The sequence below is a fragment of the Sceloporus occidentalis genome, unplaced genomic scaffold (genome assembly GCF_023333645.1).
Source record: "Sceloporus occidentalis isolate IW3139 unplaced genomic scaffold, rSceOcc1.0.p SCAF_4, whole genome shotgun sequence".
Taxonomy (NCBI): domain Eukaryota; kingdom Metazoa; phylum Chordata; class Lepidosauria; order Squamata; family Phrynosomatidae; genus Sceloporus; species Sceloporus occidentalis.
In genome coordinates this window covers 199927202-199999290 of record NW_028316984.1, presented here as the reverse complement: position 1 = coordinate 199999290, position 72089 = coordinate 199927202, and the positions used below count along the sequence as shown (strand labels likewise).

The window sequence follows — 72089 nt, the reverse complement described above, 5'->3', positions numbered from 1 at the left end:
GCAGGAGCAGCGAGGCGTAGAGCAGGGCGAAGGCCAGGCCCCCCGGCTCCCCCGGGGGGTCCCCCGTCGAGGGGGGCGGCCAGTGGGTCTGGATGAAGCACCAGGTGCCCGGGCAATACTGGACGTAGCGCCCGAAGCCCAGCAGGGGCAAGGCGCAGAAGGCGGCGGCCAAGGCGTCGAAGGCCGGCAGGGCGGCCCACCAGAGGCCCCGGGGCAGCCGCTGGTAGAAGTAGGGCGCCCCGAGGGCCAGGCTGCGCTCCAGGGCCATGGCGCCCAGGCAGCCCATGGTGGCCAAGGAGAAGAAGCTCATGGCGAAGGCGAAGGCCTGGCACAGGCGGCCCTCCCCGCCGTCCAGCCCCCGCAGGCTCTTGCGGGCCCCGTAGGAGGCCAGCACCATCGGGCTCAGCAGGCAGGTGCCCAAGAGGTCCGTCAGCACCAGCCCCGTCACCAGCACTCGGAAGGGAGCCAGCGCCCCCCGACAGCCCCGACGCCGCCCCCGACGGGACCAGAGCAGCAGCCCCAGCGCCAGCAGGTTCCCCAGGAGCCCCGCCGAGAACATCACCGCCGAGATGGAGGGGCTCGCCGGCCCCGGCTGCAGCCCCAGCGCCTGGCACTCCTCGGTCCCGTCGGAGGACTCCGTCCGAGGAGGAGGAGGAGGAGGAGAGGCAGCGCTGCGGCGGGGCTCCATCCTCAGGACTCCACCGGCAAGGAATGGAGGGAGGAGGAGGAGACACAACCCTCTCGCTCCGGGAAAAAGGCAGGGCTTGGAAGAAGGGACGCCCGTCGGGGAGGGAGGGAGGGAGGGAGGCCGAGGAAGAGCCCCCTCCTCCAAGGGCCGCCCCTCCGGCCCCTTCAGCCGGCAAGACAGGAGCAAGGGCAGCCACTCAAGCACTCCCTCCTCCGAGGCCGCTTACAAGGGGTGTCAGCGAATTGCCCCCAACAAGCTGGGCACTCATTGCAGCGACCCAGGGAAGGGTGCCAGGCTGAGTCGACCCTGAGCCCCAGGACTGAACCCACAACCTTGGGTTCCCCTCTCTCTTTCCTCTTCCTTCTCCCAGTTGCCCTCTTTTGTCCTCAGCTTACTCCAGTCCCTGCAAACCGCCTTCAGCAAAGGGGCAGAGATGGCTAGATCCAGGTCCTCTGCCCATAGCCTTCAAGGGTGCGGATTTGGCACAGACTGTACAGTCCTCTCCACCTTTTCAGATGACTTTCAAATGCCCTAGTTTTTCTCACCCTCCTCCTCCCAGTCCTCAGCTTACTTCAGTTATTGCAAACTGTGTGTCCCAAAGGCGCTGGGATGGGTAGATCAGGACCCTCCTTTCACACCCTCCAAGGCTCCCAGTTTCATCCAGATGCACTTCAGCCTCTGTCTTCCCACTTTCTCAGCGGATTTTCAAATCTTCCAGTTCTCTCTCTCTCTCTTCATCCTCCCCTTCACTTTCCCCCTTTGCCCTCAACTTAAGTCCCTGCAAACCAAGTTTCCCAAAGGTGAGATGATGGGTAGATTGGGGCCCTTCTCCCATACCCTCCAAAGGTCCAGATTTGGCATGGACAGTAGGGCTTCACAGAATTGGAAGAGACAGATGGGGTGCTTCAAGGCTGAAAAGGTAGGTTTGGGGGCTGTGTGACAAAGAGGGGACTGCTGAGGAAAGGCAGAGCATTTTCCAGCATCCCAGTGGGTTCAGGTAAAAGCAAACTGCTGCAGCCTCTCTCAGCTTCTCAGTTCTTCCTCATGCCATTTTTGTTTTTCCACCAGGACTACACTCTGATGTTGCATGATCACACGAGTCCCAGTTTGATTTGCAAAATGCTGGAGGTATGCCCTCTCCGCTCCTCAAGAATGCCTCTGAGAAACTGTGGGGAAGACAAGTCTTTCTCATGTTTTCCCCCTTACCATTCAGTATTAACCCCACCCCCCAAAAAGAACTCTATAGAGAAAAGATTCCTTAGTATGGTGTAGTGGTTGGAGCGTTGGACTAGGACTCTGGAGCCCAGGGTTCGAATCCTGAGTTGGCCATGTAAACCCACTGAGGAACCTTGGGCGAGTCACACACTCTCAACCTCAGAGGATGGCAATGGCAAATCCCCTCTGAAGAGACTTGCCAAGAAAAGCCCATGATAGTTTCAACTAAGGTTGCCATAAGTCATTTCGTGGAGACATACAGCAAGAACAAAGTTTTCTTGGAACTAAAGGAGGGAGCCTTAACTTTATTTTCCAAATGTTGTTGACTACACTTCCCAGAAGCCCTAGAAGCCTGGCCAGTGTTCAAGGATTCTGGGAGCTGGAGCCTAAATCATCTGCAGGGCCAAAGGCTGAAAACTACCTATCTAGAAGAGAACATCTCCACCACAACTAGGGCTTATCCATCCTTCTTCCTCCAGATGTTTTAGACTTCATCTGGAATCGCTGAACACCTAAGGAGTGGGGTGTTATCAGTATGCTGATGACACCCAAATATACTTCTCCATGTCTCGGTCATCAGCAACGACGACAGATGGCATTTCTCCCTTCAGTCAATGTCTTGCAGCAGTAATGGACTGGATGAGGGAAAACTAGCTCAAGCTGAATCCAGACAAAACGGAAGTACTTACAGTAGGGGCTCCCAAACCAGGTATTGGGCTGCAACCTCCAGTCCTAGAGGGGTTCACGCTCCTTTAAAAGGACTGTGTTCGCAGCTTAGGGATGCTTCTCGACTCGTCGCTTCAGATGAGAAATCAGGTGAATGCAACAGTCAAGAGTGCCTGTTATCAGCTCCGGCTGATATGTCAGCTGCGCCCTTTCCTGGAGCCGGGGGACCTTGAAACTGTAGTACATGCACTGGTAACCTCAAGACTTGATTTTTGCAATGCGCTGTTCATGGGGCTACCCTTGTGCCTAGTCCAGAAACTTCAACGGGTGCAGAATATGGCAGCCAGATTGATTACAGGAACAACTAGGAGTAACCATATTACACCTATATTGAAATCACTCCAGTGGCTGCTTATTTGTTTCCGGGCACAGTGCAAGGTGTTGGTCATTATCTTTAAAGCCCTCCATGGCTTGGGCCCAACTTACTTAAGGGATCGCCTCCTTCCGTATAATCTGCCCCGCACCCTCAGATCCTCTGGGAGGAATTTGTTGCAGTCCACAAAGACCAGATTGTCAGCAACCTCCACGAGGACTTTTTCCGCAATCGCTCCCACTTTATGGAATGGCCTGCCATCAAGATCCATCAAATTGCCAACCTTGAGAGCTTCAAGAAAGGAATAGAACTTCAGGCCTTCCCGTAATAGAACCCAGCCACGTAAAGATCCCCCCACAGACATATATAAGCGAAGACTTGACCCACTGTTATTTTATTATCGTACAATTTTTAGATTTTATCATTTGTAATTTTAATGCATAGAATTGTTTAATCCTTTTTTAAGGGGGGGAATTGTATTTTTTTAAAAGGTTGTACGCCACTTTGATTGTGGAAACAAAAAGTGGGATATAAATTAAAGTTTTATTATTATTTATATATTATTTAAGGGGTTATTCAGACAGTGAAAATAATCCAGGATCAATCTGGGTTGAATCTCCATTGTTCACATACATCCCAAATGCACCCGATTAAGTTATTTTGGAGGGCCTGCCAAAAGCCACACTTAATCTGAGATATTCGATATCGGAGGTATTCCAGAGTTTTATTCTTTTAAAGATCAGCATTGTCGGCAGTGTGAATAACCAATGCGAATCGATCTGGATAGACACAGGATAAAACTGCATGCCTTGAATGTGTTTCGAATATATTTGCACTGTCGACTCAGTCTTCATTTGAGCAACTGGACTTGCGAAGATGCACAGAAATGCGGTTCTGTAGTGTGAGTGAGATGATTCATATAGTCACACTAAAAAAAATAAATCTGACATCTGAATGACCCTTAAACTAAGCTGACCAGCTTCTGGGAGCTGAAGTCCAAAATACTGGGGGAACAAAGGTTGAGAACCACACAGTTAGAGCACTTGGAAAGGGGAGCTTTGAACTTCCAAAAGGATGTCAAGGCGTGTTGACACCTTCTGTCTCCCCACCCTTCTCACTTGGCAGATAATGTCTCCCAGAATACACAGAGGAGAGTGCCAACCATCCAGCTGGCAGGATATAAGCATGGGCACCACCTGTCAGCGAGGGATAGTCCCCAGGTTAATAATTCTGCTCTGTTTACAAGAAATTTTATTAGGTGCTGAAGGTATATGGCTATAGGTGACTTAGAGCCAGGCCTTACTAAGGCTCAGCAGAAGTCCTGCTATTGCTAAAGGCCATCTCTCTCTCTCTCTCTCTCTCTCTCTTTCATGTGCTATACTTTTTATAACTTCCTCTTAACACTGTGGGGGACCTTTGGCTGATTATCAGAGAACCAGCGTGGTGTAGTGGTTTGAGTATTGGATTGTGACATTGGAGACCAAGGTTCATAATCCCTGATCAGCCATGGAAACCCACTGCATGACTTTGGGCAAGTCACACTCTCTCAGCCTCAAAGGGAGGCAAAGCAAACCCAAAGTTTTTTGTGGGTTTTTCAGGCTATGTGGCCATGTTCTAGAAGCGTTTGTTTCTGATGTTTCACTAGCATCAGTAGCTGTCATCTTCAAAGAATGCTGACATGGAAGTGAGTGGGGTATATATATATACTATGTGACTCTAGGTTGGGAGGATTGATTTTCTTGTTAATCTGTGTATTGTTCTGTTGTTGAATGGCAAGGCCTCAGGGTGGGAGGATATGCAAAGAGGATTTGTGTCTGTTTAATTTGAGGTCTGTTGTTTGCTGGGAAAACCCCTGGCCCTGGGTGGTTTTCATTTGCACTTGTTGGGTCTTGCTTTTTGTGTTTTTCAGGACTGGTAGCCAAACTTTGCCAAGTTGTCCAAGTGCTTGTGGATTTCAATGGCTTCCCTTTGCATTCTGACCTGATAGCTGTTGACATGGTCCAGAATTTCAGTGTTGGCATAGTCCAGAATTTCTCACCCTGAGGCCTTGCTATTCAACAACAGAACAATACACAGATTAACATGGGAATCACTCCTCCTAACCCTGGGTCACATAGTGTGTGTGTGTCTGTGTCTGTGTGTCCCACTCGCTTCCATGCCAGCATTCTCTGAAGATGCCAGTCACAGACGCTGGTGAAATGTCAAATATAAACTCTTCTAGAACATGGCCACATACCCCGAAAAACCCACAAAAAACTATGGATGCTGGCCACAAAAGCCTTCAACTTTATTAAGGCAAACCTCTTCTGAACAAATCCTGCCAAGAAAACCCCACGATAACTTTTCCTTAGCATCGTCATAACTATGGTATAGTATAGTGGTTTGAGTGTTGGACTATGACTCTGGAGACCAGGATTCAATTCCCATCTTGGCCATGAAGCCCACTGGATGACTTTGGGCAAGTCACATACTCTCAGCCTCAGGGGAAGGCAATGGCAAATCTGGCAAGAAAATCCCATGATAGGGTTATGGCAACCCTAACACAATGACTTGAAGGCACACAACAACAACAATTCTAACAGGGAGAAGAAACCCAATAGAGGCATCAGGAATGGTCACCAGAGAAAAAGCTTTTCTGCATCTGCAGAATTCTTTCCAAAGACAGATCTCCCTTGAATCTTTATTAGTATAGTGTGCTAAGGTCTGGAAACCAGGCCCTATGAGGAGCTGCTTAGGAGCTGGGTATCATTTTCAAACTGTATTCTATTTTTAATATTGTAAAAGTTGAATTCCACTGTAATCATCCAATTTTCACAATTCCTTTTTTCCTAGTCGAAACCTGTTTATCGCATGATGTTTTTCGCATACAAGTTAAACAGATAGAGTGAAAGAATACAGCCTTGTCTGACCCTCTTGCCAATTGGAAACCATTCCATTTCTCCATATTCTGTCCTAACAGTAGCCTCTTGTCCTGAGTAAAGGTTTCACATCAGGACTACCAAATGTTATGACACACCCATTTCTTTAAGAGCGATCCATAATGTCTCGTGGTCTATAAAAGCAAATGTTTTGCCATAGTCTATAAAGTATAGGGTGATTTTCTTTTTGAAATTCCTTAGTAGATTCCATTATCCCGCATATGTTTGCAATATGAACCCTAGTGTCTCTTCCTTTTCTGAATCCAGCTTAAACATCTGGCATTTCTCCCTCCATATATGGTTAGATTTTTTTGTGATAGAATTTTGAGCATCACTTTGCTTGCATGAGAAATTAATGCAATGGTCTTTTTTAAAAAAAACATCACTTTGTTAAAAGTGTTAAATTGATAGCTGGCATCCTGTTGATTTTTTATCATGGTGTAGTAGTTTGAATGTTGGACTAAGGCTCTGGAGACCAGGGTTTGATTCCCAGCTTGGCCATGAAACCCATTGGGTGACTTTGGGCAAGTCACACTCTCTCAGCTTCGGAGGATGGCAATGGCAACCCACCTCCCACAGAAACTTGCCAAGAAAACCTCAAAATCGGTTCACCTTAGGGTCACCATAAGTTGGAAATGACTTTAAGGCACACAGCAACAAACACTTGAGGATCTTGTCTAGTTCATTCAGAACTGCCCCTCCAAGTACAAGCCTTCTTCTGATTTCTTGACTGCTATCTCCATTCTGATTCATGATTGAACCAAGCTACTGAAAATCTTGAACTATGTCAGTGTCTTCATCTTCTCCTTTAAAGTGATGTTAGCCATCTGTGATCATTGTTTTGGGGATGCCACTGTAACCCTGCCTTTGCACTTTCTTCCTGGGCTTTCTTCCTTAATCAGATCCTAAAACATCCAGCTGCTTCTCAAGGGGAACGTACACATTTGTAAATAACTACTATAATGCCAGCCTATAATTCTCTTTGATAAAAATCCCCGCCCCTCCCATAATGCTGCTTTTTTGACCTGAATCAGAGATACATGTGCAAAGTGACTCAGCCAGGGATTCATGACCAACCTTCACTTTCAAGGGCCAGTAATTCTGCTCTGTCATGTCCAGCACAAGGAGTGGCCGAATTGGCTTCCTTTAGCGAAGGCAGTGGATTGGAAAGAGAATGAATCATCCCTCGGAAAGCTTTGATGGTCCCTGAGCTCACAGGAAACCTGAGAGAGGTTCTAAAATAGTACTTTCTTAGGGGCACCTTGGCAGTCTTCTGATGGTATGGATTTCAAAAATGAGTGATCTAACCATTTTGAGCTTTGAGTGTTCTATTAAGATGAACCTAAACAAAGCATGTTAGGAAATGGTTGTGGTGGGATTTGAATTTGGGACTTCCTGGTTCACTGACCAGTCACATGCTGAGCCACTGATGGGGCTGGTGCTATTGGAAATGATTCATACATGAACTTGAATTAAAGGTGAAAACTGGGAAAATGAGCGGTGGCTGTGGCTTCTATATCAGCGGAATGGTGAATCCGTCCTGGGGTTTAGATGAAACTGCAGAAGAGCTATCCGAGGTCTTGACTCCCACACCAGTTGCAAAACAGTTCCTTGGATTGCTCCTTTAAAGTTCAGGTTCAGCTCCATAGATTAGGAGCCTTATCACACTAGACAATTCCCGCTCAGAAACGGGATTTTAAAAGTAGAAAAAAACCACAAATGCGGGAGGTTTTTCAGCCACGTTTGCACCAAACAGCAATAACGCAAAAATAAAGTGAATGGGAAGTGGACAAAAATGACACCTTTTTACTTTTGAGAAGTTCCTGGAAGTAAAAAAGGTGTTGTTTTTGTCCACTTTCCGTTCACTTTATTTTTGCATTATTGCTATTTGGAAGAAACGTCGTTTGAAAAACCTCCTGCATTTGTAGATTTTTTCTACTTTTAAATCCCGTTTCTGAGCGGATTCATCTCATGTGATAAGATCCTAAGACTAAACCCCAAGGGGGATTTACTACCTGGCTAACTGAAAGTAACATTGACTGCCACTGAAAGTAACATCATGATAATGAGATTTTTTGGGAGGGTAACAAGGGTGTGGGGACGCAGTGGCTCAGCAGTTAAGATGCTGACTCTGATGACTGCAAGATTGGCAGGTTAGCAGTTGAAGGCCCAAGCACTGTGGAATGGAGTGCGCTCCTGTCACTAATCCCAGGTTCTGCCAATCTAGCAGTTCAAAAGGATGTAAAAGTGCAAGTAGATAAAGAGATACCACTTTTGTGGGAAGGTAACAGTATTTGGTGCTACCGGATTTGTCTTTGACAACATTGAGTCTTTGGCTTAGGAACGGAGATGAGCACAGCTCCCTACAGTCAGAAACAACTGGACAGCCTTGTCAAAGGGAAATACCTTTACCTTTTAAACAAGGATGTAACAAGGCATTACATTTCAAGTGGAAGGCAACAAACAGGTTGAAGATGGAACCTCTCTGTTCAGAGGCAGTATACCATGGATCTTGAAGTACAAGTGAGAAGTAAAAAGGCATGAGTATCTTTGTTTTCCAAGGGCATCTGGTAGAATGTTACTAGAACAACAATGTTGGACTAGGTCTTGGGGGGGGGACTCATGCCATCCTTTAGATGTTGCTGAATTGTGAATCTCAGCAGACCTAGCCACTACAGTTGCCCCTCCTTTTATGCAGGGGATCCATTCTGGACTCCCCGTGAAAATGGAAATCCACCAATGTTCAAGCCCCATTAGTTTGAATGGCAGTGTGCCCCCACGTGCGGGTGGGGCACTATGGGCGTGCATCCCATTTTATGTCCCTCTGTTTGCCCCTCACACATAATCGAGGGACGCAGATTTGAAGTCTGCACAAACGAAAGGATGACTATATATCCAAAGGTGAAGAATGCTGGGAGTTGCAGTCTAATGACAACTGGAGGGCTGCAAGAGTCCCACCTGTGCATTAGATGGACAAAATTTAGGCTCTACCTTAGAAGGCTGCTGTAAAGATTACAGAGATCATGGTTGGGTAGTAAAGTTGTTGTTGTGTGCCTTCAACTCATTTTCAACTTATGGCGACTCTATCATGAGGTTTTCTTGAGAAATTTCTTTAGAGGGTTTTTTTACCATTGCCATCCTCTTGAGGCTGAGAGAGTGTGACTTGCCCAAGATCACTCAGTGGGTTTCCATGGCAGAGTGGAGATTTGAACCCGGGTCTCCAGAGTTCCAGAGACTATTCTGTCTCTTTAGATAGTCCCTTTGGAGGTCATGCTAAAGCTGAGAGCTGAGTCACTCCTTCAGTTCTCATCAGTTTCTCAGATATTAGTAACTTGTAAGAGTTTGTAAATATACAAGATGAGAAAAAGGGATAACTTTGCTGGAATAAGTTGCATTCTTTCCTCTTTAATGCAATACTGCCCCCTATGGGATGAAATTGTTAATATCTGTATTTATAAAATGTTTGAGGTACAACCCAGCTGCAGCTCATCGATTAAAATTACTTTCAAATGTACCATATTTTAATGGGGTGAGCTAGCATGATGTACCAGTTTGAGCATTGGACTATGATTCTGGAGATCAGAGTTCAAATCCCGGTTTGGCTATGTAAACCCACTGGAAGACCTTGGGCAAGCCACACTCTCTCAGCCTCAGAGGATGGCAATGGCAAACCCTCTCTGAAGAAACTTGCCAATGACTTGAAGGCACACAACATCAACATTTTAATGGGGTGCAGCTGAAAACGTGCTTAATTTCCCTGGACAAAATCTGCCCAGCAACTTGTATATCTAGTTTCATATTCACACTGGAACCCAGAGGAGAGAAAATTCATCACCTTCCAAGACATTCCACTCCACCATCATATAGTTCTTAAGCTCAATATGTTCTTCCTAATGTTTAGGTGGAATCACTTTTCTTGTCATTTGAATCCATTGCTTCATGTTCTCATCTCTGGAGCAGCAGAAAACAAGCTTGCTTCATCTTCCGCATGGCATTCTTTCAGATATTTAAAGGTGACTATCATGTCAACTTTCAGTCTTTTCTTCCCCAAGATGAACATACCCAGCTCCTCAGCCATTCCTTACAAGTCTTGATTACCAGATCTTTGATCACATCTTGGTTGCCCTTCTTGGCACATGCTCCAGCTTGTCCACATCTTTCTTTAACTGAGGTGCCCAAAACAGGACACAGGATTCCAAGTGAGGCCTGACCAAAGCAGAACAGAGTGCTACAACTTCTTCCTTTGATCTGGACAGTATGCTTCTATTGATGCAGCCTAGAATGCATTGATTTTTTTGGCTGTCACATCACACATTTGACTTATGTTTAGCTTGTGGTCTACTAAAACCCCATGACCCTTTTCCCATGTACTGTTTCCAAGCCAGAGATCACCCATTTTATATTTGTACAGTTCATTTCTCCTGCTTGGATATACTCCTTACATTGAAATGATTTTGTTAGCTTTGGGCCAGCTTTCTAATCTATTAAGTACCTTTTGAATTTTGATCCTCTCCTCTGGGGTATTAGCTACTCCTCCTAATTTGGTGTCATCTGCAAATTTAATAAGCAGGCCCTCTATTCCTTCCTCCAAGTCACTGATAAAGATGTTGAATAGCACTGGATCCACAACAGAACCTTGTGGCACCCCACTGCTCACTTCTTTCCAAAATGAAGAGGAGCCACTGCTGATCACTCTTCAGGTTCGGCTGGTCAACCAATTACAAATCCGCCTAACAGTTGCATTGCTTATGCCACATTTTACTAGCTTGTTTGCGAGAATATCATGGGGGACTTTATCAAAGGTCTTACGGAAATTTCCTGTCATTAACTTTGTTTTTCACAGAAATCACTATCAATTTCCCAGTAATTTTGCAGCATATTCTTGTTGTTTGGACGTTTTGTCCACTGTGTCCGATTTTGTCTCCAACTGATACATGACCAAAGGCAACAATCTGGCCTCTGACTCATCTCTGTAAAAACCCAAGAAAAGAAAATCCTGTTTTCTTCAAAGGAGAGGGCTATTGTTTGCAAGGAAACCTAGCAAATCGCAAGGCTGCAAATAATCTGCCTTTCCTGGAAATATTCTTTTGCACAGACGCATGCAGGTTCTTTCCTTGTAATGACATCCTAAGTCGGTCTTAGCCATGGCTGAATATAATAGGAGATGAAAGGGTCACCATGATCCTGCCTATCTATGGAATGGCCACAGTCCAGATAACACCCTGCATTGTGCAACCAACAATGTGGGGGCTGGGGGACTATTTCTTAAGCAGTAACTGCCCCTATTAAAATGGAACAATCCCTTGCTGAAACTTGGGAAGTTCAATTGTGTGTTTACTCTAGTGGTAACATTTCTATAGATTTCCTGTAAACAATTTGGCCTGAACCCTATTGTTAGTCCTCAATAGGATACTGTTACATGCCTTCAAATGGACTCTGACTTATAGCAACCCTATCCGAGGATTTTCTTGGCAAGATTTCTTTAGAATAGAATTGTCCTTGCCTTTCTCTGAGGCTGAGACAGTAGGACTTGTCCAATGCTTTTACATGGGGATTTGAACCTCCAAGTCATAGTCTAGTGCTGAAACCACTACACCACACAGGTGGAAACATGAAACATTTCTATAACGGAGATGTTGATTTCTTACATCGATTTCTTACATTGAGGATGTGCAAAAACTGTCAGAGATGAAATTTTACAATGGTATTCATTTATTAACTTTAATAACCGTTTTCCAGGCTTTAGCTTTCTTTCAAGTTTGCATTTGAATCTGTGGAGCAAAGTTACATTCAGAAGGAATTGGGAACTGACCTATCGATTTGTGTAGCCCCATGGTCAATATGCTGCACTTCTAAGTCTGTAAAAAGATAATATGACTCTATATCAGTAATGATTATATTGTTATTGTTTAATAAAGTTTAATTTTTTGAAAAGTGCTTTATAGCCCTTGCATTGGATGGCAATGTGAGTTTCCATGGCTGAGGAGGGATTTGAACCGTGGTCTTCCAGAATCTTAGTCCACCACTCAAACTGCTACACCACACACTGGTGCTTACTCACTACAGTACACCCCTTGAATCAATTGGATTTATCTACATATTGGAGTTTATCACCCGGGGGAAATCAAGTGCAAAAATGGGATTTAAAAGCTGAAAAAAACCCTGGGAAAAGCAGGTTGAGCTTCACACACATCGTTGTTAAAGTGGTGTTAACCTGAATGGAAAGTAGACAAAAGCCACTCTTTTTTACTTTCGGGATTTTCCGAAAGTAAAAAAGGAGTGGCTTTTGTCTACTTTCCATTCAGGTTAACACCACTTTAACAACGACGTTGTGTGAAAATCGACCCACTTTTGCGAGTTATTCCAATTTAAAACCTCATTTCTTCACGGGATTTCCCCTGTGTGATAAACTCCTTTGACTCATTGTTCAACGGCTGATTCAATGGATCTACTCTACTAAACCCTAACCAATGGGATCAGACCTTAGCTCCATTGAGAACATGTTGTCTACTCTGACTGGCAGTGTGCCTCATTCTGACATCCAAGCTGTGAAATACAGTACTTTAGAAGTTGTCATGGCTGGGATCCGGAACCTGAAACATCCTCAGCTTGCAAAGCATGTGCTCCAAGACTTCAGTCATACTCACAGCCCTTCCTAAAAGTAAACTCAAACAGCCACAAGGTTTGTCTGAAATTGCCTCCTGGATTGGTGCCCAGGTAAACAGGGATGTAACTGTTGACTTTCTTCCTCCCTTTCATTTATTCTCACTTCTGCCTCACTGTGCACACTTCTGTCTCCTTTTGCTGAATGCGCTGGTCGCTTTGTTTTGAAAAAGAAAGGTAAACCCACAAAACGCTTAGGCGGTTGACTTCTGCAGGGCTAAGGGCCAAATTGGATCACTTCAGCCTACTGCAATGGCACTTTTAAAACCGGGGAAACTCTTTCCAGAGGGAAAGGGTATAGTTTTGGGGTGGGGAGAGAGAATGAGAGCATAGCTCCTAGATAAGAATTCTGCCCCCTTCATGAAATGTTTCTTCAGCCCCCAATAATAATAATAATAATAATAATAATAATAATAATTATTATTATTATTATTATTATTATTATATTTTATGTATAAAGCACTGTAAATTTGCACATTTGTAAATTTAACATTGCAGAGAGTGAGACACTGAACATTTGTTCACACCTTCTTGTTGATAACTGGGGTTGATAACTGACCCGATGAAAGAGTCTCTTCAAGACGTCCCTGAATGAGTCCATCCATCTGGTATGTTGTCTCCCTCTGTTTCTACTGCCCTCCACCTTGCCTAGTATTGCTGGTTTTTTGGGTGAGCCATGCCTTCTTGTGTTGTGGCCAAAGTATGAGAGCCGCAGTTGGGTCATCTTGGCTTCCAGGTAGAGTTCTGCTTTGAATTGTTTAAGGACCCATTTGTTTGTCTTTTTGGACATCCACAGTATCCTCAGCACTCTTTTCCAGCACCACATCTCAAAAGAGTTGGTTTTCTTTCTGTCTGCTTTCTTCACTCTCCAGCTCTCACATCTGTGCCTGGTGATGGGGAATACAATGGCTTGGATGATCCTAACTTTAGAGTTCAGTGTTGTATCTTTGTTGTTGTTGTGTGTCTTCAAGACATTCCTAACTTATGGCAACCCTAAGATGAACTTATTCGGTTTTCTTGGCAAGATTAGTTCAGGGTAGATTTGCCTTCCCCTGCAACTGAGAGCTTTTAGGCTGGGTTGTTGTTGTTATTATTATTTTAATTCACATTTTTGTAATATTCCAGTGTTCTTCCTAGAGAGCCAACAAGGAGTAGTGCTTTGGGTGCTGGACTATGACTCTGGAGACCAAGGTTTGATTCCCACTCAACCATGAAACCCACTGGATGACTTTGGCCAAATCACATGCTCTCAGCCTCATGGGAAAGCAATGACAAACCTCCTCTGAACAAATCTTGCCAAGAAACCCCCATGATAGGTCCTCCTAAGTAGGAAACAACTTGAAGGTACACAACACACAAACACAGTGTTCTTGCTAACTCACTGCTGGCTGCCATCTTATCCAGTGTTGAATATGTCAGGGATGATGGGAGTTGTAGCTCTTCACCTCTGGCTCAAACTCACCACCTTGTTACACACCGGCGCTGACCAGTTTTGGCCAGTGGTTAAAGCTTTGCTCTAAAGCAGCAGAGTTACAGAGAATAGGCTGAAGACCCTGACAAACTCTCCAAGCCTTCTCACTCTTGCTTCCACAGAAGTCTTCCCACTTCTTCAGGATCCAGCTGGCTCTTGTATCTTCACCCAAGACACCAGACAACTCAGTAGTCTTGTATAAAAGATCTACTTTATTCTACTATATACAGCTCCAAAACTATCCAACACAACTCCAACTATACTCCTCACTACTATCACCCAAAAAATACATTGGGATTCATAGCCATTATTATAGCCCTTGGAAAACACCACCCACTCTTGTCAGTTTCCACCCAGTGGGCGTGTACATCCATTTTCATTGGTTCTCTTGGTTCATCCCACAATTAATGATTTCATTATCTCACCTTGTCCACTTAACAATTCTCAGGTGTGTTCAATTATCCACTTTGCATTTCTGTCCTTGGCATTTAGGACTTGTTAATTACATTACCTTTTACACCTGTGTGGCTCCTAATTGCTTCTGCTGAGTCATCCTGACTCTCACATACATGTTTTATTTCTTACACTGTATATCCCATGTTGCTTTTTCCTTAACAGAATATACTCCCTTAGGACTACTACTCGCAGAATCTCCCTGGATGGAGATTCTGGGAGTTGTAGTTTAAAAAACTCTACACCATCAGCCTGTGATTGAAAGCAGCAGCAAATTGGTCACACCTCACCTTGAATCATGTGTCCAGCTCTGAGCACCACAATTCAGTTGACAAGCTGGAGCCTGTCCAGAGAAAGGCAACCAAAATGTTGAAAGGTCTGGAAACCATCAAGCCTAAAATGAAAGGATGTCATTTTGAGGATGGAGCAAGCTTGTTTTCTGCTGCTCTGGAATAGGACACAAAGAAATAGATGCAAACTACAAGAAAGGGGATTCCACCTCAACATTTGGAAGAAACTTCTTGGAGTGCGGTGGAGTCTCCTTTGGAGGTTTTTAAAAGCAGAGGCTGGATGGCCATCTGTCGGGGATGCTTTGATTATGAGTTCCTGCATGGCAGGAGGTTGGACTGGATGGGTCTCTTCCAACTCTGTGATTCTATGATTAATCCCTCCCAGCACAGAGAAGCAGAAAACATACTGTGGGTTAAAGAATAATTCATTTCACAAACAAATGATGTAGAATGGAGGCCCTTGCAGAGAATATCTGATGCATGTGTATAAAAGAGTCAAGAGCTCACCCTGTCACACAGCCTGGTGTCCTGCCCTGGAAGGAGGAGACAAAGAATGCAGCGTAAGGGGAGCCAAAATATAAAGCAAGCTTTCTCTATATGAACCTTTTATATGTATGCACAGAATGCACCCCACCATTCAGCTCTAGCCCATCCCCAACATTAACAAAGAAATGTTTATGCACAGAATGTATGTTCACAGCTATCATAACCAATGATTGCTCACAGACACATTCTTCCTGAATCTGTCTAATCCCTGTATTTTGTTTTTAAGGATACAAACACAAAGGGGGTGAAGATGCAGGGCTGAATGTGAATTTATGGATCAATCCTGAGTTCTGACATGCTGAAAGGCAAGAAGAGAATAATTTGGCTCCAACTGCTCTGTGACTCAGATGTGGGCATCTGTGATCTTTCTATGTCTGGCACCCAAAATTTTTTTACTTCTCTTATCTAAAGAGGGTTGCATCAGACCCAAAAATGCCCAGAACAGGGAGAAGGAATGAGACTCACTGGCCAGAAGTTTGTTTCTGTCTTCTTTCTTAATTTTTTAACAACTTTTTTGAGTCCCTGAATTCTTGCAGAATCTTACTAGTGCTGGTGTAACAAAATCCATTTTTACCATAATTTTAGGTCTGTGTGTATAGAAGAGGCATTAAAAACTCTGAAAGGACCATGGCTTGCAAAACAGTCTTGGGCCAGATATGGCTACATATGGCCATGGCCACATTTTGCTTCATCTCCATTTCTACACCCTTCATGAATTTATCATAGAATAGAATCATAGACCCATAGATTCATAGAGTTGGAAGAGACCTCAGGGGCCAGCCAGTTCAACCCCATTCTGCCATGCAGGAACTCACAATCAAAGTGTCCCTGACAGATGGCCATCCAGCCTCTGTTTAAAGACCTCCAAGAAAGGAGACCCCACAACACTCCGAGGAAGCAGTTTGTTTCACTGTCAAGCAGCCCTTACTATCAGGAAGTTCCTCCTAATGTTGAGGTGGAATCTCTGTTCCTGGAGCTTGCATCCATTGCTCCGGGTCCTAGTCTCTGGAGCAACAGAAAACAAGCCTCATTGTGACACCCCTTCAAATACTTAAATCAGGGCTATCATATCACCCCTTAACCGTCTCTTCTCCAGGCTAAACATACCCAGTTTCCTAAGTCTTTTCTCGTAAGGCATGGTCTCCAGACCTTTCACCATTTTGGTGACCATCACCTGGACACACTGCAACTTGTCAGAATCCTTTTTGAATTGTGGTGCCCAGAACTGAACACAATATTCCAGGTGAGGCCTGACCAAAACAGAATAGAGTGGCACTATGACTTCCTCCAGTCTAGACACTATACTTATATTGATGCAGCCCAGAATCACACTGGTGTTTTAGCTGCTGCATGCATCACACTGTTGACTCATGTTCCTAGATCCCTTTTACATGGACTCTTGCTGAGCCAGGTGCCCCCGATCCTATATCTATGTATTTCAAATTTTTTGCCTTAAGTGTAGTACTTTACACTTGAAATTCATTTTGTTAGTTTTGGCCCAGCTTTCTAATCTATTAAGGTCATTTTGAATTTTGATCCTGTCCTCTGGGGTATTAGCTATACCTCTTAATTTGGTGTCATTTGCAAACTTGATAAGCATGCCCTCTATTCCTTCATCCAAGTCATTGATGAAGATGGTGAATAGTACTGGGCCCAGAACAGAACTGTGGCACCCCACTGGTCACTTCTCTCCAGGACGAAGAGGAGCCATTGCTGAGACCCCTTTGGGTTTGGTTGGTCAACCAATTACAAATCCATTTTACAGTTGTTTTGTCTAACCCACATTTTACTAGCTTGTTTGCAAGAATGTATTCCTTGACCCTTTCTATCCTTTACCAAAGAATCCTATGCATGTCCACCAAAAGACAGGTCCTTTTGAGTTGAATGGATCTCACTCCCAAGTCAATGGGCACTGGATCCCAACCAGGTGGAGGAATCCTACGGTTCTTGGTAATGTCACGATGAAGTGCTCATTCAAAGTCCTGCACCAGCCAAATAATCCTAGAGTCAGAAAGGAACTCCAAGGATATCTAATCTAACTCCCGTCAGCATCCATGAGTGGTGTGCCAACCTACCTCTATGGAAGGCATCCTGTGGCTTCAAGGATAAACAACAATAACAACAACAACAAAATTTATTTATATTCCACCTTTTTCTGGAGCAATCAAGGTGGATTACAGCAAAAATGATAATAAAATACAAATAACAATAAAATTACATTTCAAAATCATAATATACATGATGTGGGGAGAATCATGTCCCTATCCACTGCTGCTGGCAGGTGATGTTATGAGGACAAGTGAGAGGGGGAAGTCTATGGGCTCCGCTAAATAAAGAAGTCCATATCGTAACAATGATATGCCATAGCCCCCCTTTGCTACCGCCGTGTCGCTAATGCCCCTCTCACAGGCATGCCTCCCCTCAAACAGCTGGGCTGGAGTGATGTTCCTATCTTGCTATGTGAGGAAATATTGGCTGGCATCCTATTGTGGTTTCTGTACATGTAAGTCTTCTTCAACTTGTGGTTCTACTTTCTTTGCAACAGTGTAATGCCTGAATTCAGCCCACAGTAGCATAAGTGGAGATATAAATCCAGCTGTGGCACCTACAGGCCATTGCTTCAGCATGGTGTAAATAACTATCAGCAGTGTTACATTATGCAACTCTTACACTGAATACCAACTGAGCACTACATATGTGGATCAATGGTCAATGTACTGCTGAGGTGCAAAATGTGTAAAGGCAACAGAGGCAATGGACATTCCTGTGTTAAAGGCAATGGACACTCGTGGGTTAATCCATGTATGTTAATGTGCAATGGTCCCACAATTCTATTTATGCTGCCATTAACTGGATACAGCCATTGCACGTTGTTAAAAAAATCACTCTGCATACACAGTGCAACTCACACCTGTGTTTGTCACTAACAGGATGCCAGCCACTATCCTTGCATGGTGTGGAGCTACCTATCACTGCTTTCATACAATCATAGAATAATAGAGTTGGTAGAGACCACAAGGTCCATCCAGTCCAACCCCCTGCCATGCAAGAACTCTCCGTCAAAGCATCCCCGACAGATGGCCATCCAGCCTCTGTTTAAAGACCTCCAAGGAGAGAGACTCCACTACTCTCCGAGGGATTGTGTTCTACTGTCGAACAGCCCTTACTGTCAGGAAGTTCCTCCTAATGTTGAGGTGGAATTTCTTTTCAGTGTACTCCTTGATGCACTGGGATTATGGAAACATGAATCATATCCACAGCTAGGCAATCAGTTATACAATCAGCAGAACCGTGGTGTAACACAACCAACAGTCAATTATAAGAGTGTAGATTTATTTTACGCAAGTAAGAAAGGATCTCAGCTAAAATATCTATGTTCTTTCCATTCTCTGTTCTATTTCTTCTTCTTTTCACATTAATGACACATAACCAACATAGTTTAGAGAATGTTTTGAAGGCATATGATGGAATTAATGGATGTAGAAACTTGTGAATCCACAGCCTGCCAGAACACCCTGGGCCATCCAACCATAAGCAGGAATTTGCCTTTATAGCTATTGCACCTCAATGGGAGATAAGTCTGATGCCAGAAGCATTATCCTGTTGGCAGGCTTCTTTCTGTATTTGCATGAACTGCCCACCACATAAAACCTGAAACCCAAATCTGCAACAGATGCAAAATAGGATTCCTTTTCCTGTGCATGTGGGAGCTACCCCAAGAGGGATAGCAGAGATGAGCAACAAACAAAACATAACATACAAGAAAGAGCAGCACAGAAAACTTTGTATGTGTCCTTATTTCCAGCCCTCCAACATCTGTGTGGCTAATAACATGATCCCATGCATTTTCCTCCTCGAACAATAACAGAAACAATGGAGGATTTGGAAACATAACATGTATCACTAACAGGATTCTAGCTGTTGTGGAGGTGAAACTCCCATCAGCCCTAGCCAGAGCCAATGGTGAGGGCATATGACTGATGGGAGCTGCAACCCACCTGATTTAAATTATTTACATGTTAACTTTCTGCAGCTAAGGTGGCATACAAAACATGAAAATAAAGAAGAGAATAATGACTACATAAAACATAGTGAAACAATAAACTGGATGACTTCTGAGATGCCTTCCAGCTGTATGGTTTCATGAGAGCCTTAAGGCAATAGGTCCTGCCCTTTACCAAAAGAATGGACAGTTGTACCAAGAATATTTATCACTCCAATACGCTTGCATATCACCCCATGGTTGGTCACATATGGCAAGCCAAGGATTGCTTTTAGGTGAACCGACAGGGACATCTCTTCAAACTGGAAGTGAATTTATTTTTAAAAGCAACAACCTTTAGCTCACAAACCTGCTACTGGTGATTACTGCAGGCTTCTTAGAGGGCTAGTATATTTGTTGTACTGATTTGTAAGTTTTGGTTAAACCAGTTTAGAAATGTTTCAGTGCAAACAGATCAACAGATCAAGGAATCTGGTATTCTAGACAAGTCCCTGGGTGATGAATCCTCAAAGGGCACACAATCTTGTCTTTGAAGAATGGCGTCCTTGAACGGTAGTATGTCTTGGTCCATGCCTGCGATCACGACAGATGCAAGGTATCTCACGCATGAGAGTGAAAGAAAGCCTGGTGCACTGCTTCCAGCTCCAGCTCTTCAGGGAAAGGAAATTCATCAGTGTAATGGGTTGGATCCCTTCCGTTGCCACGTTTCCAGTAGCTGAATGCAGGGGGCTTTTTTGGAACTCAGCCTCCAAGAAAGGCGGCGGACCCAAGAGCGAAAGACAGAGGTCCGGAAAATGATGAAGACCCATGGGTCGACAATGGAGTTCACTGAAAAAAACCGCAAGGCTGTAAGGTCAGCTTTCTCATCATAATCCGGGGCAAACGCCCCAACATAAGCACGGATCTGTGGAAAGGAGAGAAAAGAGTCACTTTTGATCTAACACGACAGAATTGAAGAAATCAAAGGTATAGCTGTGTTCATCTGTAAAATCAGTATGTAAAGAGATCTTGTAGAGATGCATCTTAGGAAGTAGGCTTATGCTGCCAACCTTTCTTTCTTTCTCAGTCTTAGTCTCAAAGGTGCTACAAGATCTCTTTACATACAGAATTGAAGAAAATCTGGCATCTTGATGTCAAGGGTTCTGTATGCCAGGAATAATTGCCCATTTCCACTTCCTAGCACTTGCCTCATACCTCCCTTCCAAACAGTTCTTTTATTCACACAAATATAAAAAATCGTGCACATAGTTACTCTAGATACTAATGTATAAGTCTAGAAATTTAGGTCAAAAATTGACCCCCAAAACCTGAGTCGATGCATCCATGGGTAGGTACTGTACTTTAACTCTTATTTTAAAAAGGAACCTTTCCCTGGAGAAAAGCAAGTGTATCATCTGCCCTGGAAGCACTGAACCCCCTCTATTTTCTCATCCATCCAGCCTTTAGTATGAGCCTGCATTGGACACAAACACCCAACCATTTATCTAATAATAATAACAACAACAACAACAACAACAACAACAATAATAATAATTGTGCTTAAGACATCAACAGAATTCCATCCTAAAATTTCTATTCCCGGGAAGATCTCTAAGTTGTTGCAATTTAACAGGGAATAATAATAATAATAAAATAAAATAATAAAATTTTATTTATATACCGCTTTTCCATTGATCAAAGCGGTCTAACAGCATATATAACATACAATATAAATATTAAAACATGAATATATTAAAAATCCCCCCATATACAAATAACAAAACCATATCTCATGCCAGCTCAGCAGTGCTGTCAGGAGGGGAGGGAGAGCATACAGAAGTCAGGAGTCAGGGGTATGCCTGCTCGAAAAAGTGTGTTTTCAGCCCCTTCTTAAATTGGTCTAAGGAGGTGGCCGAGCGGAGCTCGCCAGGGAGCGAGCGGGAAGAAGAAAGTACATACTTATAGGTATTCTTACAGCATAATCCCTATAATCTTAGAAGGTAGTTGCCTAATGAAAAATAATGAAAGGTTTGTGAGTCTCTAAAACCACATAAATATTGCAACAATCAATGACAGATCCACAAACAAAACATAATGGTCTACCTTTCTGCAGTGTGTGTGTACATGTGTGTATTTGTGTGTGCTCACTTGCATGAGTGAGCACATATGGTATTTGTGCAGTAAAAGCTCCCCCTTGTGGCAAAACACCAGATCCATTCTGTCATTATGCGCAAAGGGCAAGTCTGCACATAAATGTATTTATGTGAATTGCTGTGGATTTGTATCCATGGTTTATTGTCTTCACTTTCCTGCACAAATTCACATCTATTCATCACCCAAAAATGTGCAGCCATCCAAATTCATGCAAAGCAGATGAATGGCCACACGTGCAATAATGTGCGTTTCTGCACATTTCTACACATACTCCTGTAAAAACCGTGAAGCCTTTTTCTGCAGAATTTAAGGAGTTTTTCATTCCTCAAAATGCCTGAACTCCTGAAAAACATGTATGGCTGGATCACATTCTATTCAACTAGAACGAGGAGTATTTTCATTGTGTAGACCAGTGGTACACAAACTGTGCTCTTTAAGGGATTTTGGACTTCAGCTCCCAGAATCCCAGACTATTGTCAACCGAGGCTTCTGGGACATGAAATCCAAAATCTCTTAAAGCGCACAGTTTGGGAGCCATTGGTGTAGACTAACCCTCAATTACTGAATGTTTTCTCTGGAAGAGGCAAAGCATCCTTTCCAGAAGCAGGAGAAAGGGATCTCTGGGGCTGCAGTAAATCACAAAATCATAGACCCAGAGGGGATCCCAATACCATATAGTCTAACCTTCTACATAGGCAGGAAATCCACAGGTAAAGCATCCCTTGCAGGCTGCCGCCTACACTCTTTAAAAACTTCAGATGAAAAAGAGTACACACCCTTCTGAGGCAGTCTGTTCCACTAGCAAACAGCTCTTACCCTCAAGGAAGAAAGACATTATCATTTCACAGCTTCCAGACTGTCTAGCAACTGGGGGCTTCCCTGTCAGCGGGGCGGTGACTCTGCTCTGGAATCCTACTGTCTCCACTGGTGTTTGTTCTGGTTTCCACTTAACTGATCGTTCAAAGTTTCCTGTTTTTAATTGTCGCATTTGGTGTTCATGCCTACGCTACCTCAGATGTATGCAAAGGGGTCTTGCAACAGCTTTGAGACTAACTATGCAAGAGACGTCACAGCATAAACTTTCATAGACTTGGTCTACTACTTCAGATGCATGGAGTGTACTGGTGCCCAGGAAGGACTTTTATAGCCAGGCTGTATGAATATCCATGGAAATCATTAAAACAAAACCTCACAATTCCCACAAGTTTTGCATTTCTATGGCTATCCATTGTTGTTGTTGTGTGCCTTCAAGTCATTTCTGACTTAGAGTGATTCTAACGAAAACCTATCATAGGTTTTTCTTGCTGAGATTTGTTCAGAGGAGGTTGTCATTACCTTCCTCTGAGGCTGAGAGCATGTGACGACCTACATCACTCAATGGGTTTCATAACTGAGCTGGGAATTGAACCCTGGTCTCCAGAGTCGTAGAATCATAGAGTTGGAAGGGGCCATCCAGTCCAACCCCCTGCCATGCAAGAACTCACCATCAAAGCACCCCCAACAGATCCAGCCTCTGTTTAAAAACCTCCAAAGAAGCAGGACTCCACCACCCTCCGAGGGAATATGTTCCACTGTTGAATAGCTCTTACTGTCAGGAAGTTTTTCCTAATGTTGAGGTGGAATCTCTTTTCCTGTAGCTTGCATCCATTATTCTGGACCCTGTTCTCTGCAACAGCAGAAAACAAGCTTGCTCCATCCTCAATATGACACACCTTCAAATACTCAGTCATAGTCATAGTCCAACACTCAAACCACTATGCCACACCGGCTCTGGCTATCCATATAGTTTCATGAGCAAGGTCTTTCCTGGGCAACACTTCACTCCATGCATTTGAGGATGGAGATCAAGTCTATGAAAGCTTTGCTACAACTTCATTCACCCCCGTTAGTCTAAAAATTACTACAAGATCCCTTTACATACTGATATTTCAATCTAATACAGCTATGTCTCCGAATTCTACCTCCTATGATGGTGCGATTTCCTAATTTTTAAAACACTGTTTAAAAAAAAAAAAACACACCAAAGAAGCATGCTAGTTGCATGAATCAACTTATGGAGCTACTAGATTGTGAGGCTGCCTTTCTCAGCTAGATGTGGCCCAGTCTGGCTGGGGAAGATGAAAGTGGGAATCTAGTACACCCGGAAAGTGCCTGATTTAGGAAGCCTATCATACGGCGGAAAGGACCAGGGTTTCTGCACAGAGATATTTCCTGAGGGTATCTGTAGAGGGGAAGGCAATGGCAAACCTCTCCTGAACAAATCTTGCCAAGAAAACCCCATGATAGGTTCACCTTAGGGTTGCCATAAGTCAGAAATGACTTGAAGGTACACAACAACAACAACAACAACAACAACAACAACAAAGGCATCACCATAACATGGACTTTGGCGCCTGGAGGGGATGTTGGCTATGGGAGACAATCTAGTCTTGCCATTTACAACTTGCATTTGGAAATGGTATAGGCAGGTCCAAGAGGACACAGCCAGAAGACTGTCCTGAACCCCGGGGATCAGTTTCAAGCCTGTTTCCCAGCAGAAAAATACATCTGTTTGTAATTACAGTTAAACTTGTGCACGCTAAAAATTCAGGGCCATTGTTATAATCTAAACAGAACTGCAAAAGGCAAAGAAGCACATCTTTTCCAGGATGTAGAGAGGATGCACTATCGCCTTATCTGCACCCTCCCAAGCAGGATGGCATGTGAGCTCAGCTGTAAACATCTTTTGCTTTTGTGATCTTGAACCAGATTTGCAAATCAAGGGAGTTTTAATAGGGTGGAAAGTTAGATTGGGGAGTTTATTTGAAAGCTATTTAAAACCTGACAAGCATCAGGCTCATCTTTGGGGCATGAGTGCAGAGGGTTGAAGATGCTCTCTGGCCAAGTCATTTTCGAGAACAGCGGATGTTGAAGTCAATGAGTTGGGAGTCAGTAAAGCTTAGAGGAGTGATTTCAATGGCAATTCCCTTAATCCAGCAAGATTAGTGACAGCTGATCCCCTCCATGTCATTGGGGATGGTGAGTCCATTCTGGAACATAGTACGAAGTTGAAATGAGCTACTCAAGAGGCTGAACCCATCTGGAGGGTCAAGGGTCAGCAATCTGGACAGCTCCTTTAAGGTCTGGACTTATACAGTATGTCCCCCATATACGGAGGACCAGTACCTGCAGTTTCACTTACCTACACCTGAAATAAAATGTTCCTTGTAGGCATTTCCTAGGTCTACCAGTGCAATTCCATGGTATGCTTCCAGTGGAAGTTGACCATAGAATTGTGGTGGAGCAGGGACATAGCCAGGATTTTGGGAAGGGGGGGTCTAGACTAAGTGCCACCATTTTGAGAGGCTAAGAGCCCCTCCAGACACAAAATGTAGGAAAAATGTAGGACATAACGCACGACAAAATGTAGGACAAATTGCAGGACGTTCAAAAATGGAGAACACACCCAACTAAGGGAAGGTGAAGGCAAATCTCCTCTGAGCAAATCTTCCAAGAAAACCATTGGGCAAGTCACACTCTCTCAGCATCAGAGGATAGCAAAGTCAAACCCTCTCTGAACAAACCTCCCAAGAAAACCTCTTGAAGGCGCACACTCGCACACACCCAAGTCACCAAAGGCAGACTCTCTGAACAAACCAAGAAAACCCTCTAGGCAAGTAAGTCACAGACTCTCAGCCTCAAGGAAAGGCTGGCAAAGGCAAACTTCTGAATAAACCAGGATGTTTTGAAACTCCTCCTGGGCAGAAACATAGGATGTGTCCTGGATAAAGGAGGATGTCTGGTCACCCTGATAAAATGGAGGATGTTTTGACATTGCTCCTAGGCAGGGCTGAAATGTGTGCCGTATCCTGGATAAAGGAGGACGTGTGTCTTCCTACCAAATGTGGAAGACATTTTTACATTCATCCAGGCCAGAAGGTTGAAACATAGGACACATCCTAGAAAAGGAGGACATCTGCTCACCTTACAAAAAATGAGGACTTTTGAAATTCCTTCTGGGCAGAAGTCTGAAATGTAGGATGTGTCCTATAAAAGGAGGCAAGAAAAGAGCCAAGCCTCAATATCTGGACCCCAAAACATACTCTAACTCCCAGAATTCCATAGCCATGAGCTAGAAAAGAGCCAAGCCTCGATATCTGGACCCCAAAACATACTCTAACTCCCAGAATTCCATAGCCAGGAGCCAGAAAAGAGCCAAGCCTCGATATCTTGACCCCAGAACATACTCTAACTCCCAGAATTCCATAGCCATGAGCCAGAAAAGAGCCAAGCCTTGATATCTTGACCCCAGAACATACGCTAACTCCCAGAATTCCATAGCCAGGAGCCAGAAAAGAGCCAAGCCTCGATATCTTGACCCCAGAACATACTCTAACTCCCAGAATTCCATAGCCATGAGCTAGAAAATAGTTAAAGCGCTGCCCAGCCTGGTTATTTCTTTAGTGTGGATGCAGCCTGATGCAGCCTCTCCTCCCTCCCTCCCTCTCCTCCAGGGCTTCCTTCTCAGGCACCTCTTCCTCAGGCCCTGCAAAAGGGCACTCCTGGCTTTGCCAGGGCCGGAAGGAGAGAAAAGGGCGCTTGTTGGACGTAGCCCCAAACAAACGCCAGGGAGCCACTTCTGCTCCTCCTGAAGCCTAGAGGAGAGCAAGTAGTGTACTCCCTGGCGTTTGTTTGGGGCTGAGCGCCCTTTTCTCTCCTCCTGCTAAGGGAGGGGGGGTCCAGACCCCAGAACCCCCCCCCCCTTAGCTACGTCCCTGGGTGGAGGAACTAGAAATGCCTACAGAGGTGTTCATTCTAGGAATCTCTAGGTCCTCCAGTGCAACTCTGTGGTCACCCTTTGTCGGAAGTCATTCAATTCAATATACTTATCCATGGTTTCACATTTCCACGGTATGCCTAGGAACATATCCCCTGTGGAGATGGGGGTCATACAGTGCTCAGAGAGCCCTGCTGGCGCAGTGGGTCAATGCTTGTACTGCAGCCACTCACTCACAGACCATAAGGTTGTGAGTCCAATACCAGCCAGGGCTCAGGCTTGCATCTTTCTGAGGTTGCTAAACTGAGTATCCAGTTTGTTGGGGGCAATTAGCTTACAGTTGTAAACTGCTTAGAGACTGCTTAGGTGGTTTGAAGCGGTATATAAATGAAGCTGCTATTCTAGCTGGCACTGCAGTTAGCCATGGTGGCTGGTGGATTCTGGGAATTGCTAGTGGACTCTGGGAATTGGCATCTAAGATGTCACTTCTCCATATTCTAGAAATCAGCCCCACTACACTCAAAGACAGGCTGTAGGGTCTGTGGCTGGCTTGGGGTGGGGGCTGTCAAAACCCAGGGCTGGATCTGAAGGAGAGAGAAACTCCCGTCCTTCTACTTTCCTTGGCTGACTTTCCCCAGAAATGCAGCAATGCTAGGTTTTGACCTTCACAGATGCTAAACCTATATAGCTTTGGTCTCTGTCTATGCTTATCATCCCCATATGCTCAGCATAGCCTTGGGATGTAGGGGAGAACTTGCCCCAACCACCTGCTAAGACACACCCCTCCACCCACACAGGCACCATGAATCAGAAGCAGAGAAGAAGGGTGATTAATTGATGGTGCAAAAGTGCACACAGACCAGGGAAGCTTTGTTTTTCTTTTAATGGACTCAAATCTTGTTGGGCAACTGTAAATATACAACCTGCAGTTACACATTCACACCTAAATTCCACAAAACAGGGATATCTTCATTGTCCAACCAAAATGCACAAAACACATGTTGTAAGCTTTCAAAGCTCCACTAGCTTCTTTATCAGACAAAGATGTTAAGTACCATAGAAGAGGAGAAAAAGAAAAAAATTATGACAATGTTAGTCAAAAGCCTATATTCTGAAGATGTTTCTGTTCTGTTCTCAGTTCAAATGTTGCTGGAAGGGCATTCATGCAGACTGAACATATCTTGAATATGAAATCCCTTCAAATATTTAAATATGGCTATCATGTTACCTCTTAACCTTCTCTTATCCAGGCTAAACATATCCAGCTCCCTAAACTGCTCCTCCTAGGGCTTGGTGGTTTCCAGACCTTTTATCATTTTGGTTGCCCTCCTCTGGATACACTCCAGCTTTTCAGTATCCTTTTTCAATTGTGGTCCCTCAAACTGGAGAGAATATTCCAGGTGAGGTCTGACCAAAGCAGAATAGAGTGGCACTATTACTTCCCTCAATCCTGATCTTGCTCAATATATCATTCCAAATGTATCCATATCTTCTAGTGCGCTTGTTTTTTGCCATCTTCTGCAACGGGAAGATCATAGTGGATCTATTCCACAAGCCCAGTAAATCAAATAGTATTTTGCTTGAAGAACTCTGTTTACACAACCTTGAACCGAAAATGCACATTAATTAATGTCCCAAAAAAGTACAACTACACATGCAAAGGGTTTTACATGAATGGCACGTAAATAGCAACAAGCTTGGTAGATGAAGGGAATGCTGTGGATATAGTATATCTTGATTTCAGTAAGGCCTTTGACAAGGTTTCCCATGACATTCTTGCAAACAAGCTTATAAAATGTGGACTAGACAAGGTAACTGTTACATGGATTTGTAACTGGTTGACCGGCCGAAGCCAAAGGGTGCTGAGCAATGGCTCCTTTTCATCCTGAGAAGTGACCAGTGGGGTCCCACAGGGCTCTGTCCTGGGCCCAGTGTTATTCAACATCTTTATCAATGACCTGGATGACAGAATTGGGAGCATACTTATCAAATTTGCAGATGACACCAAATTAAGAGGAATAGCTAATACTCCAGAGGACAGGATCAACATTCAAAATGATCTGAATAGACTAGAAAGCTGAGCCAAAGCTTACAAAATGAAATTCAACACAGAGAAATGTAAGGTACTGCACTTAGGGCAGAAAAATGAAATGCACAGATATAGGATGGGGGGTATGGCTGGGGGTTGGACTGGATGGCCCCTGAGGTCTCTTCCAACTCTATGATTCTATGTTTTCAGGTTGTACAAAATAATTATGTTACTTCTGCTAAAATGTTGATTAAGCAGATTCTTCTGCACTAGGGATTTAAACTGCAGCTTGTGCACTATTGTTCTTGTGTACTTTCAAGTCACTTCTGACTTCTGGCAATCCTAAAGCAAACCTATCCTGAAGTTTTCTTGACAAGATTTGTTCAGAGGAGGTTTGCCATTGCCTTCCCCTGAGCCTGAGAGCTTGTGACTTGCCCAAGCTCACCCAGTGGGTTTCAGGGCCAAGCTGGGAATTGAACCCTGTTCTCCAGAGTCATAGTCCAACCCTTATACCACTATGCCACACTTAGCAACTTACAAAAATGTAAGTTCCTCTGAAGAAACAGTTGGACATTTTTGTCTGAAGCAAAGGTTCATGTTCAGTGGAAGGCTGTTGAAGCATAGTTGTGCATGTGGTTGTTATTTGCCATCAAGTCGATTTTGACTTATAGTGACCCTATAAATGAGAGCCAGCATGGTGTAGTTGTTTGAGTATTGGACTATTGGACTCTGGAGACCAGGGTTTGATTCCCAGTTCAGCCATGAAACCCACTGGATGATATTGGGAAAGTCACATGCTCTCAGCCTCAGGGGAAGGCAATGGCAAACCTCCTCTGAACAAATCTCATCAAGAAAATCCCATGGTAGGTTCACATTAGGGTTGCCATAAATTGGAAATGACTTGAAGGCACACAACAACAACAAATGATAGAGAAACTTGAATATCTTTCATTCATTGTTGCGTGTCTTCAGGTCATTTCCAACAGATGAGATATGGTGCTGGAGGATTGATGAAAATTTCTTGGACAGCCAAAATGACAACAAAATGGGTCCTTGAACAGATTGAGCATGAAACCTCTCTGGAAGCCAAAATAATTAAATCGAGGCTGTCATACTTTGGCCACATCATGAGAAGGCATGTATCTCTGGAAAGACAACAGTGCTAGGAAAGGTAGAAGGCAGCAGGAAGAGAGGAAGACCACATGCCAGATAACTAGATTCAAGCAGGGTGGTCATGGGACTGAATCTATAAGACCTAAGCACAGCAGTGGAGAATAGCAGGGCTTGGAGACATCTTTCCCAGTGCCACAATAAGTCAAGATTGACTGGAGGGCAGCTAACAATAATAATCCTCTTTTTCCCAATGAGTTACATCTAACAATGGCGGGATACAGACCGCCGCAAGCGGCGGTCTCCCGCCGGCGCCATTTGCTCCGCGAGGGAGCCGCAGCAGCCAAACCGCGCGGCTCCCGCGTGGAGCAAAAAAGAAGCTCAATTTCGGAGCTTCTTTTTGCGGCGCCTTTATGACGTCGCGAGGTGCCGCTGGCGCATTCGTGACGTCATAGGCGCTGCGACACGTCTGGACGCTATGCGTCCAGTACGTAAACATGGCGGCCCCCATGTGGAACGGGTGCCGCCATGTTGTACGTATTCTATACGTACTAGGGTTAGGGGGGTGCGGAAGCACCGCCCCTTCCTAACCCTAGTACGTATAGAAGACGTACTATATGGCAGTTTGTATCCCGCCAATATGTCCAAAGCATGACAGCCTCAGCTTAGTCATTTTGATTTCTAGGGACAGTCCAGCCTTGATTTGCTCTAAGACCTGCTCATTTGTTTCTTTGGCAGTCTATAGGATCTGCAGAACTCTCCTCCAGCTCCACATTTCAAATGGGTTGATCCTCCTCCTATCAACTTTTTTCACTGTCCAGCAGCACTTCTTTGCTGGAATACACACAAACACACCCAGCCTTGTTGAGTCCTGGATCCCATCCCTCCCAAAACAGGTTCAGCACCTGAGACAGTTCCTTTAAAGTTGAGAATCCTGAACCGATTCAATACCCCACTGCCAAGGGAATCATAAGCTGCCACTGCTTTCAAAATGATGGTTCCCTTTACCAGGCAAAGATTATTAAGAAAGTGTGCCAGGAGCTGGTGAAACAATGATGTTTGAGTCACGTAGCTCTCTGTGTGTTGTCCGCACAAAGGAAGAGTCTGCAGACTATCAAGACTTTATCAGGCCACATCAGCAATGGCCCAGATGGTATGAGAGGAGAGGAAAAACTAGATTTTATTACTCTTCTTTTTACTGCCTGTGCTGTTCCCAGTGAGTTCAGGGCCATGGAGAGGACTGACTTGACAACTTGCAGTCCCTTCCTCCTTCCCATCTCATGGCAACATGCAGACTACGTGACTCCAGCGTTGTAAAGTTCTGCCAGCGTCCAGCTCATTTAAAACACATTCAAGAGGCTAATGCTAAGTGGCCCTTTGGCACAACACAGTTACATCTATGATACTGCTTTTATCTGCTATGGCTGCACCAGAGGCAATGATCTGTAACTTTATTATTTATTTATTATTTATGGTATTTATACCCCGCCCTTCAGCCCTAAAGGCTATCATGATCTATGTCTCTGACACAATATATAACTCTCCCAGTGAATTATGACAATGTATTATTGGGCAACCTGCACAGTGTCCTTTTGCAGAATGGAAGGCCCCAATGCACAACAAGAACCATGGAAAGGATACAGATAGGTCCCTATACCACAAAAAAGAACAGTTCAAGGTGTTTCAGCAAACTTTTCATCTGGAACCAACATTGTGCACATGTGAAATGAAACAATCAGGTCAGGTAAGCCTTGCACAATGAGCCCTTGGTATCTGCCAGAGTTTGCTTCCAGGACCCCCTGTGGATAGCAAAATCCATGGATGTTCAAGTCCCTTTATATACAATGGCTTAGTAAAATGGTATCCCTTATGCTGTTTGTTTTTGTGAACCTTCAGGTTGTTTCTGATTTATGGTGGCCCTGAGGCATCATGGGGTTTTCTTGGCAAGTTTTTTCAGAAGGGGTTTGCCATTGCCATCCTCTCAGGCTGAGAGAATGTGATTTGTCCAACACTGTGGGTTTACAGGGCTGAGCCAGGATTCGAACCCTGGTTTTCAGAGTCGTAGTCCAATGCTCAAACCATTACACCACACTGTCTCTGAATATAAAATGGCAAATTCAAGGTTTGCTTTTTGGAATTTCATGTGTGTGTGTATATGAATATTTTCAAAATAAGCATAGATGAATCCATGGATGCAGAATCAGTGGATATGAAGGACCAACTGACTCTGGGTAGGGAGGAATGAAAAATCAGCAGTTGCAGAACATGTTATAAACCATCCTGGGCATAAAATGCTATTTGAAAATATTGATATTCTGGACGATGCCAACAGCTATCAGGTCAGAATGCACAGGGAATCCATTGAAATACTAAACACCTAGACAACTTCAACAGGAAAGAAGTTAGCAAAGTCTGGCTACCAGTCCTGAAAAATACTAAAATTAAGACCCAGCAAATGCAAATGAAAACCACCCAGGGCCAGGGGTTCTCCCAGCAGATAATGCACAATTAAAAATACACAAATCCTCCTTGCATATCCTCCCACCCTGAGGCCTTGCCATTCAACAACAGAGCAATACACAAATTAACATGGAAACCACTCCTCCCAACCCAGGGTCACACAATATAATATATATATATACACACACACACCCCACTCTCTTCCATGCCAGCATTCTCTGAAGATGCCAGCCACAGATGCTGATGAAACGTCAGGCACAAACTCTTCTAGAATGTGGCCATATAGCCCCCCAAACCCACAAAAAACTATTTTGAAAGCTTCTTCCAAAATGCATCCTGGGGTGATTTTTCTCTTTCAGCAGCCTCCACTTTTCCCATAATTTCCATTTTTGGTGGTAAAACTTACAGATCTATACTTTTTTAACATGCCAGGGTGGCTGGTGAGGCCGGCTAATCTGCATTCCTCTTCCCTGCCTTCTAAGTGATTCTGGAGGCAGCTGTTTTCCTTGCCTGTTGTAGGCATACACAGCTACAGTAGGATCACCTGGAGTAGAATCCCATTTTTTCCTAAGCCAGGTTTTATTACGAAGTTTGCTACAGATACACTGCTGCAGCCCAACTCTGAAGGACTTTCTTTCTCCAGCCCTCTTTACCATCCTTCCAATGCCAGTGCTGCAAAACACACACAGAGACACACAGATCCAGCTAGACAGAAGACAAGAAAGGAGGAGGGCTGGGCTGGGTTCCTGCAAAAAGATTTTGTAAAAAGGAACTTTTTAAATCAGAGGCTTTGTTAAACAAGGCACACCTATAAAGCAGCACTGCCTCTGAGGCTGGAGGTGGTATGTAGCCATCTGGATAAGGGATATAGATCTTTGTAAATTTTACTCATATAGGCAAAGTTGAATATATTTAGCATTTTTCTCCCCATTATGAGAAAGCCTATTTCTATTTCAAAGAAAGTTTGGGGGTGGGGGAAGCACTTCTAGGCTCTTTGTGTGTGTGGTTTGTTTGTTGTTGTTGTTTGCATCTTCTGTGCAAGAAACAAGGTGCAAAAATGTCTTATATGCAGGAAACTTGCTTGTTGGATAGAAAATGCCATTTCCTGTACAAAACATCACTTTAATTCTCCATGCATTGTCCTGAATTCTAAAGATTCTCATCTGGCCAGGATTCCACTAATCAGAAAACTCATTTTTTGGGTCTAATATTCTTCCCACCCCTAAACCCTGACAAGTAATCACTGGTTTCCGCATCCTGCATTCATTTCTCCAGCTCCCTTTGAAAGACTCCTGCATCGGTGGGCATCAGAACCTCTTGGGGGACTTCCACAGTTCAATTATGCACCTTTTCTCTTTACAAAAACTCTCACCATCCAGGACTTCTAGTATTATGAGAGAGTGAGAATATCTTCTTTTCATCTCGAGGTATCATTTGCATTTAGGATCAAGCCTACTTGAGTGCAGAAGTCTGCCTGGGAATTATATTTGCTCTTATATTATATTTACTCTTCCTGCCCCCGAAGAAGGCCAGGGGTCATTAAAACGATGAGTTGGTCACTTTGAAAAAAGCAAAGACTGTTGCCTAGAAATAGGAAACATTTCCCCAACTGTTTGCTGGTGTGTGTGTGTAAGTAACCAAAGCAGGCTCTGAAATAATACACCGTCCCTCATCCTCAGTGTTACCCAACAGGTTCATTTTCCGACAGTGAATGAATTAATAGCTGTTGATTGTTGGAGAAATGGCAAACTGCACACAAATCAACAATACTGGGATATGTCACTCTGGGGGCTTGCAAATTTGTAGTTCGAATGTTTTCACAGGTTGGGAAAGAAAGAAAGAAGGAAAGAAAGCACACGCCAGCAAAGCAAAAAATGGTTTTTGCCCAGAACTCCTTCCTGCTGTTGAACCAATAGAGATTTATTGTTTTCTCATACCTGCTGGTGTACTAATCTCAAAAAAAGTACAAAGCTGTGCTGGAGTTAATTCAGTTTTGGGCAGCAAGCCACTATAGGACTCAATATGCACAGCAAAGCTCAGAAATGGTACCTTTTGGGGGAGAGACTACAAGTCCCAGGAGGGCGCATATGGGACCTTGTAGTCAAAAGGGAAGCCTTTCCCAAGCCCCTCGTGTACTAATAATTGTTCCAGATTTCTTAAAGAACAGCTTCTGTTCTCCTAGGCGGAAGTGTCAGAACAGTTGGTTACTGTGACCTAATGATACATTCTCCTTATGTCTTAATCACAGTTGCAAGAAAGCAAACGGAATGTGCTTTCAGCATGCTGTGAAGGAAAGAAGAAAGGAGCAGAGAGGTGGGGAACAGTTGGATGAGAAATCATGTCAAAACGACCTTGACAGATAAGAGTATTGGGCCAAAATTAACAAAATAAATTTCAACAAAGAGAAATGTAAGGTTTGGCAAACAAACAAAGGGAACAGATATAGGATGGGTGACAACTGGCTTGATAGGAGCACATGTGAAGGGGATCTAGGAGTTTTTTGTGGGGTTTTGGGGCTATGTGGCCATGTTCTAGAAGATTAACATGGAAATCACTCCTCTCAACCCAGGCTCACGCAGTATGTATGTATGTATGTGTGTATGTGCGTGCGCACACACACACACCTCACTTCCATGCCAGCATTCTCTGAAGATGCCAGCCACAGATGTTGGTGAAAAGTCAGGAACAAACTCTTCTAGAACATGGCCACATAATCTGAAATACCGACAAAAAACTATGGATGCTGGCCATAAAAATTTTCAGATCTAGGTGTTTTAGTAAGCCACAAGGTGAACATAAGTCAACAGTGTGATGCAACAGCAAAAAAATAAATAAATAAAGCCAACAAAAAGCTAAGTTGAATCAATATGATGATCAAGGCAAGTAATAGTGCTACTCTATTCTGCTTTGGTCAGGCCTCCCCTGGAATACTGTGTCCAGTTCTGGGCACCATAATTCAAAAAGGATGTTAATAATAAATAATAAAATTTTTATTTATATGCCGCCCTTCCTCCGATCAGGGCGGCTTACAATACATTAAAATACAACAGATTAAAATACACTCTAAATAAAATACACATATAAACAAACCAACAGTAAAAAAGCCCCATAGCCCAACCTCTTGGCCACGAAAGAGGAGGGAGGCCCACAGGATATTTATTCGGGGAATGCCTGTTGGAATAGGAAGGTTTTAAGGTCCTTCCTAAATTGGGCCAGGGTAGTAGATGAGCGGAGCTCTGTGGGCAGCGCATTCCAAAGGGCTGGGGCAGCTGTGGAAAACATCCTCCGAGAAGTGGAAGCTAACCTAGCCCCAGGCACCTTCAGTAGCTGCTGCCCAGTCGTTCTGAGGGTGCGAGGCGGAATGTACGGGGAGAGGCGGTCCTTTAGGTATCCTGGGCCCAAGCCATTTAGGGCTTTATAGGTAATTACCAACACCTTATATTGAGCTCGGAAGCGAATGGGCAGCCAATGGAGATCTTTTAAAACCGGTGTTATATAGCTGGTCCTGGAAGCACCAGTGACCAGCCGGGCTGCCATGTTCTGCACCATTTGCAGCTTCCGAGTTTGGTATAAGGGTTGCCCCATGTAGAGTGCATTGCAGAAATCCAGTCTCGAAGTTACCAGAGCATGTACAACAGTTTCTAGGTCCCTCTGGGCCAGGTATGGGCGCAGCTGGCGAATCAGCCGAAGCTGATAACAGGTGCTCTTGACCGTCGCATTCACCTGAGCAGTCAGGTGGAGCGACGAGTCGAGAAGCACCCCCAGACTGCACACGGAGTCCTTCACAGGGAGCGTGACCCCGTTCAGGACAGGTGGAACCACCGCCATTCCTGGACCAGGAGAACCTATCACCAGTACCTCCGTTTTCTCTGGATTCAGCTTGAGTCGGTTTTCCCTCATCCAGCCCATTACTGACTCTAGACAGGCCACGAGAGGAGAGACGCCATCCCCAGTCACTGCATCAGTCGGAGACATAGAGAAAATGATTTGGGTGTCATCAGCGTACTGATAACCCCGCGCCCCATGTCTCCGGATGATCTCTCCCAGCGGTTTCATGTAGCAGGTGACCATCATGATGAAATGTTTGGAAACCATCAAGCCCAATGAGAAGCGACTTAGAGAGCTGGGTATGTTGAGTCTGAAGAAGAGAAATTTAAGGGGTGACATTATAGCCATGTTTAAATATCTGAAGGGCTGTCATATTGACGATGGAGCAAGCTTGTTTTCTGCTGCTGTGGAGACTAGGACACGGAGCAGTGGATTCATGCTGAAAGAAAAGATATTCCACCTAAACATTACGAAGAATCTCCTGATGGTAAAAACTCTTGGACTGGATTTATGAGGAATAATACTTGTTGAATATGCTGCTTTGGAAGACATGAAGTCACCTTCTTTGAAAGTTTTTAAGCAGAGGCTGGATGGCTATCTGTTGAAGGCTGCTTTGGTCATGTCTTCCTGCATGACAGAATGGGGTTAGACCGGATGCCCTTGGGATCTCTTCCATCTCTAAAACCCTGTTCAGACAGGCCAAAATAAAGCTGCTTCGGGTCACTTTGGAGGTATGCTGTTTAAAAGATGCATGCGTCCTAAGAGTCTGGAAGCTGTGCCAAAGCCACACTCCAGTTCTAAGGACTGGAGCATGGTTTTAGCACAGCTTCCAAATTCTTAGGATGCATACATCATTTAAACAGGATACCTCCAAAGTGACCTGAAGCAGCTTTATTTTGGCCTTTCTGTATGGGCCCAAAGATTCTGTAAAGCTCAGCTGTGTGCAGATTCAAAATATAGTTGCATTTTAAAATGACAGGATCTTGGATTTAAAATTTCACAGGGAAATACTCGTCGATATCCCTTACCTCTGCTGCTCTCAGTGCCACCTGTCACCTGTTCCAGAGGATCCCCTAACACTCTGGGCCAGACCTGAAGGGGAGGGCAACACTTGCAACTTGCAGGAGCAGAAAGGAATCAATGAAGACCAGTGCCTTCTCCAGTCTACCTGCAAAATATCTCTTCTGGTGAAAGTCTAATTTACCTGGGGTTTGGAATGGACTCCATCAGTGCCTCTGAAGAAGCAGCTTGAAATCCATTAAAACTCGGGCTAACAGAAATCAGCCTTAAAGTTGCTACTGATTCCTTCTGCTCAGTTTTTCCTTTCTAAGCTGAAACAGCCTAAACACAGTTATAATCACTTTGAAAACTGGTACAACTGAAGCCATCCGATTTAGCCAAACGGAGTGGAAATCTATTAATCTCTTCAAGCAAGCGAATAAACCCGTAACTTGATATTGACTCTTTCAGGACATCTGAAGAGGTGAACTGAAATGCATGATAGTTCAGGCTGAAATTAATCAGCTAGGGAGCATCTCCACCACAGAAACAATGCAGTTTGACATCACTTTAACTGCAAGGGCTCCATCCTACAGAACCCTGGGATCTGTAGTTTTGTGAGGCACCAGCACTCTTTGGCAGAGAAGACCTTTAAAGCCCTACATGGCTTAATAATAATAATAATAAAATCTTTATTTATAGCCTGCCTTTCCAAAGATCAAGGCGGGTTACAATATAAAAACAGTGTTACAAAGTCACCAAAAAACACATCAATTAATACATATTAAAAGATACAAATTAATAACATCCGATCTAGCACAAATGCAAACAGTAAAGGGAGAGCAGGGGCTACAACTGGGACATTAGGGGAAAGCCTGCTGGAAAAGGAAGGTTTTTAGCCCCTTCCTGAAAAGGTCGAGGGAGGTGGCCGAGCGGAGCTCACCGGGAAGCAAGTTCCAGAGCTGTGGGGCCGAGATGGAAAAGGCTCTCTGTGTTGTTGTAGAGTATTTTGCGTCTGGAACTCGTAGTAGTTGCTTCCCGGCAGACCTGAGAGTGCGGGGCGGATTGTATGGAGAGAGGCGGTCCACCAAGTACCCTGGGCCCAAGCCATTTAGGGCTTTATAGGTAATAACCAACACCTTGTATTGCACCTGGAAGCAAATAGTCAGCCAATGCAGATCTTTAAGCACAGGTGTTATGTGACTAGCCCTGGAAGATCCAGTGACCAGTCTTGCTGCCATATTCTGAACCAATTGTAGCTTCTGGGAGTGGTACAAGGGTTGCCCCATGTAGAGCGCATTACAGAAATCCAATCGAGAGGTTACCAGAGCATGTACCACCGTTTCCAGGTACCCCCGGCCCAGGTAGGGTCGCAGCTGGCGTATCAGCCGAAGCTAATAACAGGTGCTCCTGACCGTCGCATCCACCTGAGATGTAAGGTGGAGCGACGAGTCCAGGAGCACCCCCAGACTGCGAACTGAGTCCTTCAAGGGGAGCGTGACCCCATTCAGGACAGGTGGACAAACATCCATCCCTGGGCCAGGGGAGCCTATCACGAGCACCTCCGTTTTCTCTGGATTCAAACCGAGTCTGTTTTCCCTCATCCAGCCCATTACCGACTCCAGACAGGCATTAAGAGGAGAGATGCCATCCCTGGTCACTGCATCAGTCAGAGACACAGAGAAACATATTTGGGTGTCATCAGCGTACTGAAAACACTGTGCCCCGTGTCTCTGGATGATCTCTCCCAGTGGTTTCATGTAAATGTTGAATAGCATGGGGGACAGAATGGCTCCTTGAGGGACACCAGATGTAAGTGCCCTCTTATTGGAGCACACATTCCCCAGCTGCACCATCTGGAATCTACCCGAGAGGTAGGAACAGAACCACTGGAGCGCAGTGCCCCCGATTCCTAGCTCCCTCAGGCATTCCAGAAGGATACCATGGTCAATGGTATTGAAAGCCGCTGAGATGTCTAAGAGCACTAACAGGGACACGCTACCCCTGTCCATGCCCAGACGGAGAACATCGACCAGGGCGACCAGGGCAGTCTCAACTCCATAGCCCGCCTGGAACCCGGTTTGAAATGGGTCTAGAAAATCAGTGTCTTCCAAGACCGATTGAAGCTGGACTGCAACTGCCCTCTCAATCACCTTCCCCAAGAAGGGTAGCAGTGAAACAGGCCGATAATTATTATGCATCAGGGGGTCTAGGGAGGGCTTTTTTAGCAGCGGTTTTACTATGGCCAATTTTAAGCTGGATGGAAAACGCCCTTCCCTGAATGACGCATTAATTATGCGGTGCAACACGCTAACCACGAGGGACAGGGATCAAGAGAGCAAGTTGTCTTCCTAACGCTTCTAAGGATCTTGTCCACTTCCTCAGTACTTACAGACTCAAAATGATCCAGTACAATTGAGTCCACGGAGGCTCTGGAGACCTCTACTCTGGTTCCTGAACTAATATTGGCATCGAGATCAGCCCTTATCCGAGAGGTTTTATCCACGAAGAAGCTGTTAAATTTGTCGCAGCAGGCCTTGGATGGCTTGGGCCCGAGTTACTTAAGGGAACGCCTCTCCCTACACAATCTGCCCTCACTCTCAGAACATCCAGGAAGAACTTATTAGAGTATCATAAGACCAGGTTAATAACAACTTTCCGCAGAGCGTTCACTGCCGCGGCCTCCAAATTGTGGAACAGCTTACCATAGGAGATCCGTCTTATTACTACCTTAGATGCCTTCAAGAAGCCACTTAAGACGGATCTCTTCTGTGGGCTTATCCACCCGACCTTTTATAGGAGACCTTAAGAAATTCTCCGCTCCTGATTATGATTGTATACATGTTGATGATTAGATGATGATATAGCTATTTTATTGAATCAATAGTAATGTTAGTATTTTATTGATTAAATTCAATTTTGTATTGTATTTTCTCAATCCATGGGGAGAGGCGGGAAATATAAATAAAAACTGTTGTTGTTGTTGTTGTTGTTGTTGTTATTATTATTATTATTATTATTATTATTATTATTATAGACCTTGCAAAACCGCAAATCCCAGGATTCCATCAGCACTTAAAGTAGTCAAACTGCATTATTTCCACCTTGGAGTTGTACCCTCTTAAAGATCACTGGAGATCTTAAAGATGCTGTTAGATTCCTTCTCTCCCCTGCCCTGCCTTTTCCTCTCTGTGCCGAATCAGACAATCATGGCTACCTCTTCAGTGCATCTGAAGAAGTGAATTGGAGTTCACTAAAGCTCAGATTGAACTAAAGCAGTTCATCTTAATCCTGCTGCTAGGTTCCTTTCCCCTTTCTTCTTCATTTCCACTGGATCAGTATCCTCCCATGGATAAAAACAGCCCTCCATGGGAGGCCAATCCTGGCTCATCATCTATTTTTGTACAGTAGCTGGTATGGGGACAGTTGTAAAACTTCAGACCAAGAGAATATTTACAAAGCTCTCTGAGATTATTATGCTTAAAATGTTAGCAGCACACATTGCTTTCTAGCAACAACGGTGGGTGATCACAACAGAAACTAAACTGTTGGGAAAAGAGTGGAAGTCTGTGTCATTTATATGGCGGGTTGATAGGAGAGGGAGACTAGATAAAAATAAATGTTCCATGTGTGAAGTCACCCTCATTCAGATTTTTCCTTCCATGGAACAGCTGACAATGATCTTCAACTCCTGATGATTTTGTTCCTTTCTTTTAAAAATAAAATTAAAAAAAATAATTCCAGTCTGTTTTATAGTTCCAGTATCATTCATCGCCTGTCAATTCTCCTGATGTGAGATCTGTTTTCTGTTAGATCTGGCAATCTGTTAGAGCTTCAGAGGAGAGGGCAGTGTGTGAGTTCTTATTAGAGATACAAGAAAAGGAGATTAGGACAAGAATCTGCTCCATGACTAACAAGATATAAATTGAGCATTATACTAATAGTGGAAAACATCAGAGATTTGGAACAAGGAAGGTCAAAGAAGAAAGTGCAAAGGCAGGACCACAGAAGAAATACATACATTTAACCTAGACAATGAAGAAATCAAAACAGTGAAAGAGTTCCCATACCTTGGATCAAACATAGATCGGAACGGAGACTGCAGTCAAGAAATCAGAAGATTAGGAATGGAAAGGATAACGAAGAAAGAACTGGACAAGACCTTAAAGAGCAAAGATATACCATTGCGCACTAAAGTATCATCCAATCCATTGTATTCTCCATCTCTATGTAAAGATGTGAGAGCTGATCAATGAAGAAAGAAGACAAGAAGAGTATCAACTCTTTTTTTTTTTTAATGGGACTAGATCTGGCATGTTTGCGCTAAACAGCACCTAAATGTTTTCCTAATGCAAAAGCATGGAGGCTTCTTGAGAAATTAGGCTTCTCTGCCTAATAGAGGGGTTTGTAGCTTCGCAAGGGATGGAGATATCTTGGATCTCAAATGAAGTATCTTTTTGTGTTGCTAATAGAATTTAAATTTTATTTCTTGGACTTTAAAATGCTTTTGTCTCCCAGCACCCATGTGGCCAAAATAAGACAAATAGCCTCTGCCTACATAGATATCCCTTGGTACCAGTTCAGCTGGGAACAACTATAACAACATCTCAACAAAATGTAGGCCTGTGACACCATCATCATCTGCCCTCTCTTCTCTTTCTCCTATATGATTTTAAACATCTTTGCCTGATGAAGAAGCCAATGGAGCTCTGAAAGCTTGCCTCATGGATTTTATACATTTTAGTTGTCCCAATAAAGGTATTTCTGTTTGGTGGATTTTGGACGCTGTTGCACTAGGCAGGCAGTTGTGCATTTATTGGATGGTGTGTAAGTATTCACAGGTGCATCCATGCACCACATGATTCCCTGGGATTGCAGAAAGAGTTGCCATGCATTCCCAGTTGCTGAATGGGACTAAAAGCAAGTACACTGTCAGATAAAAAAACTGTTTGCACAGTAGTTGTTTGTGGTTTTTTGGGGCTTTGTGGCCATGTTTCACCTGCATCTATGGCTGGCATCTTCTGAGAAATTCTTTCTCTGAAGATGCCAGCCACAGATGCAGGCGAAACGTCAGGAGTAAGCTCATCTAGAACATGGCCATAGAGCCCCCAAAAACCCCACAAAAAAACTATGGATGCCAGCCATGAAAGCCTTTGACTTCACCTTGTTTGTACAACGTCCATAAGGGAGCCATAGCGCAGGGTAACCACTGTGTAACTAGGTGAGCGTTGAGTTACACTAAGCACAACGCAGGCTCTCTCAGCCCTCCTGTTTGCCCAGAAAAACCCAAAACCAAAGTGGTCAACAGAGTTTCTTTCTTCCTGGGGTGCAGCCAGAAAGAATCTCTTTATATTCTTTGAGCCGATAAGGAATCTAGGATGAATGCCAAAGCATCTCACCTGGAGGAATACAGAAGTTGTTTCCTTCCCTTCCCCTCCCCTTTAAACTACTAACAGCAGAACTCAGAGCAGGATGACAGGAAAGAACAACACATTGCAATTAGTTTGATTTAGGGTCTGGCAAAGAGAGAAAGCTCTCTGGGATTTCCTGCCGTTGAGTTTTTTATTCTGATGGAAGGGTTTTTGCCCAGCCCTACCTGGAGAGGGTTTCTTTTGGAAAGCTGGATCAAGAATTGGGGTTTTATTCTCTTCCTACCAATAAAGAAAAGTTCTAAGCCTCATGGTTTTGAATACAGAACTGATTTGAAAAGAATCATGCAAAGGTTATAGGAACTCAAACTACCAGGTTGACTGAGTCCAGCAGAATCAACCGGAGACCATCTGAGTGTAAAGGAGGTGTTCTGCCTCTGAATCTGCCCCAGGATTTAGTCCAACGTTTAACATGAGCTACGCAAGACATTGAATCTTTTGGAGAGATTCAGACTCAACCTTGGAGCAGATTCATGACCCTTTTCCTTTTGCAGCCAAGCAAAGATGCTTCTGCGCAACCAGGCTTTGGTTGTCGTGTGCCTTCAAGTCGTTTCCGATTTATGGCAACCCGAAGGGTTTCTTGATAATGATTCTTTGTGTGTTTGATGAACTGTTTCCCAGTTTTATTGTAAGCGTTTTTAATGTACTGTTTTTGGAAGCTGCAGATGCCGTTTGCCAGGGCTTTGGCTGCCATGGCTCTATGCTACGGAATTCTGGAAACTGTAGTTTTGTGAGACATTTAGCCTTCTCTGTCAGAGAGCTCTGGTGCCCCAACAAACTACACATCTCAGAACACCACAAGATGGAACCAAAACAGATTAAAGTTGTGCCAAACTGCATTCATTCCGCAGCATGGCAGAATCTAAGTTTCTCACCAGACTACAAATCCCCAGATCCCATAGCACTTGAATCAGTGCCAAACTGCATTCATTTCATAATGTGGCAGTAGCTAAGTTCACCCAAACTACAAATCCCTACATGCCATAGCATGGAGTCATGGCAGTTTCACATGCTGCCAAACTCCATTCATTCTACAGTATGGGAGCAGCTAAGTTCCCCTCCAAACTACAAATTCCCGCATCCCATTGGCTGGAGCCATGGCACTTAAAGCAGTGCCAAACTGCATTCACTCCCCAGTCTGGCACCACCAAAATCTCTCTCCAAAATATAAATCCCAGAATCCCATAGCAGTCTCAAGCTGTGCCAAATCGCATTCATTCCGTAGCGTGACACCTCCAAACTTCCTCTCCCAAACTACAAATCCCAGGATCCCTTAGCAGTCAATGACAATGAATGCAAATTCTACAGTGTGGGAGCATCAGCTAAAAGATCCTCCCCAAACTACAAATCCCCATTTCCCACAGCAGTTTCAAGCTTTGTCTTTGGAGGGTCAGTCCCCAGTGCTGCTAAGGGGCATCCATCCAGCACTGTGACACCAGCTAAGGCCCAAACTACAAATCCTACAGACTGGAGCCAGGGTCAGTCCCCAGTGCTGCTAAGTGGGCTTCCTTCTACCCTGTGACACTGTCTGAGGTCCTCCCCAAACTACACATCCCACAGGCGCCTTTAGCCAGGATCAGTTCCCACTGGTGCTAAGGGCCCTTCCTTCTACCCTGTGACACCATCTGAGTTCCTCGCCAAACTACACATCCCACCAGTCCTAAGGGGCATTCCTTTTACACTCTGACACTGGCTAATATCCTTCCCAAACTGCACATCCCTCAAGCGGCTTTGGCCGGGGCCAGTCCCCAGCGGCGCTAGGGGCTCTTCCTTCTCCCCCGTGGCCCACACTACACATCCCAGAGCGAGCTGGAGCGAGGAGGAGGAGGAGGAGGGCAAGCCTCTTAAGAAGCGGAGGCACTTACGACGACGGGGAGGGAGCAGACGGTGAAGAGCAGGGTCATGAGGGCCAGGAGCAGCAGGTGTCGCAGGGGCCGGCCTCTTCCCGGGGCGCGGGGGGCCCTGGCTGCGGCCTTGGGGCCGTCGGGGGGCCGGAGGAGGAGGCGGTAGAGGGCGCGCATGGTGGCCAGGTTGCAGGCGGCCACGGCCAGCACCAGCGCCGCCAGGAGGCTGGCGTAGAGCAGGGCGTAGGGCCAGCCGGGGCCGGCCATGCGGATGAAGCACCAGCTGCCCGGGCAGTACTGGACCGGCGCCCCGAAGCCCAGCCAGGGCAGCGCGCAGAAGGCCAGGCAGAGCGCCCCGGCCCCCGCCGTCAGCAGCGCCCCCAGCCGCCGGCTGGCCCTTGGGCGCCGGAGGTAGCAGTAGGGGTGGCCCAGGGAGAGCAGGCACTCCAGCGCCATGGCCAAGAGCAGCGCCGTCGGGGCCAGGCCGAAGAAGGCCATCAGGAAGGCGAAGGCCTGGCACAGCCGCCCCGGGCCCTGCCGAGAGGACGGCTCCGGCCAGAGCTCGCTCAGGCTGCGGTTGCGGGCGTAGGCCGCCAGCACCATGGGGCTGAGCAGGCACTTGCCCAGCAGGTCGGTGGCCACCAGGGCGCTGGCCAAGAGGTAGAAGGCCGAGGCCCTGGCGCGGCCCTGGCCCTGGCCCTGACCCTCCTCCTCCTTCTCCCCCCCCGGGCCTCGACGGCGGCGGAGGCGGCGCTGGTGCCGCCAGAGAAGGGCCAGGGCCAGCACGTTCCCCGCCAGCCCCAGCGCGAAGAGCAGCGAGCCCGGCAGCGCCGAAGGGCCCCCCTCCAGGCTCCGGTGGAACTGGCAGCGGTAGGACGCCCCGAGAGAAGAGGAGGCCGAGGAGGCCATCCTCCCAGCCAGAAGAAAGGCTTCCTCCAGGGAAGACAGAGAGGCAGGCAGCCCTAAGCCCTGGCCCTGCGCCCCCTCGAGGGATGGAAAGAGGGAAGGAAGGAGCAGGCAGGCAGGCAGCCGCCGCAAGCCTCGAGGGGACCCACCACCGCTATAGAGGGAAGGAGGGGGGAAGGAGAAAGAAGGAGGGAAAGGAGGGAGAGAGGGAGGGACGAAAGAAAGAAAGAAAGAAGAAGGGAGGGAGGGAGAGAGAGAGGGAAGGAGGAGGCAGCCCTAAGCGCTGGCCCTGCGCCCCCTCGAGGGGACCCACCGCTAATGGAAGGAAGGAAGGAAGGAAGGAAGGTCACCCCGTGAGTCTGAGGGGCAAACTGGGACTTGTGCCTGGTGTCCAGCGTCCGAGTCCAGCGCTCCAGCCACTCCTCCTTTGCCTTCTCTCTCTCTCTCTCTCTCTCTCTGTCGTGTTCCTTCGTGTTGCTTCCAGCCGAGGGCCGCTCTTCTAAGGGAAGCCTGTCCTGGGGTTTTCTTTGCTCAGAGGGGAGTTTGCCACCCTCTGAGGCTGAGAGAGTGTGACTTAACCAAGCTCACCCAGTGGGAGGCTAGGGAGAAAAGGAGGCACTCTGGGTAAGGAGGGAGAGAGGGCTCTTCTGGGCTGAGGCATCTGTGGCATCTGGCATCTTCAGAGAAGGCTGGGCTGGAAGAGAGTGGGCTTATATCTAATATACTGTGTGGCCCTGGGAAGTTCCATGTGAATCCTCCTCCCTCCCCAGAGGCACACAGTATCTTATATATACACAAACCCCACTCTCTTCCAGGCCAGCCTTCTCTGAAGATGCCAGATGCCACAGATGCCGGTGAAACGTCAGGAATAGACTCTTCTAGAACACAGCCTCACAGCCCCAAAACCCCACAAAAACCTATGATTGTCAGCCAGGAAAGCCTTCAACTTCCCAATGGAGAGATGGTCAGACCCATCCTCCTTTATTCCAGGACCTGGCCTCCAGCTCCACCTTCTGTCCAGGAGGAAGGCCAAAAGGTCCTCCATTCAGGGTGAACAGACTGATCTTCCTTTTCCCAGGACCTGTCCTCCATGTCTACCTTCTGTCCAGGAGGACTTCAAAAGTGTCCTCCATTCAGGGGAACCAGGCCCATCCTTCTGTTTCCCAGAACCTGTCCTCCATCTCCACCTTCTGTCCAGGAGGAAGGCCAAAAAGTCCTTCATCCCAGAAGGTTCAACCCTCACTGGGGAAAGGGATGCATGGTTAGGTCCCAAAGCCTCCCAAACTTTGGCCCTCCAAGGGTTTTGAACTTCAGCTCCCAGAAGCCCTTGCCAGCTAGGCTATGAGCTGGCAAGAAATCAGTATTATCCTTAGTGTCATCCTCTTTAACATTTTTCTGTTTGGAAGGTTTCTATAGTAGTTACATACTTCAGAAACCTGACCCATCCATGCGCATGCTTAACTCTGATCTCTATGACCTCTGAAACCCACCCAACAGTGATACCATTATTGGACCAATCAAAATGCACAATATACATGTGGCAAGCTTTCAAAGCTCCTTTGGCTTCTTCATCAGACAAGGTGTTAGAAACCATACAGGAGGGGAAAACTGAAGATGTCAGGTATAGGCCTGCATTTTGCTGTTTTTGTTCTCAGTTCAGATGGTATGGAGGGGTGTCTCTTGCAGGCTGCCACCTCCTCCTTCTGGCTGCTGGGGGATTCTCAAAGCCCATGACATTTAATATCTATTTGCAACACACACACAACAAAAATACACCCTTTGTAATCCAATTTGCAACACAAAAAGATGCATTCTTTCTCATTCCTTTGGTTGTTCCAATGAAGGTATCACTGTTTGGAGGATTTTGATGTTATTGGATCTGCCATATGGCCAATGCAGCTATTTCCAGAATGTATTCTATTCTCTATGGTTAGTCACTATTCTCTGGTCCAGTGGTTTCTCAGCTTTGGCCCTCCGGAAAGTCCCTGCCAACTTGGTCAATAGCCAGCAATTCTGAGAACTGAAGTCCGAAGCATCTGGAGGACCAAAGTTGAGGAATCACTGGGTTAGGAGTAAGGATGAGGGGTTACTACAGTGGTCCCTCCCCATTTGCTGGTGTTAGGGGTGAAGGACCCCTGTGAATGTGAAAAAACCACAAATAACACCCCCAACAACAATTTTTTTTTATCTGAGAACACCTCTCTAGGAATCTCCAGGTTCTCCAGTGCAACTCTATGGCCAACATCTGCCAGAGGTTGATCATAGATAGAATCATGCTGGAGGACCTGCAAATGCCCAGAGAACTGTTTTCTCTAGGGACTTCTAGGTTCTCCACTCAACTCTATGGTCAATGTCTGGCACAATTGTGCTGGAGGACTTAGAGATTCCTAGAGAGAACATATTAATCAAAACCGCAAATAATCAAATCCATAAAGGTCAAAGCCACAAAGGCAGAGGGCCAACTGTACATGTTAAATGTTCATGCATAATGGGTTTAACTTTTAAAATGGTTTAATTGCTTTTGAAAGGTTATATTTACACATGTTTGACATGTCTGTCTGGTTTTAAATTACTTTGTTTTACATTTGCTGTGCATCACTGCAAGATGTGTTTGTTTGTGTTGTGTTTATGTTGTTTCTGATGACTTATGGCGACTTATGGCTTCTCTAGGGGAGTGTGGGGAAGGGGTGCAGACCTCACAAGGTGACACCCTCAGGTGGGGTGACCCCACTGTTCCCCAAACATCTGGCATTCACCTGTGTTCCTTTAAAACACTGAAAAGATGAAGTGAGTGAGGCCAGGATCAGTGGGATTGGAAAGGAGAGGCCCTAGGGCTTTTTTTTGGGCGGGGGGGGGGGGGAGAGGACTAAAATTAAAATTATTTTAAAGTTATTTTTTAAATTCTTTTGAAATTTTATTTACAAACATCACATCTTTTCAAATTTTCACTTCAACTACATGAAACTACTGTATATACTCAAGAAACTTATGCCCAAAAATTGACCCCAAAATCCCAGGTTGACTTATTTACAGGTCAGTATAGTAATGTGATAGCAGCTCTTTCAGATTTCTCGAGGCAGTCAGCAGACCAGTTTATTTCTCTCTTGTGCCAAGCAGAAAGCGTCCTGGGTGACTGATTGCTTTAAAACAAACAGAGTCCCTCTCCCACTCAAGAATGAAATGAAAGCTGAACCGATGAAGCAAAAAGCCTCAATTAGAGTCTCTATAGCCACACATACACACACTGAAGGAGCCTTCAGGTTTTACCCTCGACTTATCCACAATGCCATGGCAAAATCCATGCCATGCATCCGTGGCAAAATCCATAATTTTGGCCCCAAAGCTTGCTATCGACATGTACATGAGGTTAATTTATAGTCAGGAGATATGGTATGTACATGTAAATGTATTTAGGCTGTGCATATGGCATTGTAATGTAAGGTCTAATTGTAATTTGGCTATTTGTTTTATGTCACAACTCTTGCCATGGCATTCTGAGAGATATACGGGAATTACGATTTATGAGTAACAGTAGTGCAAACAACAAAACAAAACATGGTTAAGGATTCTGTATGGTGAGGTATGGGAAGAGGTCAATGGTGTGTGTGTGTGTGTGTGTGAGAGAGAGAGAGAGAGAGAGAGAGAGAATGAGAGAGAGAGAGAGAGCATGAGTTACTCTGCTGGATGATGCCAACCCTAGTGATGCCACTGACTGTACCCAAACATTTTGACCCATTGCTTGGGAAAATAACTTGTGAGGGACAACAGCTCCCATAATTAATCAACCAGCCTAACCACTGGGATTCTGGTAATCCCAATAGCCATTTTTGCGAAGCTCTGCTTTTTGTCGATTGTTGTTGCTGATTGTTGTCAAGTCAACTTTGACATACGGCGACCCTATGAATAAGAAGCCCCCAAGACATCTTGCTATCAACAGTCCTACTCAGGTCTTGCAAAATCAGGGGCTTGAGTCTACCCACCTTATAATGCATCATGTCTTCTCAAGAGCAATAGCAAGTACATTTCTATACCGCTTATCAGTGAACTAGCACTCCCTAAGAAACGGTTTACAATCTGTAAGCCAATTGCCCCCAACAAGCTTGGTACTCATTTTACCTACCTAAGAAAGAATAGAAGGCTAAGTGGACAGTTTTGGTTTAGCCATCCTCACTTCTAGGGAGAGTTCAGGTTTGATTTTCTGTGTTGTTGTTGTGTGGCTTCAGTTTGTTTCTGACCCTATCATGGGGTTTTCTTGGCAAGGTTTATTCAGAGCAGGTTTGCCTTTCCCTTGCTCTGAGGCTGAGAGCATGTGACTCACCCAAGGGCACCCCATGGAGTTCCATGGCAGAGCTAGAATTCAAACCCTGGTCTCCAGAGTCATTGTCCCATGCTCAAATCACTGTGCCATGCTGGTTCTCTGAAATTCGATTGCAATATGCTTATAGAACTCTGAGCAATCGAACAAGGCATTTTAAGGCGTGGTACAGACCTTTTCTTGCCAGGTTGGAGGCAGGGCAGCCTCACCACCAGCCCCTGCGGCCCCAACCCAGCGCTTTTCCAGGCCACAGAGAAGCGGAAAAATGCCGCTTCTCCATGGCCTGGAAAGAGGTGTCCACGGGGCTTCATGCCCTCGGGTACTCCGACAGGCACGGCAAAAAGGAAAAAGGGGCCACCTGGCTCCTTTCTCCTTTGCACCGCTGGTGCAGCCATGTACAAGCTGCGCCAGCGATGCGCACGCACAGAAGGAGCTCCGTTTCAGAGCTCTTTCCCATGACGCTGAAAGGGCGCCACAAGCATCCTGCAGTGCTGTGGTGGCATCACACACACACCAGTCCGTGTGTAGGTGGTGCGTAGGCGACACCATTGTCGCACGCACTGGCGCCGTGCATACAAACTAAGGCTGGGGAGTGTGCAGATGCTGCATGCTCCCCAGCCCTAGTTTTGTATCGCGCCTATGGAAGATAAGTTCATTAGAAAAATACAGTTGAGTCCATAATAAAATACAGTACACGTAATACGAAGAGCTGTAAATATACTATATGCAATGAACTTACATTTACATTAGTGGGTTTTTTTTTGTTGCTTTTAATAATCTCAATTTTTCTTGAGTCTCCTACAGTTTGCACTGCCTTGCCCTCCTTTGTGATCATGATTTCTGGTCACCGCCTGGAAAAGTGATAATTTCTCTCTGCTTCCACTTCCCAGCAAAGGTGCTTTGGTATGTTTTGGAAATGGCAGTTCCTTCTCCCCTTGACTGTCAAGCCAGACCAAAATATTTATCTTCTCCCGATCAATTGTTTTTGCTGTGTTAGTAGATCCAGGAGATGAGATGAGAAACAGAGATTAAAGATCTCAATCATGGGAGGGGTTGTAGTAGATCTAGGTTGCATCTGCAGTGTGGAAATCATGCAGTTTGACACCACTATAATCGCCATGGCTCCTTCCCACAGAATCCTGGGAGTTGTAGTTTTGAGAGGCACCAGCACACTCCAGCAGAGAAACCTAAAGACCTTGTAAAATGACAAATCCCAACAGTCCATAGCATGAAGCTATGGCACTTAGAGTGGTGTCAAACTGCATTATTTGTACAATGTAGATGAATCTGACAAACCAGGGTTTGAATTACTCCTTGTTCATGAAAGCCCACTGGGTGACTTTGTGCAAGGAAGACAGTGGCAAACCTCTTCTGACTAAATCTGGCCAAGAAAACCCTAGGAGAGGTTCACCATAAATTGGAGTTGACATTAAGTCACAAAACAACAGCAGCAAGAAAGCACTATAGAGCCAGTGTGCTGGGGGGACCCAAGGCTGCATCTTTCCGTTTGACACCACTTTAACTGCCATGACTCAATGCTATGGAATTCTGAGATCTGTACTTTTGTGAGATATGTAGCCTTCTCTTTCAGAGAACTCTGGTGCCACAACAAACTACAGATCCCAGGCTCCCATAGGATTGAACATTGACAGTTAAAGTGGTGTCAACCTGCATTAATTCTGCAATGTGGCAGCAACCCAAGTCCCACTCTCTCAGCCTCAGAGGAAGACTCCATTGAGTACGTCCTGCCAAGAAAACCTTTGGACGGTGTTTCTATAAGTGAAGCATGACATGAAGGCACAGAACAACAAGAACAACAATTGTAACAAGAACATCCCGTAGCATTTTCACACAAGTATTTCCTCATGTTTTTTTGTTGTTGTTAGGTATACAAAGACCTGACCTCTTCTGCCTGTGCATGGCCTCATTTTGCTGCCTTACTGGTCCACACAGGCTTCTGAATTACAGCAATTCAGCAACAGGTGTCTGAAAAGAATTAACTCTTGCTGGGGTATTTCCTTGCAGTGGTGCACCTAGTATACTTGACACCCAGTGCAGATCATTTTTAAATACCCTCTCCTCTCTTAACAGCCTTTCCAGGTCTGGCAGAGCTGCTGGCAGGGAGGGAAAGGAAGTAGATCTGTTTTCCTGCCCCACCAGCAGAGCCACCAGACCTAAAAGGCAGCCCAGTGGCCTCATGGGAGTGGGCTGCTGCTACCAACCTGCAGCCTTTCCAGGTCTGGCTGATCTGTTGGCTCAGCACCAAAGGGAGGAGACTCAGAGCCTTGACAGATGGGCATCAAAGGTCAGCATCGGGGTGGAGTCGGGGCATGGCGTCCGCACGACACATGCCCAATCTCCACCCCATGCTGGCATGAGGCTGCGTGCCCCACCATACAGCAGGCAGCATCATGATGCTTCTCTGGCACTGCACCCAGATGACACAGCACCAAAGGAGTGCTGAAAAGCCATGGCACCAGTGGCTATGGCACCCTTTCCCTGGCGTAAAAAGGAGCCGCTTTTTGTGGCTCCTTCTTGTGCTGCGGAAAGGCCAGATCAGAGCTGCAGCATGTAGTTGCTGCTGCCCTGAAAGGGGCAGCTTCAGGTCATCCCTTAGGGGCGATCTGTTCAGTTCCTCACTTTCCTGACCAGCCAACAGAGCCTCCAGACCCAGAAGCCAGCCACTTCTCACCAGGAAACTAGGTGAATGTCACCCAGTATGCCCCTCGCACACTCCCAGTAACACCCTTGTCTACTTGGCAACTGTGGAAAAAGAGAACACTGGGGTCATTTCATACCACAGAATTATAGCACATTTATCCCACTTTAACTGCTCTGGCTGCATCCTATGGGATCCTGGGGTTTGTAATTTGAGGAGGCAGAGGGATTTGGGATTCTAAATACCCCTCCCTAAATTGCAAATCCCAGGATTCCATAGGATGGAACCATGGCTTTCCCCCCTCTTCTTATTTCTTTATATGTTAGCATAGGGTAATTTAAGTTTCCTAAGGCTTCATACTTTCTGAAGGAAACAAAGCATTTAAATATCAAAAATGCCAAAGCCAAGCCTGTTCGGGTCTAGCTTTAAATTAACAGAGTAGCAAAAATATGCTTGCCTAACTATGCCTCCTTAAAACCTGAGACTGACTTAAAAACAAAACAAGTAGCTTGTAGTTCAAACAAAAGTTTACTAATGGCTTTACTTTACATATACATAAAGGCTATATCCTAATCTAACTAATGAATAGTTCAGATAAAAAGAAATCTTTATCTCACCATCTTTCCAAAGAAAATTGAGAGAGGAGAAAGATGGAAAACATGCAGTTCAGTTTGAAAATCTTGAAAGAGAATGTCTGTTAGTCTCAAAGGGGAATGATCTAAATCACATGGTTAGTTTGAGAGAGAGAGGAGAGAGTTTGCATGCAGGAAATCCCTATCTATCTAAGGAGGGGGAAAGAGAATGCAAAACTCTTCCAACAGTCCAACTATCAGTAATTTCAAAAAATCATTAAAGAAAACTGAAACAAATCAATGCATAAAGAACAACAAAGCAGCCAGGACACTGTTTACATTACTCTGGAAGAGTATCACAGTGAGATATTATGAAATTGTCAGTTAATCATCCAAAGTGTCATTTTCTTGAGCTCAAGAAATGGGAGAAAACATACATTGAAAGGATTGGGAGAGGAACTGGCAAAAAAGAAAGAAAGAAAGAATAAAATATACTCTGTCATCAAGTCTAAAAGAGAATTATTGCAAAATTCAATTTAGATAGTATTTGACCCCAGAAAAATTAAGCAAAATTTACAAAAATCCAGATGACAGACGTTGGAAGAGTGAGAAAGAAAAAGGAACCATGTTCCACATGTGGTGGACTTGTGAAAAAGCAGGAAATACTGGGCAGTGATCCACAATGTTGTAATGAAGATTAAAATGAAAAAGGACTCAAAAGTTTACATTTTAGCTATGACAGAAGAAAAATATGAAAATAGATTTGGGAAAATATTACACCGTATGATTTCAGCTGCCAGGATCTTATACGCAAAAAGATGGAAAGAGATAGAGATTGCAGATATATATGAACGGGAGATGAAGATATCTGATTGTATGGAAAATGACAAACTAACATTATTGCTTAGGGGTGCCCCGAAAGAAAAATTTGATAAGGATTGGGGTAGGATGTACAAATATTTGAATTCACAATAATTTGAGATGTATATATTAATAAATTTACTGAGATTAATAATATAAGATGTAGATAATGTTACACAGAGATATGATGCATATGCTATGTGTTTTGCGTTAACTCTAACTTAGAACAGAAAGCAAATTTTGATACCAACAGCCAATATAGACATAAGGAGGCTCTTAAATATAAATAGAAAGAAGGAAAATTAAAGGGTATTATTTAATGTTTGTTGCAGACTACAGATTTCAGGAAAGGATGAATGCTTATTTGTTGGTTTTATGTACTTGTTTGTCTGTCAGCCTGTATGTATTGATTGTGATTTTATGTTGTAAATAAAATGGAAAAACAAAAACAAAGTGTCATCTTCTTGAGGTCGGCTGACCAGTGCCAAAATATCTGACCACAAGTTCAAGTAGGATGAGGGTGGCCTTGTCTGCTGCGGCCACATGTCAATAAAGTCAAATAAACACCTTTTAAACTATGGCTTTAAAAAGTGGAATGATACTGCTATAACTGTGCAGTGTGAAAGGGCCCCTGGACTGGATGAGGCTCTGGTCTGGTCCAGCTTCAGATCTCTTCTTATCTTGTGATTTTATGTTAACAAAACCAATCCTACTGCCTTACCCTCACCCACATCTTTCCAATTATACATCACTTATTGCTGGGAAGACCTGGATGAGTTACAGTGGAGCCCAATAATCTACCTTTATGGGGAAGCAAAGCACATAGAAGAACATAGTAGAGCAGTGCTGAATAAGAGCGTAGTAGAGCAGTGCTGACCTCTCAATTACCCAATGTGTAAATAAACTGTGGAGTCCAGAAAAAGCTTTCAATGGGGCCTAGGGAGATTAAGCAGCAGCTTTGGGCCAGATCAGATCAACAAGGAGATGAAGCAGAGAAATGCAAATATTGACCAGGTCTTTCTTTTCTTTTATCCAAGGATCTGTGTGTGGGTATCTGCCTGAGCGTCAAAGTGGAAATGGATGGTGAAGCCACCAGTTCTGGTATCAGTAGGTTGAATCTGCTTTGGATTGTAGTCCAAACTTTAAAGGGCCTGATCGCTAAGGTTAGCCTGGAGAAGAGAAGGTTAAAGGATGATATGATAACCCTGTTTAAGTGTTTGAAGGAGTGTCATATTGAGGATGGACCAAGCTTGTTTTCTGCTGCTCCAGAGAACAGGACCTGGAACAATAGATGCAAGCAACAGGAAAAGAGGTTCTATCTAAACATTTGGAGGAACTTCCTGACAGTAAGAGCTGTTTGACAGTGGAACTCTCTCCCTTGGAAAGTGCTGGAGTCTCCTTCTTTGGAGGTTTTTAAAGATGGATGGCCATCGGTTGGGAGTGCTTTGACTGTGTCTTCCTGCATGGCAGAATGGAGTTGGATTGGATGACCCTTTGCTGCTCGTCCAACTCTGATTCTGTGATTCTATGTCACCTGGTGTGGTAACTCATGGTGTCACTCTCCCTTGACCTCCTCCTATACCACACCATACAAAATCCTTAGGAATGCTTTTGATACCAAGGTTAATCATAAATTGTAGTTCCCGTTTATCACTGAATATAATGGCAATAATTGTGACATTCACAACTAGCAAAATTAAAATTATACCTTTAAATGAAAATACCACACACATAGCCTGAATGTATTTACATGTAAATAGTGTCATGTGGTTAAAGTGAAACTTTGATAAGATGCTTTTAAGGAAAATTTAAAAACAACATTTAAAAATTTTAAATTTTAAACATTTGAAATTTAAAATTAAAAATGTAATCCCTGTGGTTTCTTCTTTCTTCTCCCACCGAGCTTCATCCCACTCACAGCATCTCTTCTGCTGAGCTCCAGCATTTTAAAGGAACAGCATGGCATAGTGGTTTGAGCATTGGACTAGGACTTGAAGGTATACCACAACAGGTTGGAGTCAACTTGAAGGCACATTAAAAATAACAATAAAGCAATAGAGAGCCTGTGTGGTGTAGTGTTTTGAGGGATGGACTGGGACTGTAGGAGACCAGGGTTCAAATCACCACTCAGCCATGGGTAGCCGTGGGCAAGTCACACTTTCTAAGGATCAGAGAAAGGTAGCGGCAAACCGCCTTTGAATCAATCCTGCAGAGAAAACCCTAGAAGAGAATCCTATAACTTGGAGGTGACTTGAAAGCACATAATAGCAAACTAAACTCTTTTGTACCATCCCCAGAAGTCACTGAAGGACTGTCATGTGGCAAGCAGGAGCATTCTTCTCCAGAACAACCCTCGAATTGGGTTTTCATTTAGGGTCCATCTCTCCCAGACGTAGGAGTTCAGCATCCTGACCTAACATCAACTCTATGGAACCCAAAGCCAGTTCGAAATGTGTTTCCACTCTCTAGAAAAAAACATCTGAATTTCTGGTCCAAAACTGACTTTTCTAAAATGGTATGCGAACATGCTGCCAGTACATGGAAGGCTCTCTATGAGTCGCTGCCATTGATTTCCCGTTCAGTTCTAATTGGCTGTAAATCATGGGCTTCTTTTTATGCATTTCAAACTGTTTATATTGGCAGTTGCCACAATGCAAAAAATATGCGCCGACCCTTTGTTAAGCTGTCAACAATGGTGGAATTGCTAAATGGGGCAAATCCCAGGGGTCTGAAACTTTCATAAGATAATTTGAATCTCTGCACACTCCTCTTGCTTTCCCTTTTAAGACTGTAATCAGAGGTCTCTGCAAGTCACCTGTCAATCTGCCATAGGGTTTTCTTGTTGTAGTTGTGTGCATTCAAGTCCTTTCCAATTTAAGGTGACCCTATCATGTTTGTTTGTTTGTTTGTTTGCAAGATTTGTTCAGAGGGGGTTTGCTTTTGCCTTTTTCTGAAGCTGAGAGAGTATGACTTGCTGAACTTCTTTCAGTGAGTTTCTATGGCTGAGCAAGGATTTGAACCCTGGCCTCTAGAGCCATAGTCCAATGCTCAAACCACTACATCATGCTAGCTCTGGGGTTTTCTTAGGCCAGGTATACTCAGGGGTGATTAGCCACTACCTTCATGTGAAATACTCTCGGCCCTCCAGATCCACGGATTCAATAATCTATGCTTTGCATACACACATACATTTTGATTATGCCATTTTATCTAAGGGACACCGTTTTACTATGTCATTGTATATAATGGGGCGTGAGCATCCATGGATTTTAGTATCCACTGTGTGTGTGTGTGTGTGTGTTTCCTGGAACCAAACCCCAGCAGAAACCAGGGGTATAGCCTATAGACCTTGGTATTCCTTGGTGCTCTCCTCCATCCTATTACTCAGCAGGTCTGATCCTGCTTGGCTTCCAAGATCAGACAGGATCTGGCAACTTCAAGGTATTTTAGCCCTAACCAGAGGATCACAGAACTTAGTGGTATGCCAAAGGTCAACTAGTCCAACCTCTGTCAATGCATGAATCCACAGCTAAACTTTTATCCAACTTCAGTTTAAAACCCTCCTATGAATAAGAGTCCACCATCTTCAGAGGAAGTCCACTCCACTATCAAAGATCTCTTACACTCGGGACATTCTTGCTAAAGTCTGGTTCCCCTTTCCAAATTTCCCTTCAGGCAAACAAATACCAAGAAAATCTTGTGATAGGTTTGTCTTAGGGCTGTCATAAGTACTTGGAAACGATCGAAGACCCAAAACAACAACAACCATTTGAGTCCAGCACTTAAGGTCCTGCCTTCTGAAGCAGCAGCAAACAAACCCACTCCCTGCAGATGCCACGGCTGAACCATCCACCTCTTGTTTCCTCCTCTACTCTTTTCTATGTGTGTGCGTGTGTGCACGTATGCCTTGTTGACAGACAAACAGTTCTGGAGAACTCCTAAGTTCACATACAGTCCTTTACGACCTTCCAGGTGGTCTGAAGACAGGTTTCCTTTCGGCCACTGTACTGACCTTCACTCACTGTGTGACTTCTGCTGTGCGCAGAGTTGGGCTGGCTATACCTAGTATTTCTAGGGTCCTATCAACAACAACAAAAAATCTACACTGGCACCAGGCAGCCCTGAGTATCCTTCCTCCAGAGCTGCTTTGACCCTGCCTGTTGCAAAGCGCTCCATTCTGATGGCAAGAAGCTGACCTCATCGCATCCCACTAAGCTGCCTGGCCTGCATGCCACTGCTGTGGGTCACTTCACTCTGTGGTCAGAATGAGGTGTCCAGTAATGGTCACTTGACAGGATGCCTTGTTTTGACCTCAGAGCAAGCAACTGGCAACAGTTGCTCAATTGGAAGCATTTTAAACAGCATCAGAACAGAAGGCTCAGATCTTCCCAGGAAATCTGGAGCAACAGGTGAGTTTCTAAAATCCAGGGTAAGAGGGGTAAAACCTGGTTCTGGTGCTAAGTGGGTAATCTGCCATCTGGTCTCTTTGCAGCAGAACCAGGCTTTGAGTGGTGCATTGTATTTGGCTCATGTAGACAAGACCTTCATAGCTTCTTAGGAGTAACTCATTGAGGATATGAATTATGTAGCCCTCCAGATGTTAGATTTCAGCTCCCAGCATCCTTCACCACTGGCTAGAGCTGTTGGGACCTGCAGTCCAATGAGATCGAGAGGGCTGCACAATTGCCACTATGGCTTAAATTTAATTTCCATTTCCAAAAAGAGCTGATTCATTGAACCAACGTCTAAATGGTGAAGCATCACCTATGTAAATCCCACTGATTTAAAGGGGCTGCTCCTGCTGAGGCTGCAATTTTGCAGCCAATGATATTTCATTGATCATCGCTACCTTGCAATAATGATAATGGGGCCACAGCTCAATGGTACAGCATGTGCTTTGTATGCATAAAGTCTGAAATGCAATCCTTAGTATCTCTGGAAGGGCAGGGAGAATCCCCCTTTAAACCCCCAGAGAGCTATTACATAGAATCATAGCACCATAGAATCCTAAAGTTGGAAGAGACCTCAATGGCCATCCAGTCCAACTCAATTCTGCCATGCAGGAAGACACAGTCCAAACAGTCCTTGTGACAGCCTCTGTTTAAAAACTTCCAAAGAAGGAAAACTCCACCACACTCCAAGGCAGCGTATTCCACCGTTGAACAGCTTTTCCCATCAGGAAGTTCTTTCTAATGTCAGAGACAACACAGATTTGAAAGCACAATGGTCAGATTCAGTGGAAACTGGTTCCTGTATTCCAGGCTGGAAGAAGTTAGAGCTTAATAGAACATTTCATAGAATCATAGAGTTGGAAGAGACCACAAGGGCCATCCAGTCCAACCCCCCTGCCATGCAGGAAATCACAATCAAAGCATCCCTGACTGATGGCCATCCAGCCTCATCTGTCCCGTAACACATAGAACTATAGAGTCAATTGCCAAGGTGGTATGGTGAGGAGATAGCCCTTAACTCTGTGCTCAGAGAGTTGCACAATGATCGTATAACACTACGTCATTCATGAATTGTGACACTGCATATGAATGCACAACACCACTTCATTTATGAATCATGAAGCTGATCAACCAAATGTGTATCTGCATGTGCACTGTGCAATGGGAATGTGTAACAGCACAGGGTATGTACAATGGTGCCACTTGTGCAACTCTGCTTCTTCCATCTTGAATGGATGAAAGAAGAGAATGGAATGGAAGATGAATGTTCCCCAAGGGACAAAAATGTCCAGTGTTCTGTAATACACTAAGATGATTCTTGCCATAAAACTGGAAGAGACCCCCTGTCCACATTCATTCAATGGCTGGTGGAGAGCAGAGGAGTCTGAGAAGCATCTGGCTACGTTGATATCCACATTGTTGTAAGTCATCCCTGTTTTGATACAAATTATCCTTGAGGCAACTTAAAATAATGGCTGCCAACATCATATTTGTAATTACAAATTATTCCCATTTCAAGGTTGCAGAGGATAAGCTATGCATGTAGTGCCTTTGTGCATTGCACATTTGTGTATATGTTTTAACTTTTGTAAGACAACGTGTATCCTAGACTAAGAAATGGTGGAGAAAGAAGCAGCAGCAGCAGCAGCAGTCTGGGGAGAAGTTGGAACAGAGCAGGTCTCTAGGTTTTTGGGGTTTTGGGGAAAGGTGGATTTTAACATCTACATTGTGATACTTTTATCAGCCCTCATAAGCCTGTTTTCAAAAAGGCACAAATTCTCTGGACAGGCTTTTGAACACACACATTTCTGCATTGGTCAAAGATGGGTAAAGTGGGGAGAAACTATGTAGGGAAAGAGGGATAAGAAAGTGATGATGAAAGAGTCACATAGTTTGCATGTTGTCTTGAGAAGGGATGAAAGAAGGGCCTTAGCAGACTATCAAAGGAGGCTTAGCAGACTTAAGCTGCTCCTCACTCCCCAGTGGACTCACAGGAAACAACAAAGGAATAAAAGAAGAACAACAACATTAGGTTCTCTATCTTCCCCTGCCCCTGGCCTTTGAAAACTCAAACATGTTGCTACTTGCCTTATTGTCAACATGGCTATCCTTGCATTTGTATGCTTTGAGGGAAAGGAATATGGAAGTCTAAAGTTACAACCAAAGTCTTGATCATCAGAAGCAGCCATAGCTTTTAACAGAATCAGAAATGGGTATGGCGGGGGGCACTGGATTGCACTAGCACACAACAGGTTGTGCAATGATCTCATTGTGCAACTAGCCCTTGGGAAAGAGCCTGAGATGAACAGACAGGGACATCTCAGCATCTGAAAAAGGCTGCAGCCAAGCTCTGTACATCAGAATTACATAGTGTAAATCTCTGCCTGTGGAATTATGTGTTGGTTGTACTGTGCAACTTTGTGTTGAACAACAGCGTGGCACACCTGAATGTGCATGTGAGTCTGAATGTCCATACTATGAGCATGTGTGTGCACATCCCTGTGCATATGTGACTTATGGGCACATCTGCATACACAATCGCGCAGCATTCGCAAGCTTGAACTGAATGTACATGTTCCCCATCAGGCAAAAATGTCTTGCCATGTCCATAGGGGAACTAAACACATGAATCAGACACCCACAGAATCCTGGCCACTGCTCAGATATTTTCAAGCCTGCCACAATTCTGGGAATTGTGCAATTATCTGCAATTATCAAAAATGAAGTGGGATTTTGCCCAATCAGTTATAGTTGTGGTTTGTGTTCTTAGCTGGAAGTTAATGGCTCAGGCCCTTCACATTGATTGTGCGGTGTAAAACTATTCCAGCACAGATTCATTGGTCTCTGGATTGCACCACCATGCAACCGATTGTGCAATGCACATTATGAGCACTCATTCTCTCATGGTGCAATAATTGAAACAACTCGCTGTACACTGCTAAGGACCACCATTACCAAATAAGCTCAGTGGTGTATGACTCCTTGCCATAAGGCTTCATACTGGTGTGATAGGGCTTGCCCAATCTTGGATACCACCTTTGTTCAACTTCTGAGAAAGTACAGCTGCTTGCATGACAGTGTAAAGTAAAGTCATCCTAGGATTTGGACCAAAATGTCCAATTCCCTATGCCCACATTTATGATCAATATCACCAAGGGAGAAAAGTGAAGCAGTAAGCTATTGTTGGGAAAACACCCGTGAAAAAGATATTGGCCTGTTACAGACTGCCAAAATAAAGCTGCTTCGGGTCTCTTTGGAGATATGCTGTTTAAATGATGCATGCATCCTAAGAATCCGGAAGCTGCACCAAAGCTGCACTCCAGTGCTTAGGAATGGAGTGTGGCTTTGGCGCGACCTCCGGACTCTTAGGACCCATGCATCATTTAAACAGCATACCTCCAAAGAGACCTGAAGCAGCTTTATTTTGGCAGTCTGTAACAGGCCATAGCAAGTTCTGTGCTGATAATATTATGTGGATATAGGCTCTTAAAAACATGGGAGCACCATTACATTTATAGTCATGATGAGAAATCTGTACTTATGACAAGAGGCCACTGTTAGAATAGAATATAGAGAAACAGAAATCCACCTAACAGCTGCATTGTCTAGACCACATTTTACTAATAATAATAATAATAAATTTTATTTTTACCCCGCCTTTCCAAAAAATGATCAAGGTGGCTTACAAAGGTTAAAAGCAGTTACAATACGAAGTAAAACAATTACAATATAAAAGTTAAAACATTACTACATAAAAATGGGAACAGGAATCAGGAAAAATACACATGTCAAGGGTAAGAACAATCAAATCACAATGGTCCGGGGTCAGAAGAAGGAAAATGAGGGGCAGAGGAAAAACAATGAACTAAAGTGGGAAGGCCAACCGAAATAAGTATGTTTTTAAATTCTTTTTAAAAGAATCTAATGAGGCGGCGGAGCGGAGCTCTACGGGGAGCTTATTCCAAGAAAATGGGGCAACGATGGCAAAAGCCCTCTGTGAGGTCCTCACACGATGTGATCTAGGAACCTCCAACAGATTAGTCCCGGATGTTCTAAGTGTGCGGGGCGGATTATATGGGGAGAGGCAGTCCTCCAAGTACCCTGGGCCCAAGCCATTTAGGGCTTTATAGGTCAAAACCAACACCTTGTATTGAGCTCGGAAGCGAATAGGCAGCCAATGTAGATCTTTTAAAATAGGTGTTATATGGTCCGACCTGGAAGTACCAGCGACCAATCTAGCTGCCATATTCTGTACCATTTGCAGCTTCCGGGTTTGGTACAAGGGTTGCCCCATGTAGAGCGCATTGCAGAAATCAAATCGAGAGGTTACCAAAGCATGTACAACAGTTTCAAGGTCCCCACGGTTCAGGTAGGGACGCAGCTGGCGTATCAGCCGAAGCTGATAACAAGCACTCCTGACCGTCGCATCCACCTGAGATGTTAGCTGGAGCGACGAATCAAGGAGCACTCCCAAGCTGCGCACCGAGTCCTTCAAGGGGAGCGTGACCCCGTTCAGGACCGGGTCACAGATCTTACCACCCAGAACCGGGGAACCTATCACCAGTACTTCCGTTTTCCCTGGATTCACACTGAGTTTGTTCTCCCTACTAGCTTTATTGCAGTGATACCATGGGGGACCTTGTCAAAGGCTTTACTGAAATCAAGATATTCTACATCCACAGCATTCCTTTTATCTACCAAAGTGATAATTTTATAAAATAAAATAAAAACCCAGAGATCAGATCAGTCTGGCATGACTTGTTTTTCAAGAACTCATGTTAACTTTTTGTGCTTAAGGCATTCCTTTCTAAATGCTTACAGACTCTCTGTTAGAATGTTTCATAGTATTGACTTCAGGGCTAACTGGGCTGTAGCCTCCGAGTCTGACTTTGCTGCCATAATACCATAAGGATTTGAATAGATATAGAATGGATGGCACCTGGCTTGACAGCAGTAAATTCGAAAGGGATCTGGAATTCTTAGTAGTCCACAAGCTGAACATGAGTCCACAGTGTGGTGCAGCAGCTAAAGAAAGCCAATATAATCCTAGTCTGCAGCAACAGGAGTGCAGTGTATAGACAAGGGAAGTAATTGTGTCACTCCATTCTGCTTTGATCAGATCTCACCTGGAATCCTGTGTCCAGTTCTGGGCAACACAATTCAAGAGAGATGTTGAAAAGCTGGAACATATCCAGAGGAGGGTGACTAAAAGGGTGAAAGATCTGGAAGCCATATGGGGAGTGACTTAGGGATCTGGTTATGTTTAGCCTGGTGTAGAGAAGATTAGGAGGTGACATGATAGCCATGTTGAAATATTTGAAAGAAGGTTGTGTTAAGGATGGAGTAGGCTTGTTTGCTGCTGCTCCAGAGACTAAAACACATAGCAATGGATTCCAGCAACTGGAAAAGAGACTCCACTTTAACATTTGGAAGAACCTCCTGACAGTATCAGCTGTTTAACAGTGGAACAGACTGCTTTGGAGGGTGGAGGAGTCTCCTCTTCGGAGGTTTTTAAACAGAAGCTGGATGGCCATCTGTCACAGGGAGTGCTTTGTTCATTTCTTCCTGCATAGCAGGGGGTTGGACTGCTTTGCCCTTGGGGTCTCTTCCAACTCTACCATTCTGTTCCTGCAGAGAGCAAAGCTATCTCCCTGCCTCCTTTCCAGATCCTTTTCCAGCACAGATGAATTTCTGCTACCCATGCAGCCCTCACTCATCCCCTTTTCTTGCTGGGTGCAAGGATGAAGGATGAGTCATCTCCATCCATCACCTAAACCTTCTTGGATCTTTCAAGCTGCAGCCGCCAAACAAACACACATCGCCAGGATGTTATGGCTATCTGCTGCTTTTGGGCCAGCCTTCCCAGGTCTTGCCTCATTGCACCCTCACTGATCATCTCTGCTTGCATAAATCAATGCCATCAAGAATGAGCCTGTAACCTATCAGGTTTAAAGTTTGTTGAAGTTTTCCTTAAGTAAGACCAAGTTGGAGTCCAGTGGAGGAAAGAAGGGGAGAAGAAGACACAGCCACAATGCTGAGTGGCAGTAGCCATGCTGCAACAGAAATAGCATTTTAAAGCATAACAAATTTTATTTGGCAGGAGCATTCATGAACTCCTACCTGCTTGTGTCTGATCTTGCTTCAAGGATCTGGTAAAGGAGGCTGGAATCCACAGAAGTTTAGAGATGTAGAATCATAGAGTCTTTAGTATTGTTTTGGATGCAGAGACACTGTACCCTTAAAAAAGGAGGAAAGGAGGGGAAGGGAAAAAGGAATGCTGCAGCACCTTTAAGACTGACTTATTTTTAAAGTGGGTTTAACATGCATGAGCTTTCATGTGTTCCACTATCATACAGCTCTTACCATCAGGAAGCTCCTCCTAATGTTTAGGTGAAATTTCTTTTCCTGCAGTTTGAATCTATTGCTCCTTATCCTAGTCCTCTAGAGCAGCAGAAAACAAGCTTGCACCATCCTCTATATGACATCTCTAATACTTGGCTATCATATCACCTCTAGCCTTCTCTTCTCCAGGTTAAACATACCCAGCTCCCTAAGCCTCTTCTCAGGGGGGTTGTTTTCCAGACCTTTCACTATTTTAGTCTCCCTCTGGACATGTTCCAGTTTCTCAATATCCTTTTTGAATTGTGGTGCCAAGAACTGGACACAGGATTATTCCAGGTGAGGACTGACCAAAGCAGAATAGAGTAGTACTATGACTTCCCTTGATTTAGAAAAAAATGTCTTTCTCAACCTGACCTTTTTTCTAAGGTTGTTTTCATGTCAAAGTGGGAAAAAGATGAGCCATTAAGGAAAAGTGGGATCACTGAATGGTAAGAGATCCTATGAGCCACCTAATCCACCCCATCAGTGCATGAAATCCAAGGCTAAAGCATCATGAGAGATGGTCACTTAGGCCCCATTCCCACTGGTGGGTTTGCTCCTGGAGGAACTGGGAAGATTCGGGGGGGGGGGGGGGGGGCTCCCGAATCTCTCTGTTAGTAAGTGCCCACTACAAAAAGAGGGGCATTTTAACCTGAATGTCTTCTTCAGGGTTTACCATGAAGGCGCCTGTTGTCAATCAAGCGATCATCATAGGTGCCATTTGCAGCACTCATTGGAGCATTGGAAGTGTGCTTCCCCCCTCCTTTTTTTTTTAAAGAGCCAGGCACAAAATGCACCAAAATGTGCACATTTTGTCAAATTTAAAAACCTCTTTTGTGTGTGTGTGTGTGTGTGTGTGTGTGTTGTGGGCATTTGGGTCAGTGCAGGTTATCATCTGCCCTTGGCCCCATTTTCAACCCCAAAATGCAAGCTAATGCATCCTGTATCCTCCACTCCTTGCCACTCCAGAATGCCTCTTACACATGTAATAATAATAATAATAATAATAATAATAAATTCCTCACCTTGGAAATTCCAGAAACGGATGCGATTACCATGCATTCTTTTTGGCTTTTAAAAGCAATTCAGGGCTACCCCTGAATTCCTTAGAGACAGTAGCAAAAGCATGTATCATTTTGCCAATTTGCCAAATAGAGCAACAAATGTAACATTCAAATTGTTGCATTCATTTGAAAGTCTTGCCCTTTGCAATATTTCCCCTTTGCTGGAAGCCAGCAAATGAAAGTGAAAGGGAACAAGCATCTAGCCACGTTCTATCTATCTATATATCTGCCTCAAGGAAAAAAACATGCACATATTTTGTCAAAAATAATTTTAAAAAATAAAAAAAGGGGGGGAAGGTGCCTGGTGCGAGCTCCGTTTGTGCCCTGCCTTTGACCTGAACTGAACTGACCCCTTTCCTCCTGCTACATTCTCTTCAGTGGAGCTTTGCCATTGCCTTCCACTCAGGCTGAGAGAGAGTGATCTGTCAGTTTCAACTGACCCATGGAATCAATTGTGAATAAAAGGGGAATGCAGACAGGCATTCTGACTGTAGCATCCTCATATAACACTAATAATAATAATAATAATAATAATAATAATAATAATCCAGGAGCAAGAGAAAATGAAAGTAGCACAAGCAAGCACCCAAAAAATCACGCACATAAATTGTCAAAAATAAAAGAGGCTGCTTCTGCTGCATCCATTTCCCTACATCCTCCGGCTTAGCCCTGCAGCCCAATTTCCCTTGGCAATCCTCCTGTTTCCTTCCGACCCTCCCCTCCCTCTGAGGTGCCCTGAATTGACCCTTCCCCCCGGCTCCTTCATCCTCCTCCTCCTGCTCCGTTATATAATGCCCTCCATGGCTCCCTTCTTCCCACGGCTCCTTCCTCCTCCTCCTCCTCCTCCTCCTCCTCCTCCTCCTCCTCCATCACTTTCTCCACTCCCCCCCCACCTCCCTCTGACAGCCCTTTGCAGCCCAAAAGTCACCCTGATTTCCCCTTTTATCCTCTTCACCCTTTGCATCCAGATTCCCCTTTTTCCTTTGGCTCTTTCCTCTGCCCGCCCTCTGAGCTTATTCCCTCCCTGAATTTGCCCAGATCATGATCGAGGGCAAGTTCATATTTCGCGGAACCCGGGTCTTTTCAGAAAAGATGGTTTTTAGCCCAAATCTCGATACCCCGCGCTAAGGGGCATTTCCTTGTGCAAGTCTCGACATGGATTGTGACAGAATCGGGCCCAATATGAACTTCACGTGGAAGAATCGATTTCAAAACCGGTGTAAAAGGTAATGTGAATGGGCCTTATCCAATGAGAGTCTGCCTCCTGCTGTTGCTTGCAAGGTGAGGCTTTGGGGGCAAGCATCAGGAACAGTGGATTCAGACTACAGGGAAAGTATCATAGAATCATAGAGTTGGAAGAGACCAAAAGGCCCATCCAGTCCAACCCCATTCTGCCATGCAGGAAGACACAAACAAAGGACTCCCTACAGATGGCCCTCCAGCCTCTGTTTAAAAATCTCCAAAGAAGGAGGGTCCACCAGCTCTTCTGTTCAGGGAGGTCTTCTTCATGTTTAGGTGGAATCTCTTTTTCTGTATTTTGGATCCATTGCTCCATGTCCTAGTCTTTGGAGCAGCAGAAAATAAGTTTGCTCCATCCTATGTTGTTGTTGTTAACTGCCCTCAAGTCGATCTCGACCCATGGCAACCCTATGGATGAGACATCTCCAAGACTCCCTGTCCTCCACTGTTCTGCTTAGTTCTTGCAAATTCAATACCACATCCCTGCAAATATTTATACACGACTATCATGTCCCCACTTAACCTTCTTTTCTCCAGGTTAAACATTTCCAGCTCCCTAAGCCACTCCTCATAGGGCTTGGTGGCTATGTAATAGGAGCCAAGGCAAAGTTGGTCTGTTTGTCTGTCTGGGCTTGCCTCTCAATCCACTCCAGGAATAAGCAGGAGAAGTCTTTCCTCCCCCTCTAGCCAGTGGCATAACTAAAAGGGTGCAGAGGGTGCAGAATCACCAAGTGGCACCCAAAGGGGGGTGACCCCACTGCTCCTCAAATATCTCCGTTTTGGCAGAAACAGGCTGTGGCAGTCACCTGTTTCTGTTGAAAACGTTGTAAGAGACGGGGGTGAGTGGGGTGGGACTCAAGGAGAGGAGAAAGGGGAAGCTTCTGATTTTTTTTTTAAATAAAATTTCAAATTTCAAAAATTTAATTATTTAATTAAAAAAAGAATACATTTTAAATATTTTTTTACATTTTCTTTAAATATACCCCATTTTATGATGTTGACTTTAACCACATGGAACTCTGCATATGTAAATACAATTTAGGCTATGGGTATGATGTTGTAATTTAAAGGTATAACTTTTAATGTTGCTAGTTTTGCGTCACAACTATTACCATTAGATTCAGTGATACACAGGAATTATGATTTATGAGTAACATCAGTACAAAAAACATTACTAAGGATTCTGTATAGTGTGGGATAGAAGTCAAGGAGGGGTGACACTATGAGTTACCGCACTAGGTGACACCAATCCTAGTGACGCCACTGCCTCTAGCACCGCTGAAGGGACGGTTTAATGGACGGTGCAATGGTTCATAGTTCAGATATTATCATTCTTATTTGGGTTTTAAATCTTGAGTTAAGTTTTGCGGGAGTGTGCGGCAACAAAAGATATTTAAAGGGGATCTCTGGTAAAGAAGAAGTTAAAAGCCTCTGGTCTAACTGCTCCCTCAGGCCTTTTCCCCTAAACTACCCAACCTCTTTCCTGTTATGCCAGGGACAGCTTCCTTTTTACCTTTCCCCTGCTCTGGAGAACATAAACACAAGATGCCCATTAAAAACAACCCTTTCGTGTATGGGTTTGCATCGCTGACACAAGGCTTACAATTCCAAACAGGATGCAGTCATAAAACTGGAAATAGCAATAGGGGCATCTCAGCTGGGCAGTTTGCTGTCCAACTTGAAATTTTTGTCAAATCTTAAACTACAGTTGAGATTTCCCCATCAAGGAGACATAGGCAATCCACAGTGCAGAAAGAATCCAATTTGACACCACTTTAACTGCCATGGCTCAATGGAATTCTGGGATTTGTAGTTTTGTGAGACATTCAACTTTTGCTGTCAGAGGGCTCTGGTGGCAAAATAAATTACAGTTCCCAGAATTCCACAGCATTGAGCAATAGCAGTTAAAGTGGTGTCTGGGCACCTGTGGATTGCAACACAGCCACTGAATATCCAAACAAATGTGAAATGTATGTGGATGCACAATGTCACCACAAGCACAAGAGCGCCAGTTGTTCAACTCTGCTTTTGCAACCTCCAACTGAATAGGGGCATTACACCAAAGAGGTACAACGACACACATAAGGGGACTTGCACATGCATCATTTGCACTTTAAAGTCAGTGCCCAGCAATGCAATAAGGTGAGGACAAGGAGGGAAAACTTGGAAAAATCAGAATATTTTAAAAGTTGCTGAAAAAATAGAATGACAGAGGATTTAATTAGGATTGTCCCTGCCAAACCAGGACAGTTGGGAGGGTATGTCATATGCACTGGAAGCTTTTTCAAACATTAAACAGAGAGGAGGAAAGAAGAGTGGGAAGATCACCAAGGTATATTTAGAAACTAGTCAGGCTATTGAAAAGAGCAGTATGTACAAGCTTGCAGCATCCAAGTCATAAAGACATCAGAAAAGGGTTGCAAGGTCAAATCAACCTCCCCCATCCCTGGGTCTTGCCTCGGACACTGGCATGTTCCAAATATACCAGGAAACGGAACAAACAGCATCCACTTCCACAGTCCCTGAAATGTACAAGTTTAGGGCCACGCATGCTCCACAGCGTGATGAGGTTCACAGAATTTAATCCAAGTTCTTTTCGGCACCAAAGCTTAGTTCTCAAACATGCAAAATCATAAATATGTTCAGCTTTGGAAGAACCTTCAAGCTTTGGGAAATAAATAAAGGTCCTGGAAAGCAAGGATTATGCACCAGGGGATTTAGGGATGCTTCACGCTGGGAGTCAGGGAATGTGTGACAATGCTAGTCATGGCAGCTAGGAACATTTCTTCTGCCGCAGCAGACATTACCAGAGGATCGATCTATCTATCTATCTATCTATCTATCTATCTATCTATCTATCTATCTATCTATCACAGCTGGGGAGATTTTGCTTTTTCTGCTACAAATGGGCCATGCGGGATTCTGGAAGCTGTAGTACATCAAGTAACTATTCCAAACTCTGCCATACATTGTCTGGTCCACTCCTCTTTCTCCATGCAAGACCATGCAAAAACAGGCCTTAACTGCATGGAGTTGGGTTTAATCTGGACTTCAGAAATAATGCAGTTTGACACTGCTTTAACTGCTGTGGCTCAAAGCTATAGAGTTCTGGGATTTGTAGTTTTGTGAAATATTTCACTTCTTTTTTGGCAGAGAGCCCTGGTGCCACAATAAACTATAAATTCCAGGATTCCATTGGATGGAACCATTCCATTATTTCTGTAGTGCAGATTAGACCTGAGCTTGTTTCTTGCCACTGAAGAAGATGAAAGATTCAGAAGACAGAAAATCCCAACAAGGAAATGGTGGGAAGTAATTCCCGATGGTAAGCTTTGTTTAACAGTAGAGGCGCCAGAGAATAAATCAAGGATTTTTCTGCACTGAAAAGCAATGCGGGAGCGACCAGATGTCCTAACTGCAAAGGAGGACAAGGCATTGCAAAATGTACGGCATTCAAGGAAAATGTAGGGCAACCAAATAAAAACTAGAAACCCTCATATAAAGATAAGTTCATGCTTCTTAGTTATGCTCAAAATGGAGGACATTTGGGGATTCTTCCTGGACAGAAGGTTGAAATGTAGGACGTGACCTTGAAAAGGAGGATGTCTGGTCACCCTGAAAGCAATGCCAGCTCCTGATAAAAACTTTATAACTAAGAGGGCCTGAGACTGTATTTTCCCCTCCCTCCCTCCTCTCTTCTCAGCCCTTTTCCCTTGTTGTTGTGTCATTTTAGTGTGTAAATTAGAAGACCGAAGCTGTCTTATTTTTTCACTCTTCTAAAGCCACTGAGAGCCTTTTTGGCCAAAGAATGCAAAAAAAGGCTTCAGCTTAATAAACCATAAACACACTCCCAGCCATGCTATCCAAGATCTTAAAATCCTTATTGTTTCTCCTTGCAGTGAGCCCTGCCCTACTCACACCATTATTATTATTATTATTAACCTTTATTTATGAAGCGCTGTAAATTTACACAGCGCTGTATATGCAATCTTTTTAGTTAGACGGTTCCCTGCCCTCGGGCTTACAATCTAAAAAGACATGACACAGAAGGAGAAGGGAGTGGTGGAGGGAAAGGGGATGAGGTCCAGCAGTTCCTCTCTACCTCCGAGGCCTGGACCAAGGCAGATGGACTGGAGGGAGGGCTTGGCTTCATAATGGATGGTTAATCTTCTTCCAGGGAAAATACATACTCTCAAGTAGGATAATACATATACAGTACATAGCAATACAGGAAATGATTTGATAAACAGGCAGCAAAAGAACATCAAATAGTAAGCGACAATTATGCAATGCCTGGGAAGGCTTCTCTGAACAGGATGGTTTTCAACTCCGTTTTGAAGCTGGTTAAAGAAGTGATGGCTCTTGCTTGTGGGGGAAGAAGGTTCCAGGAGTGAGGGGCAGCAAGTGAAAAGGGGCGAATCTGGGATGGGGCAGAGGAAATCCTGGGCTGAGACAGCAGACCTTGGCTACCAGAACGGAGGGCCCTGGTGGGAAAGTGAGGAGAAAGAAGGTCTGATAAGTAAGGAGAGGCCAGTCCATGGAGGGCTTTAAATGTCGACAGCAGGAGCTTATACTGAATGCGGAAAGGGAGGAGGAGCCAGTGAAGGGATGCCAACACAGGAGAGATGTGGTCAGAGCAGTGGGTGGAAGTGATAATGCGTGCAGCTGAATGCTGGACAGAGATTAAAGGACGGAGGTGAGAAAGAGGAAGCCCAGCCAGGAGGACGTTACAGTAATCAAGTCGTGAGATCACTAGGGCATGGACCAGGATCTTGGCAGTAGAGGAGGAGAGATATGGTCGGATTTTGGCAATATTGTACAAAAAGAATCTACAAGCCTTGGCTGTGGTCTGGATCTGAGGGATACACGACAGAGAAGAGTCAAAGATAAAACCAAGACTGCGTACTTGCTGGACTGGTTGAATAGAAATGTTGTCCACAGAGACAGAAAAGGAGTGTGGAAGGGTGGGCTTAGGAGGAAAGACAAGAAGCTCTGTCTTGGACATGTTGAGCTTCAAACGCCGATGGCGCATCCACTGCGAGACAGCTGTGAGGCAAGACGAAACTTGCTGTTCAAGCCTTGGAGAAAGGTCAGGGGCAGAAAGATACAGCTGGGTGTCATCAGCATACAGTTGGTAGGAAAAGCCAAAAGAGCTAATGAGTTTTCCTAAGGACAGTGTGTAGAGAGAAAACAGAAGGGGATCCAGAACAGAACCCTGGGGAACTCCAACAGATAAGGGAACAGGAGAAGAAGTCTGACCGCCAGCAGCCACTGCAAAAGATCTGCCAGACAAGTAAGATCTAAACCAGTCAAGAACAGAGTCTGAGAACCCAAGGTCAGAGAGTATGTCAATTAGGAGAAAGTGATCAACGGTGTCAAAGGCTGCAGACAGATCAAGAAGGATGAGAACAGAGTAAAGGCCATTAGCCTTGGCCTGTAAAAGGTCATTCGAAATCTTAGTGAGAGCTGTCTCAGTAGAATGCCTTGGGCAGAAACCAGACTGAAAGGGATCGAGGATGGAGTTGGCTTCAAGAAACTCAAGACAGTGCGAATAAACAACTCGTTCCAAAACCTTAGAAAGAAAAGAAAGAAGAGAAATCGGATGATAGCTAGACAAAGAGGAGGGGTCGAGAGAAGGTTTTTCAGAATTGGGGAAATGAGAGCATGTTTGAAGTCCGAAGGGAAGGAGCCTGTAGAGAGAGCGAGATTGAAGATATGGAGAAGCGAGGGCAGAAAAGAAGGAGCTATAGAGATTAGAAGACGAGTA

General features: G+C 44.7%; 2 protein-coding genes across 3 annotated transcripts in view; both read right to left on the bottom strand.

The window, feature by feature from the left end:
* The window catches only part of PTGER2 (prostaglandin E receptor 2), an 18192-nt gene extending 17504 nt beyond the window's left edge, over positions 1–688 (bottom strand). The window contains exon 1 of the mRNA XM_089523187.1: positions 1–688. This exon is cut by the window's left edge and continues 344 nt beyond it. Within this exon, the coding sequence (XP_089379313.1) occupies positions 1–688 (688 nt within the window).
* Positions 689–15192: 14504 nt separating this feature from the next.
* PTGDR (prostaglandin D2 receptor) lies at positions 15193–44783 on the bottom strand. 2 transcript variants are annotated; one of them, XR_016281046.1, is made up of 3 exons: positions 43896–44783; positions 19636–20190; positions 15193–15270 (listed from the first exon to the last, which is right to left on the bottom strand). XR_016281046.1 is itself a non-coding variant. In XM_089522888.1 (2 exons), exons 1-2 carry the CDS (start codon positions 44781–44783, stop codon positions 19957–19959), a joined length of 1122 nt encoding a protein of 373 aa, XP_089379014.1. In that variant the 3' UTR covers positions 19473–19956. The 2 variants fall into 2 exon arrangements, 1 of the variants encoding a protein (XP_089379014.1); XM_089522888.1 differs by lacking the exon at positions 15193–15270 and having other exon boundaries at positions 19473–20190.
* Between the last annotated feature and the right edge of the window lie 27306 nt (positions 44784–72089).

Excerpts from the sequence above, each read along its gene's own strand:
- PTGDR (XM_089522888.1), bottom strand. The coding sequence starts at position 44,783 with ATGGCCTCCTCGGCCTCCTCTTCTCTCGGGGCGTCCTACCGCTGCCAG. Across the intron at positions 20,191-43,895 it reads TCTGCTCCCTCCCCGTCGTC|ATCCGTGCTTATGTTGGGGC; the intron begins GTAAGTGCCTCC and ends TCCTTTCCACAG.